The sequence below is a fragment of the Lemur catta genome, chromosome 23 (genome assembly GCF_020740605.2).
Source record: "Lemur catta isolate mLemCat1 chromosome 23, mLemCat1.pri, whole genome shotgun sequence".
Lineage (NCBI taxonomy): Eukaryota > Metazoa > Chordata > Mammalia > Primates > Lemuridae > Lemur > Lemur catta.
Window position 1 is genome coordinate 29956375 of NC_059150.1, and position 60948 is coordinate 30017322.

At 49.3% G+C, this 60948-nt stretch overlaps 2 protein-coding genes across 7 annotated transcripts; both read right to left on the reverse strand.

Moving 5' to 3' along the window:
- Nucleotides 1–32956: 32956 nt before the first annotated feature.
- LOC123626883 lies at nt 32957–46845 on the reverse strand. Of its 6 annotated transcripts, XM_045536110.1 has the most exons (8): nt 46801–46845; nt 45491–45659; nt 45292–45364; nt 40252–40355; nt 39018–39166; nt 37396–37494; nt 37098–37306; nt 32957–33051 (listed from the first exon to the last, which is right to left on the reverse strand). In XM_045536110.1, the coding sequence occupies exons 1-6, from the start codon at nt 46826–46828 to the stop codon at nt 37478–37480; spliced, it is 540 nt and encodes a 179-aa protein (XP_045392066.1). In that variant the 5' UTR covers nt 46829–46845; the 3' UTR covers nt 32957–33051; nt 37098–37306; nt 37396–37477. The 6 variants fall into 6 exon arrangements, with proteins under 6 accessions (XP_045392066.1, XP_045392064.1, XP_045392065.1 ...); XM_045536108.1 differs by lacking the exon at nt 37396–37494; XM_045536109.1 differs by lacking the exon at nt 37098–37306.
- Nucleotides 46846–52930: 6085 nt separating this feature from the next.
- Nucleotides 52931–60602, reverse strand: LOC123626817 (neuroblastoma breakpoint family member 6-like). Its single transcript, XM_045536054.1, has 8 exons — nt 60579–60602; nt 58643–58694; nt 57696–57857; nt 56744–56795; nt 55739–55908; nt 55093–55332; nt 54234–54402; nt 52931–54126 (listed from the first exon to the last, which is right to left on the reverse strand). The coding sequence occupies exons 3-8, from the start codon at nt 57805–57807 to the stop codon at nt 53991–53993; spliced, it is 879 nt and encodes a 292-aa protein (XP_045392010.1). The 5' UTR covers nt 57808–57857; nt 58643–58694; nt 60579–60602; the 3' UTR covers nt 52931–53990.
- Between the last annotated feature and the right edge of the window lie 346 nt (nt 60603–60948).

Consider the following 60948-nt stretch of genomic DNA (forward strand, 5'->3'; position numbering starts at 1 on the left):
TCAAATGGAAGAAATTAAACATAAGAATTGCCTTTTTCTTAGTTATTATATATTCATATACCTTTAATATAGCACATGCATTTTACATGTATATGAAGATAAAATCCCTACAGTCTTTGTAACCTAGCTTACAAACGTCAAGATGTTCAGTTGAAAGGAAATAGAGTGCTTATTTCCTGGATCAAATCCAATCTCTCAAACTGGGTAAAAAGAATTTTGAGATAAGAAAATAACTTGCCAAAGAAAACAGAGAGAAAGATGTCTTGTGTTCTGCCAAATACAGGATATGGTATCAAAAATGAAAGGAAGAAAGGACTAAAACTTTTGAAACAAATAACAGCCAGTACTCCCTGGTCTCAGGATTAAGCCTGGAAAAATAGAATCCTTTTTGCATGGTGCCGGGGGAATCCCTCAATATTGCTTGTTCACATCTCAGACAAGTAATGAAGTCATATTTCCAGTGAAATGTTAATGCTTACATTTTCTGTATTTTATGAACATCAACAAATATTTGAAAAAGCCAAGAGGAAAGCAAAAATAAAGGGTAGAAAATAAAAAATTATAATTTCGGGGACAAAGTACTATAGTTAAAATTTTGAGGAAAAATTGAAGAAATGGTTTGGATTTGAAAGGTCTATGACAGTCATAATTTTCAATCTTCACATCTAAAGAAAACAGAACAAGGGCAAATAGTCTAGGCTAAGAAGAGATTATGAGATGGCTGGAACTCAATAGTTCTCAGTGTGGGATAGATTCTTCAAGGCATCGCTATGGTCCATTCACACTATTATTTCATAGCTTCTTCTTTTCACAGCTCTCTCCCACTTCTCTCTCCTGTTTTCAAAATGGTTTGGTGATCTACAAGTTCTAAAAGGCATTTCTAGCATAAAAATTATCTTTCAATTTTTACTAATTAGAAGTTAATAGGATTCCATTCCTGGATGTGCAGTTATTAATAGTTTTGTTAATCTGGCATACTGGGACATACATAAGCTATTAGGTGTAATATATAGCCTAATCAGAAATTCTGCTAACAAAGCGATTATGCCTCAAGTTCATCACCATATATTTGCAGAATTATGTATTGTAAATTTGAAAGACAGTTTTTGAAGAATCAGACTTAGATTGAAGAGAGGTAAAAATACATATTTCAAGTCAAATTTTGATCCTTTCTTTAGTTCAGGGAAAGCAGAATAGACAATAGGCAAAAACTGTCAACGATAAACAACTAATAACCACTATGGATCAGGTACTTTATATGTGCCACCTTTTTAATGTTTTATAATTTACTTTATTTAAAACATTTTCAAATAGATACCTAATAATTATACATATTTATGGGGTACACAGTGGTGTTGCTATACATACAATGTGTAGTGATCATGTTAGAGCCGGTTTCCCCGGGAACAGAAATCAGCCCCAGGAACAGAAAGACAGAGTCACTGAGGCTGCAAAAAGCAAAGGAGTTTTATTTACTAGCTCGAGCTAGGGTCCAAGTCCCAGAGCACCAACACAGTGGTCTCTGTATGAACCAGGACCCCACCCTGGGGTAAAAACAAAGCTTTTATACTTTTTTTGCTGGAGTCTGTTGCTAGTTATTTCCGATAAGAGACTCTTTCCCAAGAGAGCCCTGGCACCGCCTCGCCACCTACGTGAGAGGAACCTTGGCACAAATCAAGCTGTCTCTCCCTCCAGCCGGCACACACAGCTGGGGCCGGGAGCTCTCACAGGTCAGCCGGTAACTTTGTGATTTGAGGAACCACATCTGGCTCAGACTTACCTTGTCTACCGATCAGCAAACCACTCCAGAATCCGTGGGCACAATCACGCCATGTTTTTTTAGCTTCTAGTGAGGCAGTGCCTGGTTCCCTTTCAATAAATTAGTAAATGACAATGTGAAATTTGATGAGTAGAAGGAGCTGGAGAGAAAAAAGAAAAAAAAACTTGAACTATTCTAGGATAGGATTCCAGCTCAGCTGCCACCAGCATGGGAACTGCCACCAATTAAATGGTGATACCTGATCCTAGTCCAGTTAGGAATAACAAACAAGCAGAGTTATTAACGGATTATTTCATTTCCTGCTTGTCAATTGGCTAGAAACTGTGGGAGTCTTCTGTCCACTTCTTAGAAACTGTCCAATTCAGGAGACATCCTTGTCTAGAAAAGGCTCACTTATCTTTTGTTAGTTAGGTTAGCTGTGTATAATAGAAAGCCAAAAATAATAGTGACTTTAACACACAGTGATATATTCTGCCATGCAGAATTCTGGACAAGGGAGCCCAAAGCTGGTACAGTGGTTTCATGAACTCATCAGCTACTTTCTTTCTCATCATCCTCAGCACTTAACTTCCATCTTCAGCGTTCCTGCAAGGTCCAAGGTGGCTCCTGGGGCTCCTGCCATGAAATCAACCTTTGAAAAAATGAAATATAAGAGGGAGACTCCTATGGGAGTCTTCTCTAAATTGCTGCTCCCCTTTGAAGAAGGCTTCCTAGAAGTTCTTCTCAACAACTTTCACTTATACGGGGTTGGCCAGAACTTAGTCACATGTCTACAACTAGCTGGGAGGCAGGCTGGGTATATTGCCACCTGAGTGATGCGGGAGTTGTGGCATGGATATTGGGGAGCAGGTTGCAGTCTTGGTTGTACTTTTCTTCGTCCTCTCTGACCCAACCCATCCTGTCTCCTGGGCCCACTGTACTAACTTACATTTCCACAAGTTGAACCATCCTGTTAGTGAAATATTAAGGGTGAAATTACGATGCCAGAGATTTGCTTCAAAATAAACAGCTGAGCCTGGTTGTAGCTGGCGAGTGCACAGAAGCCACAAGAATCATGATCCACGCGTATCATGGGGCCTTATCTTACTTCTCCCTATTCTGTATATGTTTGAAATTTTCCCTAATAAGGAGTTTTTTCAAAATCACACACCTGCCAAATTTTCTTACTTTTATTCAGGCTCCACAACACTGCAAACTCCTATGCTATATAGAACCAAGTTCCCATCTGGTTTTGCTCCCCTTTTACCATAGATATTTGTGCAGTGAATGAAGGGATCCTCTTTCTTCTTCCTGGAAGTTCTTCTCTGCCTTCTTGCCCTGCTGAAATTCCTCATCCTCTAAGGCCGGGTGCAAACATCGCCTCATCTGTGCAGTTCTAGCCCATGTTCCTCCCTCCTCTTTGCTGGCCTGGCATGTTGTTATACATTGCTATGGGGTTTGTCACATGGATTGTCATCGTTAAGTCATTTGCTCATCACTGATAGTCATTGATCATGGTTGGATTGCTGTCGTGAAATCCGTCTCCCCAGAAAGCCTGTGAATGCCTGGAGGGTGAACCCCACTTCGCAGCCACGTCTGTGCCTCCCCTGTCCGCATGGTGCCCGGCACACGCAGACATCCGTGCACGAATGCCTTCTTTAAAACCGGCTTGAAAGCAAAATCTCAGGCTTAATTGGGCTTTAAGATCGCTTTGTCCCATTGGCGGACACGACCGATGTGTATTAACAGTGAAATTCAGAATTACAGTGCGGGGCCCAGTTTAGTTATAGGCACCGAAATGACGCTGAAAGTGTCACCGAAAGGAAAAGGAAGCTGCGAGGGAGAGGCGGCCTGAGCACAGGCGAGCTGGCAGAGTAAGGACTCCGGGCGCCCTGGGAGGGGATGACAGGGCCAGTGAAGACAGAGGGAGACAAAGTGTCTCTTGATTGTTTCGGGAACGCTCCGGGCCCCAGTGTTCCAGGAAAGTGCACAGAGGGGACCCGAGGGGTCCTGAGGCCTGACCTGCCCACTCTGCGCCTTGCAGGAAGCAGCCTTGTTACCTCGTCACCTCGTCACCAGCGGAGCTGCTGGTTGGGGGCGGTCAGCTCCCTAGGGCCTCCGCGCCGAGCCAGCCCGCGGTGCGAGAGACTCGGAGGGTCGCCGTCTTCTCAGTGACAAGGCCCCTGGCTCACCGGGACAGGCGGAGGAAGAGGGAGACGAGACGACAGCCCGGCATCCAGCTCCTGGCTCGGTGCCTTCCTCCCTCCTTCCTCCCTCCACCAAGACCGGGAAAACTGACCTCTGCAGTGGGTCTGGCCCATCTGAGGTCAAGACAGCGGGGGCTCAGGGGGACCCGGTGGGACGTGAGCATCCACAGTGGGCACTGAGGTGAAGGACGGTAAGGGGGACGAGGAGGAGAAGAGGCCACCGTGGCCTTGCACCCGCTGCGTGGGACCGTGCAGGAGCCTAGGAGCGAGGGGACGAGGCAGGCAGCGAGGCAGCCCCAGCTGCGGGGGAAGCGCCTCCGCCTCCGCGCTGTCCACCGCCCCATCTCTCCTCACCCTCCCGGCCCTGCCCCGCTTCAGCCCCAGAATGGGGCGATTAGCTGCACAGTAGCTTACTTCGCATTTATGCCAGTATTGTTAAAAATAGTGTGTGTACACACACACAACGGAATGCTATTCAGCCACAAAAGGGAGTGAAATCCTGTCATTTGCAGCAGCGTGGGCGGGTCGGGAGGGCGTCAGGTCAGGTGGAATGAGCCAGGCGCAGAAAGACAAACGGCAGGTTCCCACCTGTCCCGGGAGCGGGAAGCAGGGCCGTGGAGACGGCGAGGAGGGGGCGGTGCAGACCCGGCAGGGGAGGGGGGGGAGGGAGGGCGGCCAGGGGCTGCGAAACGCAGCTGGGTAGAAGGAGCGAGTTCTAGCGGGATTCGACAGCACCGGAGGGGAATTACAGTTTAAAATGATGTATATTGTGTGTTTCAAAATAGCTGGAAGAGAGAATTATAATGTTCCCAACACAAATAAAAGATAAATGTGTGAAGTGATGGCTATCCCCATTACCCTGATTTGATTATTATGCACTGTATACATGTATCAAAATATCCCATGAATCCCCAAAATATGTACAACTCTCACATGCTAAGTTTTTAACCCTCCACCCAAAATGCACGTGTGAAATATCAGAGGAGGCGCTGAGGCAGACGAGTCTCACTACGCTCATCCACAGGGCGGGCGTTTCAGGGGAAGAGACACTGAATCGGACCAAGGAAGTGGCGAGAGAAAGCCACCTTCTTCTGGGTCATTAAGGACTTTGCAGTTTTCCTGTGTCAACACACACGGTTCTGCTTTTGGAAAGGACCCAAGTTCTGAAGATCGCTGTGTCTAAGGACAAGCTGTGAAAGAAAAGACGTGCCGTGGATGGGTCAGGCGTGGTGTGTTCAGTCACCGTCTTGTAACGCCAGCTCCAGCAGCCGCAGCCACACCGCCAGGAGGGGGGTACCCTCTGCCATGCAGGGTCCCCCACAGCCGGGGCCTGGCCCTTGGGGCCCAGCTTTGTGGAGAGCACGAGAGCAGAGCTGGAGGATGGAAGGAGGTGCAGGATCAAAATACACATCGCTTCTCCTCTCCAGAAAGTAATCACTTCATCTCTTTCATTCCTCCCAAGAGAGTATAAATCAAGATGTAGTTTTAATCGCCTTGTGTTTACTCTAACTGGGCAAAGGAAAGCCGCGTTTGGTGGGAGTGGGGAGCCAAGGCCTCCGTCCTTAGCAGGGCGTGGCCCAGCTCCGAAACCAGGGGACCCCAGAGGATCTGGGCACTCACGGACGTGCAGAAAACACAGTTCAAAGTGTTCTTTGCTGTGTGGACGTGAGGGCCAGGGACGAAGGGAGCTGTCTTGGCTGCTGCTGGGGTGATAACCCCGTGTGCCAAAGTCTCGAGCTCTGACAGAGGAAAAAGGCTTCAGAGCAGTTTCTGGACGGGATTCTCCCGGCAAGAAGTAGAGCTGCGCTTCTCCATCGACTGATCCTCTGAGGAGGCGAGGCCTGCCCCTTGGCTTTCTGATTCCATGTCTGATGGGAGGTGTTTATTACACTTCAAAGCCAGAGGCACAAAACCCTATCGGGGGATAAACTGGTCAAGCGGCTCACGATTGTCCCTTAAGGGCAGCTGCTCCCACCTCAGCCTGAGGCCCAGAGGCTGGTAGGTGGACGTGAGAGTGTGCGACAGCCGTTTCCCCTCCTGAAATAAGGTTCATGTTTCATCAGCAGGTAGAATATTTATTCCTATAAGTAAACAAAATGTTACATTTTGAGAATGATTCGCAAGTTGGGTAAAGGAAACTGATGTCCTTTGTTGAATCAAATCTGAAGTTTTCTTTTATTGTACAGGAGAGACAGGGAATCCCTGACTCCCTAACTGTCCGAGGGCGTTGGCTCACTCCACCCAGCGCAACTCTTGTGACGCGGGGTTCTGCTCGACTGCTTTTCTCTGGGTTGGACACAATCTCAAACGGAGCTCTAGACAGCTGCCTGTGAACCAGGAAGCAGGCCTTCACCAGACACTGACTCTGCCGGGCCTTGATCTTGGACTTGCAGCCTCCAGAGCTGTGAGCCATAAATGTTTGCTGTTGGAGCCATCAGTTCATGGTCATGAGCTGCAGCAGCCTGAGCTGGCCGAGACACGTGGGTCTATTCTCATCTTCTCCTTCTGACCAGTCTCAACAGGTTGTCACAGACAAAGAAAACACACACATGTTAAGAGGAGGCTACTTTCTTAAAATCCTCTTTAATCTAAATTTCTCTCTTCCTGACAATGGCTACATCTGTTTCCACAGCCCTCTTCTCCAACCTCCCCTTTCCCAGCAGTGAAAAACAGACTAAGGAAGTACAGGAGCTGATGTTGGCTGGCTGGTTCCAGAGCAACCGCAACCTGTTGATCCAGCAGGGACGGTTTGCTGGGATGGCCCGAGGCAGGGAAGGTGCGGATAAAAAGAAGTGGACAGATCTCAAAGACTTAAAGGATGTAGACGGGCCTGGCGGCTCATGCCCACAGTCCCAGCTACTCTAGAGACTGAGGCCAGAGGATCGCTTAAGCCCAGCAGCTCCAGGCTACAGTGAACTCTGATCACACCACTGCACTCCAGCCTGGATGACAGAGTGAGACCTCATCTTGAAAAAAAAAAAAAAGGACATAAAATTAATAGGGCTGGTGATTGGGAATGGGGTCAATTGTTTGTGGATTTTGTATTTGCTAATTCATTTGCTCACTAAAATTTACTTGTGACCCTGAAGTCTGTACTCATGGTGCTTTCACGGCCATTCATGGAAATACACAGAGCTGTGAAAAATCAGATTCACCTGCTGCTCACACTCCCAGCTGAGGTGGTACAAGGTGACACCCTGCCTCATACTGTGTCAAGTACCCTTTTCATGGTCTATTTAGTTACACTTTTTTTGCTTTTTTGTCTTTTGCTGTATAGAGTGGCCTCCAAGAGCACAGCTGAAGTGCTGTCTATTGTTCCAAAGTGCGACAGGCTGTGATACCTTGGGGAGAAAATACCTGTGTTAGGTAAGCTTCCTTCTGCTCAGGTTACAGTGCAGAGTTCAATGTTAATGAATGAACAATATACATGGAATGGGGATTTTTAAACAGAAACAAATACACAAGGTTATACATGGATCAATTGATAAAAATGTTGTGATGCGTTGCTTACAGGAACTTAACCCTGCAGCCCTTAAGCAATGGTTCAGCATTCGCTAACTCAGCATTCCCGGTGGCATCACAGAATGTAACTGCCACAAAGAAGGAGGAGTCATGCAACTCCCAGCAGGTTCTGGCTGGAGCAAGTGGGTGGACGGTGGTGTCGTTTGCTGAACCAGAGTTCACTGGGGGAGGACAAGATTAGACAGGAACACATGATAAAATTCTGAAATTGTCCTCTTCTCCTAAGACTCCTGGGCATTATTTTAGTATGGTGAGCACCCTTGTGGCTGGACAAGTCCCACCCTATTCTGTGATGTTACCTGTAAATTGAAAGACCATTTAAGACACAGTAGTTCCCCTTGTCTACAGCAGATAGATTCCAAGGCCTGCAATGGATGCCTGAAACTTCAGATGTACAAAACCCTATATATATGTACACACACACACACACACATACCTATAACAAAATTTAATTTATAAATTAGTCACTATAAGACATTAACAACAATAATAAAATAGAACAATTATAATAATATACTGCAATAAAATGTATGTGAATGTGGTCTCTCTCTCTCTCTCTCTCAAAATATCTTATTGTACTGGGCTCACTTATTTTTGGACCAAGGTTGACCATGGACAACTGAAACCACAGATAAGGGGGTACTGCTGTACTTTATTTGGTTCGAAAGCTAATATTTCCCCCCACACCTTCCATCTCTTTGAGCTCCTCAATTTAATCCTCCAAACTCAAAAGGATGTAAACTGTAGGGAGATGCTCTCAGCAAAATGGGAACTTTGCACATAGAATTTCATAATGAGCCCAGAGTTTATCAACAGCAAATAGAACAATGACGTGCTAGAGAGAGGAGGTGACAGAAATGTGTTGAAGACTGTTGAGAAAGAGGATAAAAATGAAACTGTCAGCCAGGCCAGCATATTATGGAAATTAACCTAGACTGAGCACCTGGAAGATAGACTAAGAGAAAGGATTCCAGGAAAAGTGAGTATAAATTTGAGATATTAAGGAAAAAAGTAAGGGAGGAGAGAGGGAGAGGGAGAAAAAGAAAGAATAAGAAAGGACTTACAAAGAGAATTCAAACCTGCCTGTCACGCCGGGTGCAGTTTTGTGATGAACGCAAGCCTTGCCCGATCCGCGTCCAGTTCCCCTCCCTGGGCTTTCCTTCCATGCTGCGATAAAACAGGGCAAGTGCTGGACCAAAGCCACGGGCAGACCTGGCCCACCTGCCTTCTGCTTCTGTGCGGGCCAGCAGCTAAGAATGTATTTTACAATTTTAATGTTTGAAAAAAAATTCAAAAGAAGAATAATATTTCAGGATATGTGAAAATGGTGTGAAATGTAAGTTTCATGTGCCTAAGTGAAGCTTTATTGGAAACAGCCATGTTCATTCATTTATGTATCGTCTGTGGCTGCTTTTGCACCACAACAGAGGAGTTGAGAAGTTCAGACAGAAACCATGTGGCCTGCGAAGCCTGAAATATTTACTATCTGGCCTTTTCCAGAAAACATTTGCCGACCCTGAAACTGGAGCTTGCCTTTTAAGCAGGGCACTCAGCGGGGCTTTGGATGCTGTGCACAGGAGAGGATGGGACGGCCAGGAAGGCCCCGGCGGGAGCCGAGGGCCCCATGCACAGTTTGAAGTTGGGATCGCCCTGAGATTCCTTAGGTATCGGCCACAAAGTCAACACTGACTATACAAACTGGTGTCTTTGCCTTTGTTATGACCAAATGTTATTGTTTTTTTAAAAAGCCACAAAATAAAATAGAATCTCAGGACTCCGTGCAACATGATAGGAGAGACATCCATCTCTAAAAGTCCCTTATTGATTGCTCTTTTAAAGAAAACTCTTCATCATTCTTTAATCAACCCAGGTGGGAAAGCTGAGACCCCTGCCAAACGTCCAGTCGGGAAGTTGTCTTTCCCCCACACTTCCCTGGAGGGCAGGCTGGCCCTGCCTGGTGGCAGCTGACCGGCTAGGCCGTGCTGCTCCAGTCAGGGGACTGCACTGAGCTGGAGCCCTGTGGCCTGGGCGGGCTCACTCCCACCGTCCCACACTCACCGCCTGCCCGTGATCTGCTCTCCATGCTGCTTTGACCCTCCTTTCCTTGCTGTGGAGGTCAAAGTCTCCTCTGAATTCATGCTCGTTCTCAGGCAAATAGAAAACCTATCAGTGTCTCCTACAAGCTCCCCCTCTGTCCTGTCAGTCCCTGCTTACAGAGGTGGCCACACAGTCCCCTTTGATTTTCTGTCTTGCTCCTTTTAGTCATGGGGTTAACTTTATCTGGCATCTATCAACTTTCCAGGCCTTCTCTGGTCTCTTTCACATGATCCTGTAGCCCCCGCTCATATGCAGCACTTGTAATTTGTGGATTTCCCTCTTTTTGGAGCTGTGCCTACAAATGTTGTAGTTTTATAAAATGAGCCTCCAATGTGGAGCACTACTAGGGTAGTGATGACTTTATCTACCTGTGCAGGTGTGTATATCCACATACACCGAGAGTCCATGTGTGCTGGGATGCACATACATGCGTGTCTGTGCACACCAGACTCACACGGGTACAGCTCACCTGTTGGATCAGCATGTGGGACAGACAGTCTCAGCGGCCAGGCCCAACTCTACCTGCCCATGATACAGATTTATGATTGATTTGTACACATGGGAAAAAGAAACCTTAAAATTACCTTATAGTTTTCATATTTTTATAATAAAAATTACATCTTTAAAATGATATGATAGCAAAACTGCCCGACTGGTTGGCAGGGTTGGTGTCCTGCTTTACCTTCAAAAAGAACAGAAGGAATTACATAAAGCAGAGGTCCAAATCAACCACTTTAGCGCCTACGAGCTGCCAAGCAAAATAAGAATTATTCCTTTCTAGACCTATGTTTTCTTAGTGGATGACAGCTCGTATACAAGTAGAAGCCCGCATACAAAGAACATCTCCTGCAGCCAGCACCGCAGTGCACAGGGCTGTAAATACGCACAGCAGTGCAAGTGCATGCGCCCTGGGACAGCCAAGGCACATTTCTTGTGCTTCTAGTCTGTTCCGCTAACCAGCACGGACCCGGAAGCTAGCACACTGCCTGACGAACGGGGAGAGCGCACATGAAAGTTTTTAGAACGAATAATGCATAGTGTTGACCTTGGAATCAACCCAATCTAAGGGAGGTCTCACAGAAACCAGTTTGCATGAAGGCTTTTTGCTGGTGCAATAGGGTGTAAGGGATGCTGGGAAGGGGGATTTTACCCCCTAGCAACAGCTGGGGAGCTGGGAGGGGAGAAAGCCTGGCATCTGTTCAGACATTGGTCCTCTGGCCCTGTGCCCTGAGCTTAGGTCTCAGCCCCACAGGGAGACGGGCTGCAGGCAGGGAGAGAAGCCACCACGTCTACCCGATGTGGGTGTGGTGCCAAGGGACGTGGCGTGAGGGCTCCCGCACCAGGCAGAGCCTGCCCTGCACCCGAAGGGCCTGAGGCAGACGGTGCCTCAGAGGAGCCGGCCTGTTTGGGAGGACAGCGGGCCAGCCAGCTGGCAGGCAGAGCAGGGGAGGGAGCACCCTGGGAGACACCATCAGCTGGGACTCGGGGGCAGAAGTCCAGCACCAGACAGGACCAGATAGTTATTCATGTGACCCCCTCTCGTATTCAGAAGCCAACGAACCCATAGAAGCTCAGCTGTCCCATGCCTGTGAGTCATGGAGATGCAATTCTGCATGGCTTTACGTGCAAATGGCACAGCTTCATCAGGCCCCAAGGTTACTGCTTGGCCCCTTGAGGCGGGAAGTCCAGTGTTCGGACTTCTCTACCACCCAGGAATTACTGGACTCCTAGAGTGTCTTGCTGGGTCGGGGTCCCTGCAGCTCAGTCCTGGCCTGCGGCACTGGCTGGAGGGTGGGTGAGTCCTGCTCACCTGAACACAGAAAAAGCAGCGTTTGCAGAGGGCTGCGCCCCCACTCCCACCTGGAAAGTAACTTTGGGATCCAGATCACCTATTTCCAGGCCTATATACAAGCAAATTTCTTAGATGGGATTTTTTAAGTCTCAAAATTTCAAAGAATTCTTAGCCAATTAATACCTTTTGCTTATCCGCTCAGTGGTTTCCAGTTGCACTGATAGAGCGAAAACGCCTCAACCTACAGTGATTTCTTCAAGGATGCTCAGGAGTCTGGGAATCTGTATCTCCGCCTCCTTTTCCTTTCTGGCACTGTTTCCGGAGTTCCATCCCACGCTACTGAACACATGCAGGCTCGTCACTGCTTTTGACAACTAGCCCAGTATCCAGTGGATGATCGAAAAGAAGTGACATCCCACATCACTTTCAACCCGTGTGGTTGGCCTTCTGTCCCCAGAACCCCACTGAGACATCAAGAACCACCCGGCCCATCTGACATTTTCCACTCAGATCTTACTCCCTCCCCAGCTCCAATGCTCCATACTGCAGGCCTCGGTCACCTCTTACCTGTACGTCTTCAGGGATCTCCAAAGTGACAATGTCTGACTCTAGTGTGGCTCTCCAATCCACTCTGCCCTCACCTCCCAGACAGGTGTCCCTAAACCCCAATGCAGCCAGTTTGCATTCCTGGCTCTAATCGCCTGAATAATCGTCCCCAGAGATTTCCAAGTCCTAAGCCCTGAAACCTGTGAATCTCACCGTATATGGAAACAGGGGCTTTGCAGATGCGATTAAGTGAGAATCTTGGGATAAGGAGATTATCTTGGATCATCCAGATGGGTCCTAAATACCGTCACAAGCGTCCTTAAGAGAGGGAGGCAGCGGGAGACCACGGTGATGGACGAGGGTAGGTGATGTGGCCGCAGAGGCAGAGACTGGAGTGACGCGGCCACAGCCAAGGCCACCGGAAGCCGGGAGAGGCAAGAAGCAGAGTCTTCCCTAGAGGGCCGGAGGGTGTGCAGCCCTGCTGACAGCTCAGACTTCTGGCCTCCGGAGTTGTGAGAGAATAAATTTCCCTCATTTTAAGTCACCCCATTTGTGATTTGGCACAGGAAACTCAGACACTGATCAAAACCCTGTCGCTCCAAATTGTAAAGCCCTAGTAGTCTGGAGCCTGAACACTCTTCAAACTCGTGTTTCTCGCTGCCTGTCGTTTCCGCCTGCCCCGCAGCCACGCACGCCGGCAGCGCTGCGGGAGCTCGGCCTCCTCTGCCCGCAGCTCTGCTCGCCCGCCGGGCGGTCTGCGCACGGCTCCCGCCTGGCCGGGACGCCATCTCCGTCTGAAGCCGGGACAGTCTGCACAGCAGTTCTGCAGACGCGGTGTGAGCCCCCCGTGCACCCTGCCCTTCAGTCCGCTTTTCTATTCGGGCCTCGCTCTCCTACCTGACCCGACGGTCCTCGCGTGCAGGGACTGAGCTTCAATCACTTCTGGTCACCCCTGTTCTTGGCATAGTGTCTGCCACGTAGTGGAAGGCTGGTAAATGTTGTAATGTCTAATATTTAAGTAAAATTACTTCTGCACGACAATCTCATACTGATGCTCATTCCTCCTTCTTCAAATGTCCCTCTGCTGACTCTGCCACATCGCCCTCCCTTGGTCGACAGTGACCTCTGTGACTGCCTCTCCTCATTCTCGCTCCCTGGCTTTTCACGCGCAAGCCACCTCATGCCAGCAGCCTTCAGTCTTCCTTCTCTTTTTTGCTCTCCTGCTTATGTCTTTCTGAGTGATTTTCACCATTATTCTGTGTTGTTGGCTTCTAAACATAGCTCCCCCCCACCTGCACTCTTTCCCACCCGCCCCCTGGAAACCTCTGCACGGCTGTCCCACAGACGCTCGGAGCCTAACACGTCAGAAAGAGTCCTCTTCTCCTCTTCCCTGCCTATTAATCTGGACCAGCAGAGCCCATGGGCTCGGGCTCTGGAAGCCAAAGTGTGACATAAGGAAGAGAAGGATGGGGCCAAGCAGGGGCTGGAGGCCTTGAAATCAAGGACATCCAGTGTCTATGTCCACGAGGACGTTGGAATGAAATTTCTCTTTGAAAGGCCCTGGCAGAGATGCCCAAACCAGGCACGAGGCCACAGCCAGGATGTCAAACCGGGCCAGCAGGGAGGGGCGCCTGGGAAGAGGCCGTGCCCGGACACGTTCTGCAGACACAGGAGCCCGGGACCCCTCAAGGGGCGCTCCGGGATGTCAGTCTGGGTAACACCCACCTCCACGTCTGCTTTCTCCTCTCACGCAGCTGTCCACACTGGAACCCTCAAAGCCATCCTGGATCCTACCTCTCCTTTGACCCACCCCCATCAGCAGGTGCTGTTGGAGGGGGCTCCTAGTGTCTGCCTTTGGACTCTTCCCACCCTCGTTGCCTCTTGCCGTCTCCTGCCTGGGGCGCTTCAAAGACCTGCAAAGTCCCTGCCCCCTGCCTGTTCCTGCATCCGTCACTTCCAGCACTGCCAGGATTCAAGTGCACGTTAAAATCGTTGGTGGCGTCCTGTTGCTTCTGGGATAAAATCTGAACTCCTACTTAAGGTCCCCAAATCCTTCACACACACCAGCCCTCTCCTCTCTTCGGCCTACTCTGCTGCCAGTCTCTGGCTGGCCCCGAACCCAGCCCTGTCCAGCAGCGCTCCGGCCCCAGTGTGCCCCGTTTCACACAGCGGAGCACACGCCCCGTGCCTCTCCCCCCCGCACTTCCCCTCCAGCGCCGCTCGTCCTCACAGCCCTCCTGAGGGCCTCCTGGCTTGGCTCCATTTTCTGGGCTCCCGGGTCTGCAGTCACCCCCAGTCACTCACCGCACTCTTCAGGGACACTTCTTTCCACACCCACCTGCCCTATTAACCAGCGGGCTTCTGGAAAACAAGGATAGCTTCTTAGAAACTGTCAAATTCTTACTAATTAGCTTGGAACCTGGCACATGTGGATCCGTGAATGAATTAACAGGATGTAAGCAATGACAACCACTAAGAACAGGAAAGAAAAAGGCACGCCATTATGAAGCAGGCCCCGGTGGCTCTGTGCCTTCCCGAGAGCTCCCATTCATGTCCGCACTCAGGTAGAAAAGTTTTCGTGCTAGCTCTCTGGGAGGCCGAGGCGGGAGGATCGTTTGAGCTCAGGAGTTCGAGACCAGCCTGAGCAACAGTGAGACCCGGTCTCTATTAAAAATAAAAAGAAAATTAGCTGGACAACTAAAAAATATATATATAGAAAAAATTAGCCAGGCATGGTGGCGCATGCCTGTAGTCCCAGCTACTCGGGAGGCTGAGGCAGGAGGATCGCTTGAGCCCAGGAGTTTGAGGTTGCTGTGAGCTAGGCTGAGGCCATGGCACTCACTCTAGCCTGGGCAACAGAGTGAGACTCTGTCTCAAAATAAAAAACAAAAAAAACAAAACAAAAGAAGACTAAAATATTAAAAAAAAACAAAAAACCGAAAAGTTTTCATGACTTGTGAGGTCAGGGAGTGAATGACTCCCGCGACGTATCCAGAGCTGGACACCAGGGAGGGCGCCAGAGAGACTGGCCAAGGGTCAGCGGGGAACGTGCATCTGGGTCTCAGAACATCACAGCCGGGAGAGTCTCAGCGCTCACCCCGCCTAGCGTGCAGCAGAGGAGACAAGCTGCAGGGAGCCATGCAACTTGCCCTGCACGTGACAAGGCCAGTGGACAGAGCTAAGCAGGCAGCTGCTGGAGAGGGGAGTGGATGGAGGGATGGAGTCAAAAGGAAAAGGAAGTGGATCTAAGCAAATCTGAAGCACCTGAGTCCTCTTTCCTCTCTTTGGTAGATACAGGTTCCTCATACACACATATATTAAATTATAGGTCTGTGCTTCTCTGTAGTTTTTTCATACGTATATTCAGTAGACAAACGTTTATCTGTCTCTGACCAGATTAAGAGTTCCCGAGGAAGGCGGCTTCTCTGTTCCCTGGGTTCCCATCTCACTACTACTCTACCTGCCCCTGTGAGACGCACATGGCCACACAGGCTCCCAATGTTGGGCCTGTTTTGGCAACTACAAACACAAGGTCAACTTAGGGATGACTGTCACTGCCAGCTTGGAGTAACTCGTCTAATCCTGCCTAGTCAAAGGAGTTTTCTTCTGTTCCTCTTCTAACTCTGGCTCTGCTGTCCCGACTCGCCTAATCAGCTTGCTGCGGCCCCGCCCCCATTCCCTGGCATGTTTCCCCTGCCCCCACCCAGGTCTTCTGTCAAGTCTTCCAACGTTGCCTTAGAACAATGAGACTTTTCCAACTACTCTTCCAATAAAGGATGGCACCACCGCTGCCTGGGCTTAGATAACCATTCCTGGGTTCCCAAATTTTCTTGTCCCCATTACTGGGGGGAACTTCTGCAGAACAGATAAGCTCTGCAGCCAACAGCTTGCACTGCACTGGCCCTGGGGTGCATTTGTTTGCCTTTAGCTCCAAGATTCATTCCTCATCCTTCACCTGCTAGCTCCCCCTCTCAGGGAATTGAGCAGATAACTTAGAGCGTTTTTGTGTGTGTTTTGTCTTTTGTTTGTTTGTTTTGAGATAGAATCTTGCTGTCACCCAGGCTGGAATGCAGTAGTCTCGTCATAGCCCACTGCAACCTCAAATTCCTGGGCTCAAGCGATCCTCCTCCCTCAGCCTCCCAGAGTACTAAGATTACAGGCATGAGCCATTGCACCTGGCCTGTAGAAGTTTTTTTATGCCTACAGACGACTTAGCACAACCTGGGCACTAAGACTTCTTGGAAGATATTGAGAGCCATAAGCAGCTGTTTCATGGCTCATGGATGGGGTAAAACGTGTCTGAGGCCAATGTGCCCCCTAAGAAACCACCCAGCTTCTCCAGTCATGCAGCCTTCTGGGACTCTGGACAGTCTGGAGACAGATGTCCTTTCTCTCCCCTACTCTAGACTGGAGAGACACAGATAGTGGCAACCTCCCCAAACAGTGACCAGAGCCCCAGACCACACCCTGCCAGTGCAACTCTACGTGGATTCCAAGATCTTCATCACACAGGTGAGTTTCCTGGGGGATAACCACACCATCCGCATGGCTGGCACTAGTTACCTTCTGTGGACACCCAGCTGGAGCCACTCAGCGCCCCCTCATCAGACCTCTTCAGCACCCCTTTACAGGGGAAAGGCAAAGGTCGCTCCCTGGACTGTGCAGGGGCTCTAGATCAGCAATCAAGGTGAACAAGCACACACGCTGTGAGATTTATACCTGCCTAGCAGGTGTGAAGAGAGTCCCCTGCCCTTCCTGTGCCATTCTAGTCAACCTTTGCCCCAGCAGGAGGGGAAGCTCATGGCACCATGTTTTAAAAGAATTGGAAAATGGGGAAGGAGGATGTTGCCCCAGAGGATGGAAGTGGAGATTCCATCTTACATTTGTATAATACTGAATAGCTTACAGAGGGCTTGTGCACACATGATTTAACATAACCTTCCCAGTAACCTGTGAATAAGCTAGGCCAGTCCTGTTGCCCCCACCGGATACGTAAGAATGCCAGAGCTCAGAGGAGTGTGCGGCTCGCTGAGGGCACTGCTCGCTTCAGCAGCTCAGCAACCGTGTGGCGAAGGCCCCTAAGTACAGCTGACCCTAGAACAACACAGGTTTGAACTGTGAGGGTCCACTTATATGCAGATTTTTCCCCATAAATATATTTAAAAAATTTGGGGGAGATTTTCAACAATTTGAAAAAAATTACAAGCAAACCACATAGCCTAGAAATGTTGAAAAAATTAAGAAAGTTAAGTATGTCATGAATGCATAAAAGATATGTGTTAATTGACTGTTTAAGCTACCTGCAAGGCTTCCAGTCAACAGTGGCTATTAGTAGTTAAGTGTTTGGAGAATCAAAAGTTATACTTAGTCCGGGCGTGGTGGCTCATGCCTGTAATTCTAGCACTCTGGGAGGCCGAGGTGAGAGGACCGCTTGAGGTCAGGAATTTGACACCAGCCTGAGCAAGAGTGAGACCCCGTCTCTACTAAAAAAATAGAAAGAAATTAGCTGGACAACTAAAAATATATAGAAAAAATTAGCTGGGCATGGTGGCACATGCCTGTGGTCCCAGCTACTCGGGAGGCTGAGGCAGAAGGATTACCTAAGCAGAGGAATTTGAGGTTGGTGCGAGCTAGGCTGACGCCACGGCACTCTAGCCCTGGCAACAGAGCAAGACGCTGTCTCAAAAAAAAAAAAAAAAGTTATACTTAGATTTTCAACTGTGCAGAGGGTCGGCCTCCTAACCCCCCTTTTTTCAAGGGTCGACTGCACTCGAAGTACTGGGAGGCAAGGATGAATAAAACAAGGTCCCCTTGCCCCACTGGTATTTATAGTCCAGTCTGGAAGACACACAAGTAAATAGAGCATTTGGCTATTAGGCTGCAGGTGCTGGGAGAGAGGCCAAGTGGGTAGGGGACCAAGGATCCTCCCTGGACAAGAGGACTCCAGGACCCAACCTAAAGGACCCAACCCAAAAACACCACGTGCAGGAGGCACAAAATCCAGACGGAGGGGATCGGAGAGGGCACTGCTGTGCCCTGTGGAATCGGGACCCTAAGCAGTTGTCTGTCCCCAGCACAGCGGAGTGCAGAGAGCAGAGAGCAGCTGGAGAAGGCAAGTCAGCACAAGGCAGGGGCCCTTAGAAGTCACGGTAAAATGTTTGCTGAGGAACAAATTTAAAGCTTTCAGCCAGGCAGTAACTTGGTAGATTTTATTTAGGATACAGCCACCATTACTCAGATAACTGTCTGGAAAATGGATTTTGAAAGAGAGCAAATCAAGAGATAGACTAGTTAGGAGGCAACAGGGAGGGAGGCAGGGACAGGAGTGGCAGATAGTCAGAAGGTGAAGAGTGACCGTGAGGAGCAGGAACAGCGCATGGTCCAAGATGACCGCGTTTGTGATCTGGAGCTGCCTTTGACGGAAGGAGCGCGTCCTGGGAAAATGGTGGCTTGGCTTTTAAACGCACTGCCTTCGATGGGTCTGGGGCACGTGTAAGGGGTTCCGGACGCAGCAGAGGAAAGCACGAAACTCAGAGAAGAAACAGCACAGAAACCCAGAGGCGGGCAGTGAAACGGCACATGCGCACCGGCGCCCCGGGCGACGCGCCGAGAGCAGCGCACGGGCCACACCGGCGCCCGGAGAGAAGGGGCCGGGCGCAGCCGCAGGGCGGAGGGGCGGCGAGGCCGGGGGAGGAGGAACGGCCGCCGGAGCGGAGGCCTGAGAGGCGGCCCGCGACTGGCCAGCAGGGAGGAGGTGGCACAAGCAGGGTCGGGGCGCTGGGCGAACTGCGCCTGGGGGCCGGGTGGGCCCCGAGCTGAGGTGACGGAGAGGAGGGAGCAAGGGTGGCAGTTGTTCTCAAGGCCTGGTGGGAAAGGCGAGTCCACAGACGGAACAGGAGCAGCAGGGGCTCCTCTGTGCTGCCACTTGCAGGATAAGGGAAATCTGAGCGTGTCTGTACCCCGACACGAGCTTTCGCAGCTAGAGCCAGGCATGAGGGCTAAGGTTAGGGCTGAAAACCCAAACCCGCGCTCCCCGACGACGTTTCCGGGACGGAGCAGCGCGCCGGGCGGGGGCGGGGCGGGCACAGGCGGGCGGGCTCCCACCGGAAGGGGCGGGGGCGGGCTCCCACCGGAAGGGGCGGGCGGGCTCCCACCGGAAGCAGGCTGCAGGGCCGTAGCCACGTCCGGAGCAGAAGCGAGGCTGCGCGATGCTCTGGGAAGGTTGACAGGGGTCTCGATCCGGGTTCTCAGAGTGGGTCGTGCCTAGCTCCGACGGAAGCGGAGTGCAGGCTGGTTTCTCGTGCCGGGACCGAGAACTCGCTGGCCTCGCCCCATGCCCACTCGTCGGTACAGAGCGCGACCTCCCGGCCACCCACCCGCCGGGGGGTTGATCTGACTGTGTCAGAATGGGGGTAACTTTAAACAAGAGTTTTTTTCCCTGGTACTGATTGCCTTTCCTTCCACTGCCATCCCCTCTGTCCCTCACCCCCGGGGGGAGTGTCTTCGTGTGGTGCCCTGAGAGGACAGGCAGTGCGGCGTGGGGTGTGCGCGCCTGTGTGCGGGGGCGGGAACCGCCCACTGCACCCTCCGGGGTGGGCGGGGGCGCAGGCAAAGCACTGAAGCCCCCTGTGCCCTCCCCGGGGACGCTGGCACCGCTACATGGAGGGTCCGTGGGACACTGTCCGGGTTAGGGCCCGTGGGAAGTGCCGTGTCCGTACTGGTCTGTCATCTGGATGTCATTCAGTCCCTGCCTGCCCCTCCAACCTACACGTGGTTAAAGGAGAAATCCGATGGCAATTTTCAACTCTGCTTTGATTTCCTAGTACGGACATTGTTCTAGAACTGAGATGCTGGTGGGTGAAATATAACCAGACTCCTCCACAATTAGGCTCAATTATTATACCATTTTTCTGGGTAATGAAATTATTTTTTGTCCTTCTGGTTTTTACTGACAGCAGTTAAAAATTATCTTCGGACTTATTGGGAAAGTTCTTGGAGTTTCATCATAGGAATAAAATTAATTCCCAAGACTAACTCAAATTAATTCATTATCTCAATACTTTACATGTTTTTATGCTGGGGGATATGAAATTATTGTTATTTGACCATTTCTGGCCTACAAAATGAATATTTCATGTGGTTCGAACTAGGATTTTGAAGCACTGATGGAACTCCTATTTATGCGGGCAGGGTAGAGGAAGTGAGTTATTTACTGTCTAAGGTAACAATAGAATTACTCTTGGGGAGGGAACTATTTTTTTCTTTAGGGAAACATCTTAGTGGGCATTTGGGTTTTCCAGAAGACTAAGATGAAACCAAGCTTATGTTTCCGAGACAGAAGCCAGCTTCCAGAGACAAGGAAGCTATATAATTACTCCCAGAATTCTTTCAGGTGGGGATGTGTGTGTGTGTGTGTGTGTGTGTGTGTGTGTGTGTGTGTGTGTGTGGTGTGTGGGGAGGGAGAGAGAGAGGTTTTGGAAGATCGCCTCCATAGGAATAACGCTGTGTTGTGATTCATTTTGGGGCTCAGTGATGAATCAGCACTATGTTTTCCTCTTAGGAGAGACACTGTGTCATTAGGCAATTGTCTGATGACCCGCACCTACCTCCGAAACAGATACCCGCCACCACCATCAGCAGCACATAAACATTTAGATGTAGCGGGGTTTCCCATGAGCAGGGAGATTAAGCAGGGTTGTTGGGGGATGGGCCATACCCTGTCAGAAGAAAAGGTGGACATAAAAAGTGTCTAATTCTCCTTTCTTCCCCTTCCGTGCTGCAGGAATCACAGCACAGAAGCACATGTAGACCTCGGCAGGGGCCGTCCCCAGGGTCCTCACTGTCACCCCATCAGGCTGCGCAGCTTCTCACCATGTGGCTGTGGTGGCAGTAGGAGGGCTCCATCTTACACAGCCTGCCCCTGCCCTGGTGGGGACATCCTGGGTGAGTGGACATTCTTAAAGAGTAGAGAAGCTCATTTGATCAGATTAGTTTATGCAGAAGAAAAGGGATACTTTGGAGACCAGTGGGATTTCATTGAGACAAAGAGCCTTTTTCTTCTTTGTAATTTGACTCTATAATTTGGTTATTATTTTTGTTTAATTCTACAAGCAGCTGGTGACAGAACTGACTCTACACAGGGCCATCTTGTCAATGTTAGCAACTCCCTTATTTATTTGCCTTGGAGAATCTTCCTCTCGTTTTGATATACACCATCAGAATCATGGCTTATGTTTGCCTGGCTGCTGCTTGAGACCTTACCAGTCAAAGAGGCACTTGTCCTGAGACCTCCTCAGGCAGGGTCTGCACCGTGAGTTGGGGACATCAGGGCACAGGATCAGGTTCCACATCAAGCAGGCACAGCTGTACTGGAATTGACCTGCCCTTCCCACCTTGCACTTTCTTCCCAGGACATCCTGAGTCCTGGACACCGGACGGTCACAGTCCCACCTGCTGTGTCATTTTTTAGCTGTTTCCTCCATCTGATCCCTCTGTGCGCACTTGAAATGCCCAGGCAGCTGTATAAACAGACCTGCTTCCTCTCTGCTCATTTTCTACTCTTCCTTATTGAGCTTGTCTGCTTCACTGTGCTTTTGGCTCCCATTTTGGTCTTGCTCCTTTGAGTGGGCCACCCAACCTGGACTTCAGTTCCCTGAGGACCCCAAACTTCCTTGGACACCTGTCAGTCCCTAACTGGACTCCATCCTGATCCTCCACCCATGGGCAGTGGGACGGGATTTTTGAAACACGTAATTTAATCTAGTAATAGATTTTTCAGGCATTCAGGAAGAGGAAAATGTTCCATACTGAAGACATAGTACGAAGCACCAGGTTTTCCTTGAATGTGTATGAAAATGCAGATTTCTGGGCCACATGCCAGCCTCCCTGAATCAGGGTCCCTTGGGAGTGAAGCCAGGGGGTCTGCATTTTATGACCTTCCCAAGTGTGTCTTATGCCTTCTCATGTTTGAGAACCACAACCTCTAGATTTTAGAGAAAGTGATTTCTCAATTTTATGTCACATAGGATTTATGTCATATACTTAACAACCCCAGCAAAGCCTTGATCAAGCTTAGGACTGTCCTCACAACATTATTGCGGGGCCTGTCTCAAGTTATTTCTTTAAATAATGATGGATAATTTTTGAGCAGTTAACATGTCAGGTTAAATGCCAAATCTAATCTTCCCAACAACACTATGACATCAGTACAAGAAACTAAAGCTGCAAGGGGTTGAATGGCTTGCCCAAGCTCACACAGCTAGTTAATCATTCAGTTAATATCAAAACTAGATGCTGCCACACACAAATACAGGAAGGGCAGATCAGGTGGGTAGCCTGGCTTAGGCTAACGCGACACAGACTTAGCACAGAATTCAAAGCCAGGGAGTGACAGAGAGGCAAAGGACAGCCTCAAAAGGATGCTCATTTGGACTCAAAGCCACTAAGCAGACAGATGCAGTGTGAGTTCTCAGATGAACAAAAAGGACTCAAGTCCATCTACACGTGGGCTAGATTCCGGCTGGGCTAGGGGCTAACTCCATGACCAACCTCTTAAATTGGACTAAAAGGCAGGGAGAAGTAGATGTCTGGCGATGTCTAGCAAATGTGATCAGGGTAGACACCAAAATCAGAAAATTCAATTCAAATAACTGCCCTTGCCATTAAAATATTACATATTTTGTACCCAAATGATTCAGTTATTCGGGTAGTCAGTCCACAGTATTTAATGACCTCAGTGTATATCACTTGGACTCTCAATACATGTCTAAGCCACTCTTTTCCAGTAACCCAGTGAAAAACAAAGTACACGGGAGAAGAAAAAGGTAGCCTCAAAGAAGTGCCCCAGGAAGCTGGAAGGAAAGTGTGAGCCAGCTTCTGTTTGGCCGTACACTTGACCGTCCCTGGGAGACCCATAGGTCTACTTTGTAATGTCACCAGCAGGTCTCCATTATGCATGTCCGATCTACATTTGGGACTGAGACATAGCTGCTATATGCACAGGGAAAAAAACTTTAATGTTATTTTAAGTTTTTTAATTTGTATTTTTATCAAAGCAATACACCTACAAAGGTTTTTACATTCAAATGTACCACAGATTCCTGGAAAGAAAAAAAGAAGTCTCTTGCCACCTTTTCTTCGATTCTGAGTCCCAACTCCCAGAGGCAACTCTTTTAGCTTTCCTTCTGGAAATTTCCTCTGTATTTTTGAATAATACACTTATATGGCTTTTTTTTTATTTTACAATTTTAAACATCATCTACTGATTTCCTGTGACACGATATTAGAAGCTAGCTCTCTTATGCCAAAATAGCCCTCTCCCACCCCTAGACAGACTTTCTCTCCCCCATTCTTTTAATATAGCTATCTCATCATTTTTGGCCCAATCAGTATGTAATGTTTACATTATTAACAGCAATGTAAACAGCTCAAGGCTGAGCAGTATAATACACTGTGATTATATTTTGTTTCTAGTACAATGATGGTTTTCTGGAAATAATAAGTACATTCTCTTTATTTACATAGTTTTCTGTGTACCTATTACTTAGTCTAATTCTCCAAACAAAGCTACAAAACTCCTCTCAGTATAGACAAAGACATCAGGTATTGGACCAATATTTTTTCCTTGGAAATGCTCCTCCTGCAGGGGCAGTTCCCAGGCCTGTCCCACACGCCTGGCTCCTTCCGCCACAACCCAGGAGCCCCCTGTGACTCTCGTCTGTGTGGGACCTGAATCCCAAATCATTTTTCTCAATCGACTACTTCTTTCAACTAAGTTTACTAAGAAAGGGCAGGTGGCAAATGCATGTTTTTGAGAGAATGCCCGTCTGCAACCGTCTTCATGATGCCATCTGACTGCACCCAGGCGCCTGCACATGGAGTCCTAGGATAGAAATCATTTTCTCTCAGGATTCTGACTACTTGCTACTGAGTTTTCTAGCTTCCAACAGGACTGTTGAAAAGTCCAATAGCATTTGAATTTTCATTCTCTGTATGAGAGCTATTTCTGCCCTATAGAGTCTTTTTATCCCAGCCTCTGAAAACACATGCCCTCAAACCTTGGGGAGGGGGTTCTCATTTGTCAAGTGTTGGCGCGAGGGAGGCCCCAGGGCCTCCTATCTTCTGGTTTTGAGATTTTCAGTTAAATGACACCTTTGACAAACTCCTCCCTCCATTGCTTTCATTCTCCCCTGGAATTCCTGTTAATGAAATGTGGGGCCTTGTGGATGGATCATTTCATTTTCTTGTCCTTTTCTCATATTTTTAAAATTTCTTTGTATTTTTGTTCCAGTTCCTGGGAGGCTTTCCCATCTTTATCCTACAGTATTTCTTTCTTTCTTTCTTTCTTTTGAGACAGAGTCTCGCTCTGTTTCCTGGGCTAGCGTGAGTGCCGTGGCGTCAGCCTAGCTCACAGCAACCTCAAACTCCTGGGCTTAAGCGATCCTACTGCCTCAGCCTCCCAAGTAGCTGGGACTACAGGCATGCGCCACCATGCCCGGCTAATTTTTTCTATATATATTTTAGTTGGCCAGCTAATTTGTTTCTATTTTTAGTAGAGACGGGGGCCTCACTCTTGCTCAGGCTGGTCTCGAACTCCTGACCTCGAGTGATCCTCCCACCTCGGCCTCCCAGAGTGCTAGGATTACAGGCGTGAGCCACCGCGCCCGGCCTCTTTTTTCCCCCATTAAATTTTGTTTTAATGGTCTTAAAATTCTGAGACCAATCTTTGGTCAAGTTGTTTCCATTTTAAAATATTGATTTTAAAATCTAAAAACTTAAAATTGCCAAAAAACAACTATTCCACTGAGCATTCTTTTCCTTTTGAAGCTTTTTTTAAAATTTCAGAATATTACGGGGGTACAAACATTTTGTTTACATAAATTGCCTTTGTGCCCTTTGAGTCAAAGTTACAAGCGCGCCCATCCCCCAGACAGTGAGCGTTACACCTGCTGGATGTGAGTTTCCCGTCCTCGCCTCCCCCCTCCTTCCTGCTCCGCCCCGAGGAGCAGCGTTATTTCCGAGCGCGCAGGAGCGCTGCTGGGCTAGTTCTGATGGAACAGTGCGGGGCCTTATTTCCGAGCGCGCACGAGCGCTGCTCGGCTAGTTCCGATGGAACAGGGCGGGGCGTTATTTCCGAGCGCGCACGAGCGCTGCTGGGCTAGTTCCGATGGAACAGGGCGGGGCCTTATTTCCGAGCGCGCACGAGCGCTGCTGGGCTAGTTCCGATGGAACAGTGCGGGGCGTTATTTCCGAGCGCGCACGAGCGCTGCTCGGCTAGTTCCGATGGAACAGGGCGGGGCGTTATTTCCGAGCGCGCACGAGCGCTGCTGGGCTAGTTCCGATGGAACAGTGCGCACGCGCAGTGTGTGCAGGCCTGCACTGTGCATTGCTGTCAATAGCCAGTCTCCTCTCCAGCACAGATAACTCAGATGCTCTATCCGGCCGAACAGCGCCAAGTCAGTTCCACCACAGACTGAGATTGGGGGGCGGGTGTGGGACAGAATATTCTTTTAGCCTCTGAGATTTCTGGACAGACATTTTACCTTGCTGCCCTCGTTCGCCTTCCTGTGAACTGTCTTGCTGACTCTCACCTAGGGGACAGCAGAACCATCCCAGGTCTGAGAAGCTCTTGACCCCTGTGACCCCGCTAGGAACCACAGCAACTGCAGCATCAGAGCCAGATTCCCAGACTCGGCGCCTCTCCCCGCTTCTTGCCGGATCAGACTTCCCGCACGCGCGGGCGCGGCCTGGAGGGACTGGGCTTAGCGCCGGCGACAAACTGCGCAGCGTGCGGCGGGGGGCGGAGGGGGGGCCATTCTTGCTGCAACGGCACCACTGGTGGGCAGGTTTCTGATGCTGAAGCTCTGTCGTGGGGCAGAACTGTTTTTAAGAGAAGCATTTCAACAGACGCTGCCTCGGTTGCTGTTTGGATTGGACAGAGGTGACCGCCAGGTCTGCTCTTAGAATCCCGGTCACCGCCTGACGCACAGGGACAGACCGGCAGCCCCGGAGGAGCCCGCACAGGCCCCACCAGTCGTGCAGCCAGCAGCGCGGTCCCGCTCCGACCGCCGTCCCCACGAGCACGCGGCTCCTGCCTGCTGTCACCTGAAAGTGACGCAGATGCTAGTGTGTGGGTTTTGGCAACTTTTAAAAAATGTACGTGTGACTGCTTTAGTGACTTCCTCGTACCTCCCCTGACTCAGCAGAATCTGTGTTTTAGCACCGACAATCAGTGTTGCGCAGCGCACGGCCGAGGCGAGGAGCGCGCGAGCAGCCCGGCTGCGAATCCCGCAACGCGGCGGCCACACTCGGGGAGCCCGCCTGTCGCATGGGAGCCATCACGCTTGGGGTGAAGGCGAAGTCGCCTTTGGTATTTGGTTCTGAGGTGCGGTCGGCCAAATAGCCCCCAAAGATGTCCACACCCTGGCCCCTGGGACCTGTGACTATGTCACATTACACAGCAAAGGGACTTTGCAGATGCCGTTAAGGTTATGAATCTTAAATTGGGGAGATTATCCTGAATTATCCAGGAAGGCACGATCTAAACAGTAGAGAACCCTGGCTGATGTCAGAGACATGAGATGGGAGAAGAGGCAGGAGAGATTCAAAGCAGAAAGGGACTCAATTCCTTTTTGCAGGCTTTGAAGATGGGGGAAGTAGCCAAAGTCAGGGATGGCCTCTAGAAGCTGGGAATGGTCCCCAACCAACAGCCAGCAAGGAAATAGCAACCTTGGTCCTACAATCACAAAGAACTGAATTCTGGCAACAACCTGAATGCTGAAAAACAAGCAAACATGAACAACAAATAGATTCTACCCTCCACCTGTAGAAAGGAACGCAGTCCTGCTGACACCTTGATTTCAGCCCAGTGAGACCTGTGTAGAACACATTTAAGCTAACATACATTTGCAGCCGGGCACGTGGGCTCACACTTATAATCCCAGCTACTCAGGCAACTGTGGTGGGAGGATCACTGGAGCCCAGGAGTTCGAGTCCATCCTGGGCAACATAGCAAGACCCTGTCTATAAAAAAGGAGGAAAACTGTAAAAGATAATATCTCAGTGTTGGTCTGAGCCATGAAGTGTGGCAATTTCTTACACTAGTGATAGGAAACTGATACACGAGGCATCGGGGGCCGTCACGTAATGCTGACTGGTTTCAGACTCCCACAGGGAGCCATCTCTAGGGACCTACCTTCCTGCTTAGCCTTTAGTTTATCTGCAGCCCGACTTGCGTTTGAGAGGCTCTTTGCACATGAGCATCCTTGCCGGGTCTTACTGGCTTGGAAACTGCACCGCAGGCCTGGCTTTTCCTCAGCAATGGGAGCGTGGGGGGCGCTGCGTGCCCCTCGCTTCTCGGCTGCGTCACACTCAGTGCCAGGACTCTGGCTTCATCCAGCTCCCCTGGCTTCGCTGGCACGTCACGATGGGTGACCCCACTGGCCGGTGGTGGGGTGCAGGGGAGGGGCACACAGAAGGCAGGTGGGCCAGGGCCTCTTAGTTCTCCAAGACCCCCGGCACCTCGGGGGGCAGGGTCCTCCCATCCCACATGCCTCCGTCACAGGTTGTTGTGAGGAAATGAAATGAAATAAGTTATGTGAACAGTGTCCCCCCCCTCTGTCTCTCTGTCTGTCTCTCTCTCTGTCTCTCTGTCTCTCTCTCTCTCTGTCTCTCTGTCTCTCTGTCTCTCTCTCTCTCTCTCGTGTGTGTGTGGGGGGGGTTATTCCCTTTTTATTCATTTGTTTAACTTTTTTATTGAAGTATGAACTATTTACAAAAAAATACACAACTTGTAATGACCTAATTCAAAGTGAGCAGACCCAGGATCAGAAATAGAACAGTGCCAGCACCTCAAGTGTCCCCTTTGTGCCCCCCTATTGTGACCCCAAATATAACCACTCTCTGGTCTTCTAACAGCGTAGATTAAATTTGCCTATTTTTAATTTAAGTAATGATTATATAAATAGAAAAATATAGTATATAATCTGTTGGGTCTAGATTCTTTTGCTCAACGTTGTATTTGTGAGATTCATCCATGTTGTCTATAGCTGTCATTCTGAATGTTTTAAAACTATAAAACTGTATATAAAATTAAGTTTTAGCCATACAGTTCAAATGCAATTTACAGCTATCATTTCTTCTACTTGTCTTAAAAGCTACCAGCAGGAGCAAGGAATTATTTGTATGTTAAACATATTCATGTAATGGGTCTAAAATCTCTCCTTTATGCAAAAGAAATGGCAAGGGAACCATGATTTGTCTATATCATCCCAGCCTGTCAAATGCTCCAGGTGCCTAATGGGTTTTGTTGGAATGTCTCTTGCCTGCTGCACCCCCTCAAATCCTGGGGGCCCTCGCTAGAGGCAGCCCCTCCCCACAAAGAAACATCCTCTAACTGCCCTAAGAACAAACAAGAGAAATGACAAGATCCAATCTTAGATGCTGTTTTTTGCCTATATTTACGTGTCTGTGTGAATTAGCAGGGCCATGCTGTCCATCTCCAGGGGAAACAAAGATTAAACTGAATGAATTAAACTACCCGCTCACACCAGAGTCTACCACCCAGTATAATTATGAGGTCACTAAAATTAATGAAACTTTTATTTAGCTAATGAAATAGCCTGTGGCAGATCAAATACCAACAAAATTCATTAACTTCTAATCTCAGGAGCAGGAGAAACAGATCAAATTTTATGTGCTAATGTTTTCAGAAACGAAACAAAATCAAACCACAGCAAAAGAAACGAGAGATATTTGGAAATTCATCAGCAGGTGGCCGATATTTCCTTTGTCTTTACCCTCGCGTCGTGTGCTGTTTCTGGCTCTGTACACAGTCATGTTCTCTGTTGGCAAAGGGCCCCCACAGATGTGACAGAAATCTCTGTAAAGGAGTGAGTGCCTGGAGCAGTGATACGGTTATTACCTAGACAGCAATTCATGGAAACGGCAGACAGTTTTCAGCAGAGCAGATCGACGACAGCTTGGATGAGCACAGTGCACGGGTTCTGTGTTGGGGTACCCAGGAGGGGAACAGAGGCAGCCACCACTGCCCCTAAGCACTGGTTACTTTATTACCCAATTTCTACTTGCCCTTAAACACATTTGCTCTAGAAGTCAATGTGCTCTTATGGCAATGAAGCCAACTCAATGACTTTCTTTCATAAAACAAAACTTCCCGTCAGGGGCAGTATGTGAGGAAATGAGAATGTGATGACACGGATTGCAGACCCGGCGCTGAGAGCACAGGACTCCCTCCTGGGGCCAGAGCGAGTGCCCGCTGGGGCGCTGGCCCCACAACCAGTAATTCAGCCCGGCAGAGGCAACAAGGCCATTGTCAACACCAAATTGCATGATCTTGGCTCCCAGCCCAGTCACTGATTTGTCAAAGGCAGAAGTGACCCCATGAGCCATTGAAAGGTGCAGGTTACTTTGAGAGGAGAGGAAGTGGAAATAAAACCTATAAAGTGCTCCAGAAAAAAATCAGCTGAGAAAGAAAGAAAATCAATATCCTGTAGCGGTTTATTTACAAACAAAACATCTCCCCCAATGCCTCTGGGGACTCACTTTCTCGCGCGTCTCCACAGCAGACAGTGGACAGCAGATGAGTGCAGTTTGGAGTTGAAACTGACAACTTTCATCTTACACCTTTGAACTTCTTTTTATTGTTTTCCATTCCAGAATGTTCAAGGTAATTTGAGTGAATGTGAGTTACATTGTTCAGATTACAATTTCTAACCAGTCCGCCATGATCCTTCCTGAGCTCTGTTATCAGATTCCTCTACCAAGAACGAAGAGCCCTGTGCCCAACACTTCCTCGTGGACTCGCTCCACACAGCAAAGTGCAAGCTCCTCTGCTGAGCACACGGGGCCCTTCATGATCCGACACCCCATCTCCCGCTCCTGTACCGGCCCAGTGCTTTCCAAAGCGAGCCCTCTGGTCCAGCCAGCCAGGCCCTTCCATGTCCCCTACAGGCCATGCTTGGTCCCAGGTTTATTCAGCTCTGCTCCCCCCACCTGCCTCAATTCTGTTGAATTCTGCTGATCTTCCTGTTGCATCTCAGAAGTTATTATCTCCGTGCAGTGCACTCCTGGAGCCAGGAAGATATGGCAGAAACACAATACATGAAAAGGGACTTTGTGTTCTGGGGCATTCCAGGGACCAGACGGGATGAAGGGAAATCTTCACCCAGGGGCAGAAAAGGAAATCCAAATGCAGCCAACGAGGAGCACAAGATCGTAGGAGCCCGGGGAGTGTCTCTAAGCTTCTGGTCCAGAGGGTGGACGAGGGCACCGTGACAAATAGCCTGGACGCATGTTGGAACATGCTGGTTAGGTGTGGCCACAAGCCAGTGAGACGAGAGTGGAAGTGATCATCCTGAATAAGTATTATTTCTCTCTACTGTTTTGCTTTGTTTGACAGAACATTGGCATAAACCATTTCACTTGATTTCCTTTCTCTCTCTAATTGCAGTTGGTCAATTTATTTTGTATTTGGTGACCTTGGCCACAAGCTATCGCCAGTGAAATGCAGACCTTATTTTTGTAATCTCATAATGAGACTGAGTGACAGTACGTGGGAGGCAGAGTCTGGCAGGAGCCAGCAGCTCTGAGTTCTTGGGTCACTCATTTGGTGAGTGAAGTGGCATGCACCTCTTTTTTTTTTTTTTGAGGCAGTCTCACTCTGTTGCCTGGGCTAGAGTGAGTGCCGTGGCGTCAGCCTCGCTCACAGCAACCTCAAACTCCTGGGCTCAAGCGATCCTACTGCCTCAGTCTCCCGAGTAGCTGGGACTACAGGCATGCACCACCATGCCCGGCTAATTTTTTTCCATATATATTTTTAGCTGTCCAGATCATTTCTTTCTATTTTTAGTAGAGACGGGGTCTCTCTCTTGCTCAGGCTGGTCTCGAACTCCTGACCTTGAGCGATCCTCCCACCTCCCGGCCTCCCGGAGTGCTAGGATTACAGGCGTGAGCCACCGTGCCCGGCCATCTTTTTTTTTCTTAAGAATACTTTTGACTTACGGAGAAGTTTCAAGAACAGTACATAGAGTTCCCACACACCCCTTTCCCAGTCCCTCTGCGGTCACGTCTTACATTACCAGGCTACCTTTGTCATACTTAAGGGACCGACCTTACTTAGTTAGCATCACTATTAACTAAATTCCACACGGTATCTGAATGATTTCACTAGTTTTCACCTTATGTCCATTTTCTGTCCAGGATTCCACAGAGTCCCTTGCGTATCACATTTGGCTGTCATCTCTTCTTAGCCTCTCTGTTCTGTGACAGCTTCTCAGGCTTTCCTTGTTTTGGTGACCTAGGCAGCTTTGAGGCGTCCCGGGTGAGCGCGTTGTAGAACGTGCTCAGTCTGATGTCCCCGTGAGTAGACGAAGGCTGCGGGTCTGTGGGGGAGACCACAGAGGTCAGATGCCTTCTCGTCACGGCCTCTCGGGTCACACTCCCAACATAGCTGATCACTGACGCCTTCGCCTTGATCACTGGGTCAGTGTAGCATGTGCCAGGGTTCTCTGCTGCGGAGGGCTTCCATGCTCCTGGGAAGGAACATGGGAAGGACATAGCAACTGTGAGGGCTGGGAGGTCAAGGCCGCCTCCTCACACGCACCGTCAGGACTGCGTCCACACAGGCAGGTGCCTCTTTCCCCTTGGGCCTCTCTGGGACGGAAGTTTGAAGTGCCCCGGAGGCTTTGCCAAGCTTTCTCTTCCCTGTGCCGTGATGACTGTGAACAGTGGCTCCGTGGCCAGGACCCAGAGGAAGGACAATGACGACATGGACATGTCATGTGAACAAGAAATGAAGCATTGTTGTTTTGAGCCATTGAGATTTGGGGGTGTTTGTTACTGCACATTACAGAGCCTATTCTTTCTTAGGGAAAGGATTGTTGTAAGAAGAGATGACAGCCAAATGTGATATGTGGAAACTCAAGGGCAGAAGTCAGCAGGGTTGGGGCCACAGAAGGCCCAGCGTGTCCATTAGTGGTTTACAACTCAGCCTGGGACACAGCCAGACATGGGAGATCTGCTCTGATGTGATGTGGCCTCCGTGGCTTGATGAGGGGGCCAGATACCATTAAATCCCCCTGTCACAGGGTGAAGCTCTCCCTTCTAGAGCTCTCCTAATTACTGCAACACACATTGATTTTGTCATACATCTCATCTCAAATCAAATCATCACCTCCCATCAACCATAGCCAAGACCTGCTCCCGACTTTGTATTTCTGACCCTGGTATAGTCCTCTTCTCGTTACCAACTCAGAATCTTAGTATTATTTTTGGACACAGCTTCTGCTGTGGTCAATCACTTGTAGAGGTTCTACCCACAATGTTACACTGACTTTCAACTTTTCAATTCTATGGCTCCCTGTCCACTTCAGAACCTCCTACCCTTCTGTCTGCACCATTATGACAGATGCTATTTAACTTCCTGCTCTCTCTTCACCCTTCCCTTCCTCCCTTCCTGGTGTCTGTCTCTAATCTAAAGACCTGATCAATTTTTCTACTATGCGAACTCCCTTCGTGGTCGACCATTGGTCTTCCACAGTCCGGTTTCAATCTACTTGCCCAACTCATCTCCCGTTACCCCTGCACCTCAAACTCACAGCCCAGACAGCCTGCTGGGCCCATTTTCCAAGTGCGCGTGGTTCTTTGTGAAAAGGTCACTCTTCCTCTTATGCTTTAACCTCTTTTCTCCTTCTCCAAGTGACAGATTCTGGCAACCCCTCAATGCTTGGCTCAAATGTCATCTCTTCTGTGAAATCTTGATTCTTTTCCTATTCTGGACAGAATTAATCATTCCCTTTTCCTTTTCCAGTTTGGAAAAATCATATTTGCTCTTTGGTGTTTGACTCAAGAATCACCTCTTATTTTCCTTCTTTCTGTATTAGTTTACTAGAGCTGCCATAACCAATATCATGGACCAAATGGATTAAACAACAAGAATTTATTGTATCACAGTACTGGAGGCTAGAAGTTTGAGATCAAGATGTTAGCAGGTTTGGTTTCTTCTGAGGTCTGTCTGTCTCCTTGGCCTGTAAATGTCCATCTTCCCTGTGTCTTCACATGGTCATCCCTCTGTGTGTGTCTGTGTCCGTCTGTGTTCTGATTGCCTTTTCCTATTAGGACATCAGTCATATTGGATTAGGGCCCACCTTTGTGACCTCTTTCATATTAATTACCTCTTTAAGGATTCTATTCCCAAATAGAGTCACATTCTGAGATACCTGGGGTTAGGACTTCAACATATCAATTTTGGGAATACACAGTTTAGCAAATAACATCCTTCCTTCCTTCCTTTCTACTTCTCTCTCTCTCTCTCTCTTTCTCCATCTCTTTCTTTCTTTTATATGAGAAAGATAAGTTGAGCCCTGTACTTTCAGTAGGAATAAAGAGCAATGAATACATGGTCCTTGTCCTCAAGCAGAGTCTAGTCTCTTAAAGGGGACAGGCATGTAACCAAATAAGACCAAGCTCCCTTCAGAAGGAATCATCAGCCTCCTCTGGGGCTCTGTCAGAACTCTGTATACCAGGCTTCAGCTAAAAAACTCCCCACATTGTTCTAGAATGCCTTGTCTAGCTTCCCATTTCAGGAAGAAATAGTGAACTTCTTAAGGACAGGGACACTTCAGTCATCTCTGAATTTACAGACCCCAGAATTGTGCTTAATACATAATAAATGATCAACAAGTACTGGTTGAATTGAACGTAAATAAAGTGATGTATTTTTATTCTTGAAGGGTTTCTTGCTATGGATGAACTTTTTCAAGACCTAAAAAAGGGACAAGCTTCCTGGTTAAAGTCATGTCAGAGGTGGGCAATTACATCATATTTTGCTTTCAAACTGATAAAAATATGGATTCATATCTAAAAGAAGCAATGTTTCTACAACATGGGAGGGACGACCTCAGAGATTTCTTCTATTTAGAAATCTTGGCCGGGTGCGGTGGCTCACGCCTGTAATTCTACCACTCTGGGAGGCTGAGGCAGGTGGATCGCTCCAAGGTCACGAGTTCAAGACCAGCCTGAGCAAGAGCGAGACCCCGTCTCTACTAAAAATAGAAAGAAATTATCTGGCCTACTAAAAAATATATATAGAAAAAAATTAGCCGGGCATGGTGGCGCATGCCTGTAGTCCCAGCTACTCGGGAGGCTGAGGCAGGAGGATCGCTCGAGCCCAGGAGTCTGAGGTTGCTGTGAGCTAGGCTGACGCCACGGCACTCTAGCCCGGGCAACAGAGCGAAACTCTGTTTCAAAAAAAAAAAAAAGAAAGAAAGAAATCTCTCAGGTCTTTTCCACTGCAATGAGTTATGTATCTAAAAATGATAAGTGCAATGACAAATTAATATTAGTTACCTTTTGACATGAACCAAAAATAAAAATAAGCCTCATGCTCTGTGAAAATGACCAAGAAGTTAATCAGAATCTTACAACGACTTGAAAACATTTTGAGGAAATAAAAAAGTACAAAATTAGAAATGTCTGACTTAATTATTAAATAACTAAGGTTTAACAACTAATTTATAGCTTGAACAGTCGGGTCTAGTTTAAAGTTACTGGTGACAGTGTTTGTAACCGGCGGTTGCGTGGGATCGAGGGCACACTGTGATTGCCCGACACAGAGTCGCACTCTGTTTTTATTCAGAGACTGATGGTGATTTCCCCTCAGTCTCATCTCCGTCATCTGCCCAGGAGGCAGCTTCTGTGGGAGAATCCCGTGTGGCCGTCTGGGGCTACTTGCACCCCGTCGCGGCCCAGGTGGCGGAGCTGCAGCTGGCCCCACTGCACCGGCAGCCGGGCCTGGCGGATGGGCAGAAACTCGAGAGCCGGGCAGGCCATGCTCTGAAGCTCCTGCTTGGTCACCGCCTTTTCAGCAGTGTCCTGCCCTTCCTTTTCCATCTTTTCGGGGTCTTTGTAGAAGTAGAGACCAGATGTGACTTCCCACAGGGATGGGGGTAGTGACAGCCAATACATACCACCCCTGGGAAGGGAAAGGCTGGGGGTGGCCGTGCTGTTGGCAGGTGCAGCGCAGCCACTGCTGGAGGAGTGACGCTTGACCCGCTGGAACTAGAACTGTGATGTGACAAGATGTCATCGAAGTAGAACAACGACAACAACAATAATACCAGCAGGCACTTACATAGCACTTGCTATAAGCCAGGCAGTGTTCCGCCACTTTTATATATGTGAACACACTGTACGTTACTTTTTGTTTAATATCACAAACACGTAATATGCAAAAGACTATTAACTCCTATGCATTTCTAGTGAGATGCCGTTTCCCATTAAGTCTCTTAACAGATGACCAAAAAAAAAAAAAAAAAAGCAAGCCTTAGCCTTACGTTACGAGAGGCTATCAGGGACCACCCAGCAAACCTTTTTAAAAAGCTACTTATGCCATGTAATTGAGCTCATAGAATTATCTTTTAAGTATCGAATATATTATGTGACCAAAATCCAAAGTGATTCTTATGAACAAACAGCACACAGCTAAACTGGAAAATTATTCTGGGACCTCACACTGTTACAAAGTTTTCCCTTCCACAGAAGCAGAATCTTCTTCCCCAGAACATCCTTCTTTATTCCTTATGAGATCTCTTAGTGCAGCTCAAAACATGCTTGGTCCTCTGAGAAATGTCTGAGTAAACACAGCAGTCATTTGTCTTGGGTAGCGGCTTTCTTCCTTGCTAAACCTAATCAGTTCTTTTAGCTCTTCTTTATGTGAGATGTGGATAATGCATACGTGCATATAAAAGATACATTTACAAAAATGTGTGCACCGTGTGGTTTAGCAGGGGATGCTCTTTGCATGGCTACGCGAGTACGTGATGCGTTGATAAATCATGCACACGAGTCCTTGTGGGGCGGGCCCTGGTCAGTGCAACGGGAACACACTGCGTAGCTGACTAGTGCAACACAAGCAGCCTGAACAATGCAAGCCTGAACCACGTGGCTCCGCTTCTACACAGATTCTTCTCGATAAAACTTACCCTGACTGCACCTGCCTCTCCTGCCTCTTCTTCCACCTCCACCTCTTCCACAGTGAATATATTTTCTCTTCCTTATCATTTTCTTAGTAACATTTTTTTTTTAGAAATGAGTTATTGCTCTGTTGCCCAGGCTGGAGTGCAGTGGCACAGTCGTAGCTCACTGTAACCTCCGAACCCCTGCGCTCAAGCAATCCTCCCGCCTCAGTCTCCTGAGTAGCTGGGACCACAGGTGCACAACACTGCACCAGGCTCTGACTTTCTTAATAATATTTTCTTTTCTCTAGCTTACTTTACTGTAAGAACACAGTACATAATGCATATAGCATACAAAATATGTGCTAATTGACTGTTTATGTCATTGGTTAGGCTTCCAGGCAACAGTAGGCTATTAGTAGTTAAATTCTGGGAGAGTCAAAAGTTATACGTGGACTTTCAACTGCATGGGGTCAGTACCCCCAATCCCCATGTTGTTCATGGGTCCACTGTACTGACACTGCCGGCCTCTCTTTTCCTTGGTGCGCAGTCAGTATGCATGTCAATTGCAGTTTTACTTTCTTTCTTTCTTTCTTTTTTTTTTTTTTTGGAGACAGAGTCTCACTCTATCACCCTGGGTAAACTGCAGTGGCATCATCACAGCTCACTGCAACCTCAAAATCCTGGGCTCAAGCGATCCTCCTCTCTGAGCCTCCCCATTAGCTGGGGACTACAGGCATGTGCCACCATGCCTGGATAATTTTTTCTATTTTGGGTAAAGATGGGGTCTCGAACTCCTGACCTCAAGTGATCCTCCCATCTGGGTCTCCCAGAGTGCTAGGATTACAGGCATGAGCTCCTACTCCTGGCCTGTAGTTTTACTTTCTCCTAAGCGTATTTCGTTGCTTCAGTGTTTTTGTCTTTGGATCAAATTTATTTATTGTTTTGGTCAGAATTTATGGACAATCTGCAAAGCAGTAGCCATAGGAGGGATTGCCATGCTCGCATTAGTCAGGGTCCCAGGGAAAGAGATGATGCACTCAAAGGGGTCGCCGAAAATACTTAAGTTGACAGACTATCTAGAAAAGCCAGGACAGGATTAAGGAGACCAACAACCTGTAGCAAAACCCCGGAGATAAGCGACAAGCAGAGGCCCTTATCACCTCTAAGCCTGTTGGGGACCAGGAGACAGGGACACTTACCAGAACTCAGGGCTCTGGCTGTGGAGAGGGGCTGCCGACAGAACCAGAGGCTCCAGAGGGGGAGCGAATGTCTCTGAGAGAGTGCACAGGCAGGAAAGCTCAGCCTCTCTCCACCCTGCTACGGACCAAGCCCAGCGAAAAGCAGAGATCTCAGAAGATGACAGGGGAAGAGGCTGGTCTTCTGGGCCACATAACAGGGTTGGTGGGCTCTGGAGGGACAAAGGAAAAATCCAGCCCTACACAAAAGGCAGGAAGAGAACGACAGGTTCCCAGAAGGCGGGGACTCTGCACACGGCACCTTTCCATGACCACGTCCAGTGTCTCGTGCAGGGCTTGACACACACGTGCTCAACCAGGGTCTTAATGAACCCGTGAATAGATTAGAAGTCAGATGCTCCTGAAATACAAGACATTGCAACTAATAGGAGAGTACTCATGAATTCTGGCTTTTTTAGACAACCAACATGCCACATATTACTATTATTTAAAACGTCCTCTTCTAAAACAATACCTTTCTTTTATTAATCAACAAATATTAAAGGAGAATCTGATAAGTCTGGCTTTTCGGATCGTCCCTAACCTGTGCATGGAGGAATTGTCTTCAGAAGGGAGTTTCTGATGTCCTTAAGCACCTAAAATTTTTATAAGTAAATAAAAGCGCAAAGCTGTCCTGAAGAGAGAACCAAGGCTGCAAGGCGCAGCAGCAGGAGGCGGACTATGGTTCAAACCCTCACTCCACAGCTGGTGTTTCCAGGGGTGGGTCACCCGCTCTCCGAGTGCCTCAGTTTCTTCACCCATTCAATAGAGTATCGACTGGCTTAAAAAATATACAAAATAAAATAAAAATAGGAGTAATAACAGTACTACCTCTTAGACACTCCTTGCTAGCAACTGTCCTACCTTCATCAAATGCCATCATATTGCACAGTGCATGTTCCGATCAGTCAATAACTTCTATTGCTTCCGACAACTCAAAATCTCTTCCTTTAATCTGTCATTGTTTGTTCTCTCCAGCTGACCCCATGGCTTGGTTACTGGACTCTGCCTTACTGTCTAGCTCATACATTAATAAATGGGCACCTTAGCTCTGCTCTGCAGCTCTGGAGACCGTGCTTAGAGCAGGGCTGCCAGATACGATGCAGACTTTCAAAATGTAAGTAAATACAGATGATGTTTAGATAAAATGCAAAGTAAAAAATTTGAATTTCAGACAGACAACCAATATTTTTTTAGTATAAGTATGTCACAAATATTGCACGACAACCCCAGATCGGAAGCCATCTTTCAAATCAACCTTGAGTTCTGAGGCGCTGAGAAGCACTGCTCAGCTCGTCCATTGTCACGTTGTCCCTCTTTCCCTGGGGCCTGAGCACTGTCAGGGGCGACCCTATCTCGCTCTGGGGAGGAGCGTGCGGTGTGGCAGGACGAGCTCAGGGAGCAGACAGCTGCCGGGCAGCCACGCGAGCCCAGGCAGCCCCAGCCAGTCCAGCAACCCAGCTCTTCTGGGAAGGAGGTTTAAACAAATACCCTCCACTGGGAAGAAAGAGATCACGGTGTCTGTGGGTTCTCAGTATTGGGTGTGTGTGTAAAGCTGTATGAAATCGTGTGAAGAGATTAAAATTTCAATGACCACCCTTTGCACTCTAAGGATCTATCAAAATTCCGCCTTGAGCTTCCTGAGAGAGAAACTTCCTTTCCCGTCTTGTTGATAAACCGACACGGGTTCTGTTTGCTCTGTAAATGTATGAAAAAAGGGCTGGCCTTTCAGTTCCTGGTTTGGTAAGGACTGTTGAGAATCTGGAAGTCCTTGGACAGGCTAATGAAATGGAATTCTGAAGACACTACCCAGAATCTTATCAAATTCAAAGTGAACTATAAATTTTTATCACTTTTTGAAACCCAAGTGCAAGCCCAACTAACCTGGAGGTAGAATTGGGCCTGTCCACCTGGATCGGGAATGGAGGCAGAGGCTGCAACGTGTCCCACGAGTCCGGTGGGGCAGATCCTGGCTGACGTACGAAGACTCATTGTTTTCATCTTCATTATCCGTAGAAATACACCCCAACTGACTGCAGAAAGGTAATTGAACTGATCAGCAAATTCATATTAAATAAGGCATCTGGAGAAGATATTTTTGACACTCAAAGTTGTGTTTAAAGTTTTGGGTTCTAATTCTTGTCATTTTATTTATTACTGTTAACTCTGCAGATAATAATTTTACCAGTTTTATTTCAAAATGTAGTCCATCTTTTTTCTTTTAGAGCAATCGCTCTCACTCCCTCTCAACCATATACTTTTCCTCTGTGCTTACTTTCTGAATGTTAATATGAGTGGACTGTCCAGGTCAACATTCTGGAGGCAGCGGCTATGAACTGTCCTTCTACAGCCAGACGTTGTCCTGACCTGTGTCACATATTCACGTGATTAGTCCAAAAGCCTGTCTCCCCCTTCTCCTCCTACCTGCTCCCCCCACTGTGACCAGGGCAAAATCCCTACATTCTCTAGGTAAGCTGAATGCGTGCCCTCTATTTTTGTAAGAATATAAGACAAGTTTCTACTCTACATGGACGATTGTTTCATTGCATACCTTCAAATCCCCTGGCTCTGCTATTTCTAGCCTTCGGTTGAACTTGGAAAAAGTAACTTAACCTCTTATGTTTTCTCACCTTTCAAATGTAGAAAATAAAAATTATCTCTGAAGTTGTCTTGAGGCTTAAAGAGAATCATTTTAAACACTGCTGAGCACGTGCTAGAGGCTGTGACAGAGTCATGGTCTTCACTACGGAGCTGTGAGCACGTGGAGCTCTCAGGTCTAAGACTCACCCAGTCAGGGGCGCCCTGTCTCCCTCTGGGGAGGAGCGTGCGGGGCGGCGGGACGGGCTCAGGGAGCGGACAGCTGCCGGGCAGCCACGCGAGCCGAGGCCACGCTCGTCCAGGCAGCCCCAGCCAGTCACCGAGCAGGGCAGGGTACTCAGGCCTGGCTACTCCTGCCCACCGTAGGGCTGCCTTGAAGGGCAGCTGGCTCTGGAGCTTCCCCTTGGATTGATAGAGTGTCCCGTATGTGTCACCACCTGCGGTCACCCTATCCAGACTACTGTCTCCCCTTTATCTTCCCCACACGTTACTCCCACCACGAGCCTTCCACTCTCTTTACCCCATCTCGCTGTGTACTTCCTGGAGAACTGACACAGCGAGGACAAGTCCCCCATACACACCACGCTCAAATACAAGTTCACACAGTGATGGCGCCTGGTACACCTGGAAGGGAATAAAGATGGTAGGATTGGATCGGATTAATAGTTGACCCATGAACAACACAGGTCTGAACTGCAAGGAACCACTCACATGCAGATTTCCTTCCACCTCTGCCACCGCTGAGACAGCAAGATTCACCCTCCTCTTCCTCCTCCTCAGCCTGCTCAGTGTGAAGCCATGAGGATGCAGACCTTAGGATGATCCACTCCCACTGAATGAATACTAAACATATTTTCCCCTCCTTATGATTTTATTAATAACATTTTCTTTTCTCTAGCTTACTTAATTGTAAGAATACAGTATATAATACATATAACATGCAAAATAGTTAATCACCTATGTTATCAGTAAGGCTTCTAGTTAACAGTAGGCTATCAGTTGTTTTGGGGGCATCAAAAGTTACACATGAATTTCTGACTGTGTGTGGGGAGTGCTGGTGCCCCTACCCCTAGCATTGTTCAAGGGTCAACTGTACTGTTAACAAGCAAAGACCTATATGTATGTGGGGAGAGAAAGAGAGAGAGAGAGAGGGAAGGAGACAGAGAGAAAGAGAGAGAGAGACCCGAGAAGGAAACAATGTGGAGAAAAGGAGGTACCCCTGCTTCAGAATTCACCCCTTGAGCTCCTTACTGAAGAGCTCAGAGTCTCAGCCGAAGCAGTAGAACTTCACCTGTTGACTGTATCCCATGCCCGGCTAGAACTCTAAAACTGTGTTGAGCTGAACTCGTGATCCCATACCTTAGCCAGCCCTGGGCCTCTGAATTCCCAGTATCTGGCGGGTTTTCAGAAGTCTGGTAACCATAGCAACTATTAGCATGAGAGATTTTCTTATCTAGAACTCCTGCCTGGTTCCTTACTTTGTCTTATTCTCACAGTTGTCCTTTAAGGAAGGATTTTTTTTTTTCATTGAGGAAACTATAGCCTAGAGAAGTTGAGTAACCTGTCCTAGTTCTACGGCAATTAAGTAGCAGAGCCATGAGTTTGAGATTTTTCTGTCTGACCTCTGACCACTCTTACACTGTGTCCCTTTAGGGAGACTGTACTAGCAAAGGTATTTAGACCCGAACTAAATCTCTGATGCACAAAAGAGCAGGAACAAGGTTTATCCTTTACAGTTAAACCCAAACCAGTCTGAAAGTGAGCAATTTCAATGCAAAACTGTTTTATAGTGTCAATCTTGTTGACAAAGTCACAGGCTGTAGATGGCCTATCATTCGGTGACTCTGCACCTGCTCCCCCCTTTGTCAGCTCTGCCCATCGTCAGCTGCATCCTGCATGCCCCGTCTATGGATCACACAGGCAGAGAGTCTTCTGCTCTTGTAAACTTTTGGAGTCACAGATCTCCCAGCTCCCACATCCCTCTCAAAAGTATCTGCAGATGCAAGTCCAGCCAGAATCATCTCATGATTAACAGGCCAGTGGAGACTGTCTTTGCTGGTGCTCATGTATCCTGTTCAGCAAATTGTGCTAAAGGGTCACGACCCACCTCCTGCGAGCTGCCCACTCTGCTGCCAGCCCCCAACTGTCACAAAATGTTCTGCTTCTGACGGTCCATTTCTCCACGACCACAGGAAGCTCGAACTGAGCTGCGCCGCAGTTGCATAATTAGTTCAGCTCTTGGAAAACTGTGCTTCCTGAATGTTTTGCCAGCTCTATATGGAACTGAAGCTGTGTTTTATTCTCAGCACAACCACAGCCTAATAGGTTACAAACCTTTAGGGATTGCAAATGTATGGGAGGGATTGCTCCCTCCGTCCCAGTAAATGCATTCTCCCCTGCTCAGGGCCTCTGTGAAGCAGGGTCCAGAGAAAGCTTAGCCTCGTGAGATGGAGCCTGACAAAATCCACCTGCCTAAAGTTCATCCTGTCTATGCAGAAACTAGCCTTGACTTCAATTTTCTTATACTACTGGAAATAAGGAAATGGGGTCTGATAAAATGTCCTATGTTTGTCAATTGTTTGTACAATACGATTGACACTTACCAGGGATAGACAGGCCATGGGGGACCTTGGTCCTGTGAGCCCTGGGGACATTGGAGATGGGGAGGAGGGCTGGCAAGAGTTGCTTGTGACAAAGTCACTTCATGGAACATGGAAAGGAAGTCATTTCTCCTCCAGGGATCCTGGCAAAATGTGGAGTGAAGAGGAGAGGCCAGAAAGCTGTGTAAAGGTCTTCCAGGAACAACCTCCAAGACCCAAGTGCAGATGCTGGAGCCTCCCCTTGGCCTGATGGCGTCTCCCGTGGCCACGGCCCACCTGCGCTAGTGCTCAGCAGGGTCCGGCTGTCTAGGGCCTCACCAACCCTGACTCTTCCCGGCTCCCCAAGACCTTGCACCAGACTGCAAGCCCAGGACATAGCCTTTTTGCTATAAAAGAAGGATCTTAATTTCCAAAGAAAGCACTTGAGGAACAGAAGAGCAGGTTTCTCCCCTATATAAGCAGAATAACTTTAAAACGGCACAAAAAGGAAGAATTTGAGAGAGATCATGGCAGACAGTCAGCAGGTTTTGCCTCTGGAATAAATACAAATGCCCTCATCTGTTTACCCGAGTACCTGGGACCCGCCGGTGGTGGGTGGGGCTGACTGGCTGGCTACATCCTTCCGGAGGGTCTTCCCATACAGGAGAGTCTGGAAGACTAAAAACTGCATTGTCTGGAGTCCCCTGCAGCTAGCACTCTCTAAGTTCCTGGGATTTTAGAGGCAGTCGAAGCAGAAGCAGCTTTAAGACTGTGTGTTCCAGTGTTAATTCTCCCACTTTGAGAGGTTGAGAGGCAGTTTGGGAGGTGGCAGGAAACTCCTGATTTGGGGATTAAAGTTCTGGCTCCAATGGCTGCCTAAAAGTGAGTCCATTCTGTGAAGTGCTGAGAGTCATTCCTGAAACCCTGGGCTGATACTCACCCCTCCAAACCTCCTAACGATTGTGTGAGCGTGTAACTCCCTGTATTCAATCCCTTTCCGAGTAACAGACATAAAGTGGCTTCTGTTCCCTACTGATACAAATCCTTAGTCAGAGACCCATCTGGTCCAAGCTTCATCTTTCCTTACTTATTCTATTCTTACTTCTCAAATTGTTTTTGAGGTTCTCTTCTTATCCAGCTTCACATTTTATTTACCCCTGGAAAAAGCATACATTTGAGAGTTCAGTAGATCTTGTTTTAGAATCTCACTCTCCCACTGATAATCCGCGTCACCGTGGGTAAAGTTTTTAGTCTCCAGCCTCTGTTTTCTGGTCTCTAAAACATGCCCAGGGGCACCTTTCCTGTCAGTCGGGGTGCAGCTCAGGAGAGAAGTCCTGGAGGCCCCTAGCAGGACAGAGGGTAGCACTAAACCGGTCCTTCCCACAGTGAGCTCCACGGTCATCAGTTATCATTTCCAGTGTTGGAGACGGTCACTCCCCCACCAGGGATACACAGCCCAAGCCCCTCTTCAGTAGTTGGGGTGAAAGAGAAGCTCGGTGTGGGCTCTTTCCTGTCCCCGTGTCCACGGGCTGGATGGCACACATCTTGGCACCCGAGTGATGTCCCCAGAGCTTCATGGTGACACAGCCTCTGCTCAGTGCCCTGCAAAGATGTGGACTCCTCACCCCTGGGGATCTGGTCTCTCAGGCCTTGTCTGAGTCTTGCTGGAGTCCACGTGTACGTTGTCCAGTTCGTTTCTTTTTCTTTTTCTCTCCTTATATGTCTCTCTCTCCTTCGCTCCCTCTTTCTCCATTTCTGCGTGTTCCCACTCCCCGCGTCTGCTCATCGTTCTCTTTCTCCTACGGGGTGTCCGGCCCCCGCTCTGTTGCAGTGTCTGTCCCACTTCCTGTCATTCCTTCTTCCCAAGTTTGAATTGTCCGCTAACTCCGTGTGTTTCTGCCTCTCTCTTCCGTGTCTCTGTCCCCCTGCGCTTTCCCTGTCCCGGTCCCTCTTCCCCTGCTCTGCCGTCCCCTGAACTCGGCCTCCCTCAGCCTGCTGAGCTCCTTGCCTGCTCTGGGTCCCCCTCTGCTCCTGTCACTCCTTAACCCCCACTCTCAGTCTGCAGCATCTCCCGGCGCGGACGACTTCTGCTTCTGGCGGCCGCAGCCCTCCCCGTCCCCGCCCTTCCTCTCTGCTCAGCTCCCTCTTCTCCCTTTGCTTTTCTCCTGCTTCTGGCACCGGGTCTGTCCTTCACTCCATTGTTTCTCCAAGTGCACAGGCTCTGTCCCCTGCTGTGTGTCGCATTCTTCTCCCTCACAGGCGTTCTAGTTATCCCTCCCTTACTCTCTGTTTCTGTCCCCCACCCAGCCCAGCGCACAGTCACGGGTGCGGATAAAAAAGATATTCGTTGCCTGGAAGAGTAGCTCAAGCACGCAAACACGCCACAGCGAGCACAGCCGGTGGGATGTGATTTGTGCAGAAGAAACACAGAGGGTCGCCAGACAGGCGCAGGTCACTTCCGCCAGCACGAGAGCCGAGGGCCCCCCGCGGTGGCGAGTGCCCTGGGGACAGCCAGGGGGCGCAGGGTTGGCCCGAGGGGTCACAGGAGGGGGAAGCGGAGAGAGGGGTGGGGTCTGCAGAATTCCAGGGTCAGGGAGGAGCCCCACAAAACACTTGAACCCACCGACCTACCCACATGGTTGTGTGGGGTGAGGGGGAGGAAGGGCGTCACCGAAGGGCGTTAAGCAGGAAAGTGACGACACAGCGGGTGTCTACCTGGACCTACTGCAGACAAGCAGGGGCGGGGCGTCGCGGGTGGCCCTGACTCATCGCGGAATGATTTTAACCCGGGATAAACGTGGATCTTAAGCAGAGCAAACAGGACTCAGAAAAACCCCACGTGACACCAGGGCCGAAGGGGTTTTAATACACGGGGCGGCTGCTGACCCCTGGTTGTGACTGACCGGGGTCCTGGGTGACCCGGAGATCACACAGCTGACGGCTCAGCTCCGCCCTTGCTCTGCCAGGTGCCTGCCGCTCACCTCAGCCATGAACCTCTCCAGAGAAGGGGCGATAGGAAATCTGCAATCTTTGTCCCCAAGCTTCCCGTGGTATCTGGAATATAGTAAGGCCGCAACATGAAATAAAGCCATCTCCCCCAGCTCCTTTCCCTGTGGACAGACAGCCACTCGGAGCTTGTGGCCCCTGGGGACTCCGAGCCACACGCGCCTACAGGCTCACCGCTCCCTCTGCGTCTTGTCTCCAGGACTGTGGCCCGACAGGGCTTTTCCACATGCAGCTTCTCCATGTCCGGATCCTGCCCCGCAACACCCCCGGCATCTCCTCTCCACACCGTCGTCAGCGGGCGCTTTGAAGCAAAAAGCGCTTGAAATCATCAACTGACTTCCATCTTAGGAAATAACCAAAAATGTGGACAGAAATGACTACAGAACAGTGTTAGATCCAATATTCAATGTCAAATTTTGTGCTTTATGGTTCTGAGATATAAACCCCCAGCTCGAGAAAATTTCTAGTACCTAGCTAACTTGTGTGAATATTGCTGGGCGTAGGGACAGAGAAGGAAAGATTACATAAGAGTTAACATGCTTTTGGCAGCAAGTAACAGAAAGTTTGTCTCAAAAGGGCTTAAGCGATAAAGGACTTTGTTGGCTCACGGAAGTGGAGATGCAGAAGTTTGGGCTTTGCGATTCTCGCACTCTGTCCTCCTCCTTTGGAGACCTTTATTCTTACAGATGCAGGGAGCTGCCAACTGAGACAATAGTCACGACAAGTGGGAGAGAAAGTCTCTTATCTAACTGTGAAATTAAACTCCCCTCTTCATTCTGATTGGAATCATTTAGTATATGCACTTGTCCCTGAACTGGGAACTGTCACCAGGGAAATGCCACACACTGATTGGCTTAAACCTGGGTTCCTAAAATAATTCCTAGCAGAGGAATGGAATTATCTGACTGGCTTAGGCTGGATCTGGAGTCAATTCCCAAAACCACATTGTTCCTGCTCTAAAGAGGAATGAGGAGACAGATGTTCACACACAAAGAGAACTGCGGAGATGCGTCTAGTCCCTCACTTGGATCAAAGTAGTGTGAAAGATTAAAAAACATTCACAAGACAAAAAGTTGAAACTGACATTTCAGTAGAAGTGAGAAGTCCAAGCCAGAAATCCTGAGGAGGTCCCTGAACTTCCCATAGGATGTAGGAAGAGAAGTTTTGAGTTGGTTTTATCAAAGTCACAAAGAGCAGGACAGAACGACCCAGCTTTATCTGGGTAACACACATAGAATAAGTAACAATGCCTAACAATAAGTAGGCGAGGGGGCGGATAGTGAGGAGGGGCTATAATTGCACAAAAGCAAATGCTGGGGTGAAAATGCTGAAATATAATAGTCTCTGCCATTGGATAAGGGAACTGTGATTATTTTTCTCCTTTCTAGTTTTCCCAATATTCTTCTAATGAGAATATATTAATTTTACGATTAGAAAGTATAAAAATAAATGGCTGTTAATGGTGGTTTCCAGATGTAACTTACTCTGAGACGTGCCATTCCCATGACCCATTCTTTACTCGCCAGCCACAAAAGCCAAATGCACAGTAATAAATTTTCTGATATTTGTTATGCACTGAATTGTTAAGCTCTTGGGAGGCCTGGCAAGATAAAAGTCCCTAGTCAACAAGTACTCAAGGGCTGACACATCACGTGTTGAAACTGTGGCATATTTGTGGTTGAAGGCTATGCTTATGTTAAAAAGTTAATTGTTACTGAGTCAATAAGAGATAACTCTGGCTCCAGCAGAGAAACTGATTAAACTGGGAAGCCTCAGCAGAGCTCCTGCTGCAAGGAGAAGCACATTCTTGTCTCTAGGTGACTTTCCAGGAGCAGCAGGGTGAGTCCCTGGGAGGCAAGAATTCTGTGCAGTGACCATCACATGCACACACAGCGGCATAATAAAATCTTTTCTTGATACAGATAAAAACCAACAAACTCTCGTGGCACAAACTCACTTTAATCAGCTTCATTATTTTCTCTGTTTTGTACTATTTGATCATCTTCATTTCTCTTCTCTCCTGTCTTTTTTAATTTCTTTTCCACATTAACAGGGTTTGGATTAGCAAGGATTTCACTCACTGAACTGCCCGTGTGTCAGGAAGTGAGAGGTTTTGTATCCTCCTGGAAACCCTTTATTTGCGAGGGACTTGGCCTGCCACGCTCTTAGGCACCAGAGCTGCCTCTTCTTTCCTCGTCTGTGCGCGACGGGCCGCTGGCCAGGAGGACATGGGCTCGCCCAGGTCGGGCCTCCAGACTCACGCCCAGCCCAGTGGTCTCAAGACATAACTTTCTCTACTTGGAGTTTGGTGAGAACTATGAATTTCTTAACCTCGTATTGAATTTGGTTAAAATAAAAAATCCTAAGCCGGTAAAGGTCAACCAACAGTGAAGAGAATTTTGATTATCTTAAAATTATAGAGAAGAGACAGTAGAGATTTCTTGGTTTCAGCTCCTGGTGAGGATGAAAAAATTCAAAGCCAGAGAAATTAAACTCATCCTCTAAATGTGCACAGCGGGTCCTGGCAAAGGCAGGGTGAGGATTCAGGGTTCCTGGGACCCTGGTGATACCGGGCGGTCCTCTCAGCTCTGTTCCATGCAGCCCCTCCTGGTGGCATTGCCAACACACGCTGCCCTAGAGCAACCACCCTTGCTGAAACCCCAGATGTGGGCATATCACAAATTGTATGCAAGAGAAAAGGAAATGTCTCAAAAGTATGGACAGACAGTGCATGTCAGAAGAACAATGGAAGTCAAAATCAGAGAGTGTCTTATGGGATCCTGGGGCACAACTACCCAGGAAAATGCCTTTGGGGAGGGAGAGGGACAGAGTGGGGAATGCAATCACATTCTGGGAACCCATTCTGGTGCTTTGGGAAGTGGCTCAGAGGAGCTGCGGTTCTGCTGGAACACCGCTACGGAGGGCCACGCTGATAATCGTAATAAATTTAACACAAGGTTTTAAAAATGGCCTCCTGTACCCTGTGCTCTACATTGTTCCCATTGTCCAAATGCAACCTGAATTCTGTTAATTTTGCTAGAAAAAGGAGCAGGTGGAAACAACATAAGTCTGCCATCAAAGGGACATCCAGCCTCTAGCTCAGCCGGCTGCCTCTGTGCATGAGCAGGCACCATTCCCCTCAGTGTAAGCGCCCTCCCTCCCCAGCGCAGCAGGACCCAGCGGAGAGTCTAGGCAACATCTTGTCTCACCCTGTGCATAGTCAGACACTGGCAAAAATAGTATAGGTTACTGCCACTACTGTACGTTTTACCACCAGCATCCCTGGCTGCTAAACCGGTTGTGTTCTCCACCTACACAATAGTGTACGTGCTCCACCTCTCTTTACCCAAAATAGACACGAGCAATGGACTGTGTCAGCCCTAACAGCCCCCACCTCCCGGTCTCACATTAATCTAGTCGGCAGGCCCCAAGCAAACCACCTCCCCGTGCTCATGCACCTGTGCAACGCCTTCCCCCACCTGCAAACATTGTCTCTGGGCTTGCTTTGCCCCACGGACATTACCAAGTGGGATGCAAACAGAGGCTTGGGAAGCCCTCGCACACCGGAGCTGTCTCTCTTGGCACACTCCCCGGTGAGGTCTGGCTAGTCTCCACGCTGCAAGGAAAGTCAGCCTAGACTGCTGAAGATGGGGGTGCACAGGCACAGAGCCCCAGACAGGGAGATCTAAAGGTGGAAGCCTACAAAGGGTCCCCCAGAGTCAGGCTCCCCGCTGCACATCCCTCAACCCCACACGTACACATGGGGCAAAAGAACTGCCTGGCAGAGCCTGGTCTACCCACAGGAGCACAAGAAGGAATAAATGCTGCTGCTCGAAGCCACTACACGTTGGGGTGGCTTGTTATTCAGAAATAGGCAACTGAACCAGCACTAACCCCCTACTGGGGGTTGTAAGGGGCTCTTCTGTATCCTCTCCGTACAGGAGCAGAAAGGGAGAGGGGAAATTAAGGCTGAAAAAATATCCTCAAGGAGTAATGGTTCTGCCACCTCCTCAGGCAAAGTCCCTTAGCAAATTAGTCTCTTTGTTTCTCTCTCCACTATATAAGGATAATAGCAACCGATCCTATACATGCCCAGCATGTGTCCTGTGGGGTTAGAAGGGATGATGCATTTATTCATTCATTTATATCACAGCTTCGTTGAAAGAAGATTTAGGCAAGTTAGGGCAATGGATGAAATGTTTTTCATGCCCCATAAGCAAAGGTGGTTCATAAATTTCAGATAGTACAGTGTTTACCAAAATATTTTCTCCACCTATCAACTCGCTCTTTTCCCTAGTCTTCTCTACCAACATTTTCATAAGGAACATTTGTATTGTTTTACCTAAATAATTATTAGCCTAATTAATGATTGATCACCTTCAACTTTTTCCACTTTGAAATAGAAACACTTGGCTTTCAGCAGGACCTGATCAGTTTTGGGGGTGAAGGTCAGGCGATTTAGACAAGGGGCAAGGGTAAAGAAAGGGGGGCTGAATCGGAGATATGGGCCAATTAACCATGTGGCCAGGCCGCAGTGGACTGTCTAACTTTGGGTGGCCACTTGGGCACATGGGGCCCACCATAAAAATTATTCAGGGTTGTCACAAAAGTAAGAACTACTCACATAATGACCCTGCTCTCATTCCCACCCCTTAGACTGAAATAAAGTGACAAAGAAGGTAGGTTTTTTATTTGTTCAAAGTTATGGGGTACATGAGAAATTTTGTGACATGTACATAACATGTAATAGTCCAGTCAGGGTACTCAGGGTGTGTGTCATCCAAGGACAGTACACTTTTGTTGAGTACAGTCACCCTAATCTGCCATCAAACACTGAATTTATGCCTTCTATCTTACTGTACGTTAGTACCCTTTAACTCACTTCTCTTCATCCTTCCCCATCCCCCTCCAATGCTTGGAGTCTGTTATCTATTTTTCTACTCACTACCTCCAGGTATTCAAAATTTTTATCTCCCGCCTATAAGTGAGAACACATAATATTTGTCTTTTTGTGCCTGGCTTATTTCACTTAACATAATGACTTCCAGTTCCATCCATGTTGCTGCAAATGACATGATTTCCTTCTCTTTATGACTGAGTAGTATTGTGTTGTGTACACACACACCACATTTTCTCCATCCACTCATTCACTGATGGACACTGAGGTTGGTTCCATGTCCTTGCTGCTGTGAACAGCGCTGCAATAAGCGTTTGCGAGCAGGCGTCCCTATGACACATTGATTCCTTTCCCTGTGGGGAGGTACCCAGTAGTGACATTGCTGGATCAAATGATAATTCCATTTTTAGTTTTTTGAGAAATCTCCGTTGTGCTTTCCATAGTGGCTGTACTACTTTACATTCCCTCCACCAGTGTATACGGGTTTCCTTTACAAGGAGGTAAATTGTGTAGGTAAATTAAGCGCATTGAAAATCCACTTATCAGTGACTGTGTGTGGGTGTGTCTAGTTTTAGATCATTAATGTGCAATAATAACCCGTGTGCGGGCCTCCTGACTTTGTGGTTTGGCCTGACATTTCATTTCCGAATGACCATTGGGAGCCCAAGAGGATCCAAGAGAGGGGAGCGCACAGGGGAGGAGGATCAGAGTGGGAGGAAGAAGTTTGGAGACTCTGGATGACTTTGGGGGAAGGCGGTTCTGTTTGGTTTTTGGGTTTTTTTTTACCAATAACTTTTGATGAATAAATGAGTCAAGCCAATCTAACTATTGCAGTTGTTATTGCTGTGGTTGATGACATCACAGACATCACAGACTTCTAAGCTCCTACCGAGCACCTCTCCAGACACGTGAGCAGATGCAAAATGGAGCCCTGGACTGGCCAGCCGGGTTTTGTATAGTCTAAGTCCATGACAAATTGGAGAGCAAATGACAGTCAGCCTTTCTGATCTTCATGGTAAGATGTCAGTTTTTCTATTTGCTCCTGAAGCACGTGACTCTTTTCCACCAGCTACATAACAATTTGGTTCTTGTCTTGAAGCACAAACTATTATCCCGCATCTGTCAGAGAGATTGATGCACGTGATATCTCCAAAAGTTTGTGTACTAAGGGATATAGAATGTCCAAGTTCTATTTGTGCTTTAAGTTGGGACTATAAGAATACACATCCTCAGGGGAATACTTTTCATAGTGACAACCAGCGTACGCCGAATGGCTATTACACCTCTAGCTAATTGACAGGAAATGATTTTTTAAAAAAAGCCATATGGAAAATGTTTCTCCATCTTGTGCACAGGCAGGCATTTTTGGTACCCAAATTCAAGGCAAGAAAACAGAATCTCCCCGCAGAGATTCCAGAAAGCAACACAGCACTGCTGACACTTTGATTTTAGTGCAGTGAGACCCATGTCAGATTTCTCATCTCCAGAATATAAACCAATACATCTGCGGCTGGAGTCAGGCTCAGCAGTGGGATGGTGTGACCTCAAGGGCTCCAGGCTGCATGTCCCTTTCATGGGGGACATTCTTGTGCTTTGGACTCTCCAGAACCACAAGGTAAGGGTGTGGCCAGTGGGGGTCTGGGGAGGTGGGTGGTGCAAAGGGACAGTTCTGTGCATCATGTAGAATGTGCCCTAAGCCTGGGGAGTCCCCGTGGAAGAGTCCCCAGAATCAGGGAAAGGAGGCGGGGTGAGATGCTGCTCTTGTGAGAAGACAGAGGCTGCAGGGGGAGGGGCCAGGGTGAGCTGTGAGCAGAGAGTGGGATCCAGGGGTGACCTAGAGAGACGGGCTGCCATGCTGGGGCCAGGGAAGAGAATCACCTGTTGTTCAGCTCACATTCCCCTTCCTCCTCCTCCTCCCCCCTCCTAGGCCCAAACCCTCCCTGCCCATCCCCCTCTGGCTTCCCCTCCATCTCAGGATGCCACACAGGGGTGCTATGGTCAGAAGGCCCAGGTCCCCCCATTTCTTACATTGAAATCCTAACCTGCAGTGTCATGGTAATATCAATAGAAGATGGGACCTTTAGGGAATGATTCGTTCCTAAGGGCAGAGCCCTCTTGAATGGGATGAGGGCCCACATAGAAGACCCCAGAGAGCTGCCTTCTAGCACGTGGGGACACAAAGAGAAAGGGCCATGGACGAATCAGGAAAGGGGTCCTCGTCAGACAGCGAGCCTGCTGGTGCCCCTTGGACCTGTCAGCCTCCGACCTGGGAGAGAACGAATTTCATTTGCTCATAAGCCCCCGGTTCATGGGTTTTGTCGCAGCAGCTGGAATAAGCTAGGACGGGGGTGACAGGGACTAGCACAATAGGCTCACGAGCACATTTTAATTTATTTTAAATAACTTTATTTGAGGTCAAAGAAAATATTTTAACATAAAATATTATGCTTTCTCTTTATGATAAATACAGGGTAAAATATGGGAAAGGGTACTGTACAGAAATAAATAGGGAAATTAAAATATTTATTCTGAATATTATCCATGTCAACTGTTATAGTTTTTTTTTTTTCAGGTAGAAATGGTACTTTTTCTGAAACACTTTTAGTTTTTTCATAGTTCCAGCAGTACTTGGTATCTGCAAAAAGAAAAAAAAATCCAGTGAGAGTCTGTGAGGTCCTGCTGGTGGCTGAGTCGGGAGGGGTGGCTGAGGGGGACGGACCCAGGGCCACACTGGGCTCCTGTGGGAGGCTGGGCTGAAGTGGACAGTGACAGCCACAGGGGAGAAGGAAACCTCCCTGAACTTAAGGTCACCCTGAGGGGCAGGATATAGGGACCCTGTCCCTGCCCAACCAGGACCTGGTTCTATCAGCCACTTTCTTCCCTTGTTTGCAGAAAAGTGATGGCTTTTCACGCCTCCTGGTGGGGGACATGCTCAGTGTCACCCACCAGACTCAGAGACAGACACTGCAGGGGAGGGGCCCCTGGCAGAGAAACAGGCCCTCTTATACCCCCACGTCCCAGACTTTCAGGGAGGGGGGGGCGGCTGTGGGAAGAGCCCGGCTGTGAGAGCCAGCAGGGACCTCGGACTCCTCCACGTCCCGTCCCCCTTGGACTGACGAGGAGAGCGTGGTGCCGAAGGGCTGAGACTCCACTAAAGCCACGTGACCTGTTGCTGACAACCCCGGAACTAGAACCCCGGCCTGAGGCCCTTTCCACACTGTTTGGAAGGAGGAGAGAAAGGGTCCAATGGAGAAATGAACAAGCCACTGCAGGCTGTGGGTCACCCTGGCTGGGACAGGGATCAGGATTTAGAAACAGCAAAAGTATTTTCCTAGAGAGGGTCGGCAAAGAAAGGAAGAAGGAGAGATTCCAAATGGAATTGCACAGAGAGAGCAGGGACGCTTGCCTGGACTTGTGGAGGTAGAAACGGGAAGGAAATGGACAGAGAGCAGATGCTTAAGGACCCCATGGTCTATGAGGATTGATGTCCCGCCCTGTGCAACTACTTCTGCACTGACGTCACTTTAGGGTCCCTTCAGTGTCCTTCAGCTAATGTCGGCTCAAATGAGTCCACAGTGCCTGGACACTGAGTCCCTGCAAACGCCACCCTCGTCACACAGCCCTGCACCTCTGGGGCTGAACACAAAGCTGACAAGGCCACTGCAGGTCTCCTGCCTGGGACCAGGTTCTAAGTTACTTTTTGCCATGAGCAATAAATGTGCTCACTTTTAACTGTTCTCATTCAGAGGTTGGAGGGAGTCACAGCAGAGGCTGCTCCTAGGGAGCTACAGGTTCCCAAGGATGGAAAAGAAGGAAAACTCTTGAGTCCTGGCAGGCGCATTCCAGGGACCTGGCTGGCCTTGCAAAGTCAATGATCAACTTGACCATCGAGACCAGACGGAGGTTACAGCGGCTGTTGGAGGGAACACACGTGGCAGAGAAAGAGCAGCGGGAGAGGAGCTGTCCGCTTGCACAGAGAGCATCAGGAGTGTGTGTGTGTGAGACCGCAGGTGGGGTTACCTCTGCACCCGCAGCTGCAGGCCTGGGAAACTGCACGTGACTCTCCACTTGCTGAACAGCAACTTTCTCTCGCTCATCCTCGGTTTCAGGGCACTCAGGCCAGCGAGCAGGGGAGAGACCGTCTGGGCCAGTGCGGGGAGTCTTGGCTGGGCTCCTGGGAATCCAAGAACTAGAAGACAGACCAGAGGGAAGGGCAGAGGCTCAGATGATACAAGTTACCAGGACAGGGGTCTGGGATTCGCATCCTGTGAGCACTGGGCACTTCTCAGGAGCCCTCCCCATGGGGCCAGCCTGGGGCTCCTGACCTCTCATGACCCTCATCTCGCCCTGGGTACCTGGGGCTTGTCACCTCTCAGATGACGGCATGGCCTGACAGAGGAGGCCCAGGCCACAGGCTCCAGGAGGAGATAGAGGGCACAGAGAGCAAGGAGGGGCAGGACAGGATGTGGGGCCTGGGAGGGCTGTGTTAAGACAGTCTGAGCAAAGTGGGTCCTTCTGAGAAGGAAACTGAGGACATGGCCCTGCCATGCCTGCAGGTGATGAACTAGAGGGGCAGTCACAGGGGAGACTGATTTGGACAGTTTCTAAAAAAAGGTTGTGCTTTGCTTCAAAAAGAAGATTAAAGAAACGGAATAAAACCTGGATATGTGAGGAAATTGACCTGTGGGCCCAGGATCAACACTGTTAAAAAAAATCCATGTGAAATCACTATGTAAGTGATAAATCACCGAAAGATATAAGGACTAGACATGACATGGTCACAGCTTTCATTGAACAATTGGGCCCCAAAGTCCTCTCCACCCCTGCACGGTGACAGCAACCCCAACATCAGAGCCTCCTGCTCCCCTGTCCTGCCCACCTGGGAGGAGCAGCCACTGGTGCCCAGAGTCAGCGCTGGCTGCGAGGATCCAGGGGTCGCAGGGGAGGCTCCATGTGGCAAAGCCACAGCCACGACCCCACTGCTGGTCCAGCTGGAGCTGCAGACAGTCAGTCACCAGGGCGCTTGGCTGCAGCTGTGTGTTTGCAGCTTGCACCTGTGACTTGCAGGGGCTCAAGTCTCCACTCCAAGGCCCTTGGGGACAGGCCTCCTGCGTGGGGGCTGAAAGGAGAAGAGGCTTCAGTGGGAACAATCCTAGTGCTCTCTCTGCTACGTCCTCCCAGAACACCCATTTCTGATGTCCCTGTGGGTCAGTGAGACCACCCAGTGACTCTGGCAACACATTGAGTATATGAAGGAGATGTCACCAGTCAGGTGTGAGCCTGGGGAAGCAAAGATCCCAGGTGCCCAGGCTGGTGGAGACACGGCCAGGCACTGGGCAGATGGCAAAGCTCCCAGACCCACCTCCCCTCTGTTCAGAAAATTCTGCCCAAGCACCCGACAGGAACCAACGATGTCTCCAGGGTCAGCCTGCAGGGACATCACTCAGCCCAGGCAGAGGACTGAGCAGAGCGAGGCCACCTGGGACGCCAGTGAGACTGACCAGCTTTCTCACGGGAGGACTCACCCGCTCCATCCAGAACAGACTCGGCCTCAGGCTCGGCAGACAGGGAGGTGGCGCTTCTGATCAGCTCTCGGCAGTCAGACAGGTCAGCACCACCAGGAGGGAAACCCTGCTCCGTCAGTGCCTGTGACAGCCCTGCGGTCCCTGCGTCCTCCTGCAGCTCACTGGGCACACTGGGGAGAGGAAGAACCAAAGATGAAGGCAGGAGGGGTGAGACCCCTGACCACCCCGCGGGGCCTGATGGGAAGCACAAGGGGGGGTTCAATGGCGTGTGGCCTCCCTTCGCAAAGGAGGCAGGACACCCCCTCCTCGGCCTTGGGCACAGCTCGGCTGCCTTGGCCATGGGGGCAAGAAACAGAGACAGAGAGACAGAGAGAAAGAGAGAAAGAGACAGAGACCACATGGCAGTGCAAAGTGCACTGACAAGATGAGGAGCTAAGGAGGAAGAGACCCCAGATGCCCTGTCAGGTGCAGGCAGGACCCACAGCACACAGGGACCCATAACCTTGGGTCAACCCTGGGGACAGATGACGGTGAATTTCACATGCAGCAGTGCAGGGAACACGGGGCCTGAGGCCCTATAGACTCTCTGAGATCTTGTGTGTTCTAGGTCTGCTGTTCCAAACTTGTGCCATGGGGAGACTGTTTGCGAGGACATTCCTGTCAATGACCCAAGGCCACAGTGTGGACAGCAGACAGGCACACCCTGCTGGTCTCAGCCTCACGCAGTAGACCACGTGATCTATCCAAGACACCCTGAGACTGGTCAGTTCCCTTGGTCAGACTCACGCTACTAGGGCCACGAAGGAGATGGACCATGGGGGAGGTGACACCCTTGCTGCAAGGCTCTGCCAGCTCCGGGGCAGTGAAGGTATCAGTACAACCAGTGGGCTGGGTTTGCCTCGAGCGTGAAATCTTGGTGACTTTGGCCTCACATTCTGTCCTTAGACACCACCCTGCCCTGGCATGTCGTACTCTTGCTTCTAGCCCCTGATAATTCATTGTCACCTGGAGGCCAGTGATTCTAGATCTTCTTCGTCTTCCTCCTCTTCATAGTTCTCTGCAAACAAATTGAGAAATGTCCAGACATTAAATAGTGCCATTCCTACCATGACACACGCTGGGCCCATCTGTGCCTGGAGACAGATGACCCGTGTGACCTCGGATACCCTTAGAGAGCTGTGCCCATCTCGTCTGCAGACGTTGACGAAGTAGGGAGGGACCACGTATTGATCCATCTTGTAAAATGCCCCCAACATGGCGGATCGTTGTCATGGTGAGCTCTGAACTTACTGGGAAAAGTTATATTTCGGTCTCAAGGTCACAGGACACTTGCACGGGTTTTTTCTGGATTTCTCCAGCTATGTGTCCCATCTCTCTTGATATCAAGGACAACTCCACATGTGGCCATGACAGGTGTATTTCCTCTGGTATTCCGACACACCCTGGGCAAGGAGCAGTTGAATTAGAGTGGACAGAGAGATTGTGCCTGGAATCCAGGAACTACGGTACCATCTGCACAGACACAGGCAAGACACCAACCTACTGGGACAGTCACTGGTGCTTTTGTAACAATTATCAGACCCTGCAGGACAGGTCCCAAGTCCCAACATGAAAGAACGGGCTCGTGCAGACCCCTGCCGTGCATGGCCATCAGCGGTGGCTGAGAGTCGGTGACAGTTTCTGCAGTCTCCCCACTCTGCCTAGCTCTGTGGTGCCCACTGTGACCTTGTCGTTGTGTCCCCTGGGTAAGTGTTTGGCCTGGGATTTGGGAGTCACCTGGCTGCCTGACACCCCTGACGTCTGTGCCTAACGCTCAGGCGGCCACCCTCATCCACATCAGTGTGTTTCCAGAGTCTGCTGGCATCTCTCTACCTGGTGACAGGTGCGGGGCACAGAGAACGTGGAGGCTCCCTGGGAGGACACTGGGACTCATCTACTTTGTACCAGACACACTCACCAGCTGGACCCGGGCAGGCGCAGTCATCTCCTGCATCGGGCAGCAGGGCAGCGGGAAGGGCAGCGGGACTCAGAGAGGTCCTGGCCACTGGAGAGGGTGACACGCTGCTCATGCAGTGAGGTCTGCTGGGTGGGATTCGCCTCCTCCTCCTCCCCGCTGAGCCTGGGGGTGCACAGGAGAGTAGGTTAAGCTGAGAGAGATCGGGCACCGCGGCATCCCCGGCTGGTCCTGATCAGGGGACACAGGCAGAGGTCCCAGAGGCGGCGAGGCCACCCCTGAAACAGGAAGACAGCCCTCCTCGGACTGTGGCTCAGGGCGGCTGCCGTGGGGTCTGAGGTAGTGGCAGGCGCTCAGTGCACCGGCCACAGGGCACAGTGATGAGGACAGACACCGCCCTCCCCTGCACGGGGCAATCAGGACACGCAGCACAGCGACCCGCAGCACATGCCGCAGCTGCTGTGCGTTTGAGTCCCGCTCTCCCTGCCCAGCTGCAGGGAATAGACGCACCTGAGGCAGCGTGGACTTTAGGAGATCTCGGGCCTTCTAGGCCTTGTTCTCTCAGTACTGTGAAATGATGGGACATTTTTCTTTTTCTTTCTTGTCTCCGTATACTACCTGCTGTGGAATCCCTGCCAACAACCTAAGGCCACCCTTGCAGAGAGAAGCTGCGCCTGTCCTCCTGGTCACCTCCCATGGGAGAGGGAGGTGGTCACCCTGAGTGCAGGGACACCTGAGACTGGTTAGCTCATCTGGGGTCACAGGACTCCAGCTTATTAAACTGGAGAAATTGGTGGGAAGTGGAAACCAGTGTAAGAACCACCAGGTCGACAGACGCATCTTGCCAGGCAGGCCGGGTGAGGGGATCTAGGCTGCACCCTCTGCTGCTCCCTGGAGTGAGATCTCCAGGGGGTGCTGTGGCGCTCACAGCCCGTGACTGTCACACTCACCCGGTCTCCATGGGCTCTTGTCCTTCCTGTGTGTTGCTGTCACCTCGAGTTGCTGCAAATACAGTCAGACAGGACCAGTCACCACAGGTACTTGCCTCATGGTCAACACAAACCCAGGGGCCTGTGTAATGCATGGAGGAAAGTACTGCTGGTGTGAGATCAGTTTTCCCTGGAGAATATTCCAGAAGGCCTCAGGCTATGTCTTCTGAGAAGCGGCTAGGCTTCCTGTTCTGAGTCCCTGGGCAGACTGTCCCTGAATTGGTCCATTAGTGTCACACTGTCCTCTGTCCTGTGTCTGGGCAAACAATGAAACATATTTTCCCAGTGAACAGGAAGAGCCTGCCTAGTGGCTCTAGACATGTGGCTACAAGATGCCGTCTTTAGTCCATCAGCTGCTGTGGTTGCTATGGGTACAGATGGGATGATCCACTGAGATCAGGTGATGGGTGCAATCTCCATACCCTCAAATAGGAAAGATCTTTGCTGCTACTTAGAGAACAGGATACTTTTCATTCAAGGATACGGAGGGTGTCAAGGGCCCTGCCCTGTTTTCAGGGATAATTCCAGACTCATTCAAGAGGTGTTTGTATTCTGGTGGATAGACGGCCATTTATCAAGGACAGGTCAACATAGAGAAGAGAGAGACCATGGTCTAGAGTTGAGGAGGCAACACTATCTCCAAAGACATAGGCAAGAATATCCACCCAGTCAGACAGTCACTAATGCTCAGAGTATGCTGTTCGGATCAGCATTTAGAAAGGACATTGCAGGAGACAACAGACATCCCATCTGCAAAGAATGGACTCCTGCAGACACCTCTGTGCACATGCGTCAGTGGTGGCTGTGGTTTGTCACAATTTCTTCAGTCTCCCTACTCTGTGAGCCCTGTGTTCACCACCCTGAACCTGCCATGGAGCCCAGCAGGCACGGAGCCTACCCACAGGACAATGTGGAGTCGTTCCCTTATAACAGAGCACTCACTAGCTGCATCCAGCGCCCTGGAGACTCCCTGCTCATCAAACAGGATGGCACTGGTGCAGGGAGGCTGGTCGGTGTCACACAGGTCACGGTGACTGGCAGAAGTCAGGTGGCCTTCACCCAACTGGCTCTGCAGGACTCCATTCACCTTCTCCTCCTGCTCCACACTGCTCAACCTCGTGGGATAAAGAATAGGACCAAACCAAGAGGGACTGGACACCAGATCCAAGGCGGTGCTGATGACAGGCATGAAGGACTGGCCACAGAGTGCAAGGGGCTTTCATTTTGAAGAGAAAGAAAGCTATCCTGTTATGATAAAGGAAGAATGTGGGAGCCTCGAGGGCAGGAGTGAGAGAGGAGCAAGTGCTCTGTGCACTGGCCACTTAAGGAGATGGTGAGGAAGGGGACACTGTCCCCTTGGTACCGTGTTGGCAGGCAGCACACACAGAGAACCACGCAGTGGCTCAGCCTCCTGCGTGGACCATGTTGACTGTTCCCGCAGCAGCACAGTGGGCACAGGCTCCTGACAGTGTAGGTCAGGAGCTCTTGTGCCTTCTAGGACCCTGTCTAGCAATATGGTGACATGGTGCAAATATTTCAGTCTGCTCATATCCCCTGCTACGGAGTCACTTCCAACATTTGAAGGCCAACCACACAGAAAGCAGATGGGCATCTCATACTGAGTTCAGCCATGGGAGGGAGAACAGGTAGAATCTGTGATTGTAGAAATCCTTAAGACTGACTTTTTCTCCTAGTTAATGGGAAATGCCTTGAAGACAGTGAACAACCTTGTTAATGGAAGGAATTTTTCACTGGTTGTGAGAATGTCATCAAAGAACAAACAGTTTTCACACACCTTTGCTGTGAAATTTGTGGCTACTTTGACACCTTGACCAGTGCAACTGGGCCCTCCCATATTTTACCCACCCTCCTCCAGGCCGTGCTTGCTCATTGCTACCTGGGGGCTGGTGGTTCTTCTTCCTTCTCCTCCTCCTGATCTTCGTGGTTTTCTGCATAGAAATTCAGAAATGTCCAGTCAGACATTGAGTAGCTCCACACTACCCCTACAAACACCAGCAGATATCTCTACATGTGGACCGTTTCTATGGTAAGAAAACCTAAGGCATAATTGACCAATTGCTGGAGTATGAGTCTGCAGAAATTTGAGAAATAAAACAATAGGCAGTTGCAGTCACAGAAGTGCCCAAACCCTCAGAAGTGTACTCCTACTGAGCATCACACTGGAAGGTCTAATTGTTTCAATAAGACAAAGAAAGGAAATAAAAGCTAATGTCTATATTAAAAAATCCCAAAGAATTAGCAATGAG

Coding starts and splice junctions, on each gene's coding strand:
- LOC123626883 (XM_045536106.1), bottom strand. CDS start 42,444: ATGTTCCATGAAGTGACTTTGTCACAAGCAACTCTTGCCAGCCCTCCT. Junction 40,356..42,334: donor CCATGGCCTGTCTATCCCTG/GTAAGTGTCAAT, acceptor ATTCCCTTCCAG/GTGTACCAGGCGCCATCACT. Junction 37,495..39,017: donor AGGCCCAATTCTACCTCCAG/GTTAGTTGGGCT, acceptor CTTGTATTTCAG/GAGCATCTGACTTCTAATCT.
- LOC123626817 (XM_045536054.1), bottom strand. CDS start 57,807: ATGAGCAGCGTGTCACCCTCTCCAGTGGCCAGGACCTCTCTGAGTCCC. Junction 54,403..55,092: donor CCAGTGGCTGCTCCTCCCAG/GTGGGCAGGACA, acceptor TCTGTCTTCTAG/TTCTTGGATTCCCAGGAGCC. Junction 54,127..54,233: donor CTGCAGCTGCGGGTGCAGAG/GTAACCCCACCT, acceptor TCCCTCCAACAG/CCGCTGTAACCTCCGTCTGG.